Below are 60,948 nucleotides of genomic sequence, written 5' to 3'. Positions count from 1 at the left end.
GAACAATACAAGGATGCCCATTCTTGTCACTTCTATTCAACAAGGCACAAATAAATTCAAGAGACCTATTGTACATCATGATGATTATAATTAATAAGACTATATTGTACACTTGAAAATTGCTAAGAAAGTAAATTTTAACTGTTCTCAGCACAAAAAAAATGATAAGTAGATGAGGTAAAGCATATGTTAATTAGCTTGGTTTAGCAATTCCACAATGTACACTTCTATCAAAACAACATTAGGGATGGGGCGGAGCAAGATGGCGGACGAATAACACCGCCAGACAGAGGGTCTCTGCAGAAAAGACCGATTCTAGCAGAAACTAGAGGAAAGAAGCAAGAAGACGAGCATACAGCGGACAAGGGCCGGAAGGAGGGGTACCTGAGACCCCGGGAGACTCCACGGGAGGAGGCTGCGGAGGAGAACTGGAGGCTGAGACCACCGGAGCAGCCCAGAGACCAGTGGCAAGGGTAGGTGGATCTGCTGTTTCCCCTCCCCTGCATTCGGGACTGCTGGTGGGCTCCCCAGCGGGTGGAGAGACCTGCGGACATCAGCCCAGAGACTGCCGCCGCCTGCCAACGGTGAGCCTGTAGCAGACGTGGCACCAGGTTCCCAACTTCCTCCGGGCACCTCCGTGTGCACGGACCCGAGCCGCGCGGCAGGCGCCATATTGCCTCCTCCTCCCCTCCGCCGACCCTACCCGCGGCTGCCCAGAGAGACAATACAGCCACCAGCCGGAGGCACCTCCAGGGAACGGGACCTTCCCGTTTGGGACCCCGCCAACCCTCCCAGGTGCTGCTGGCACCGTGTTCCCAGGAAAACGGTGCCGACTCAGAGGCTGAGAGACATAGACCCAGCTTGGGCTCCCTGTGGGTGAATTAGGACTGGAAATCCTCTCCCTGGTGGGAATACAGTTTGAACTCTGGGACCCAGAGGTCGGACCTGCAGACCAGATCCCCTGCACTGAGGGCTAGCATTACCCGGGGCACAGAAGGGTTATACGTGAACAGCCTACTGAGGGCTGTGTGCCTCCAGGGGCGGATCGGCGCCCTAGAGGACAACTCTCCTCCCAGGAGGAGGCCGTGCGCCCAACCCAGGCGGCGTTCCTGTGCAGGGAACCTCCCCGCTGGCACCACAGTCCGGGGAGGCCGGGTGGCTTGTGGTCTGGCCTGCTGGCAGAGGCCCAGGAGTAGCTGTGGAGTTGGGGAGGGTGGAAAGAAGCGAGGCCTGCTGCAGACTGCGGGTCTCAGACAGCCCCACCCCCACACCCGGACTTTCTGGCTGAGCAGGACCATTCCAGCCCCGCCCTGACAGCTCTCCCTGGAAGCAGAGAACAGAAATTTGACCCCTGCTAACGGACTGAGGGCAGGCTTACCCAACCCAGCTCCGCCCAGAACGAGAGCTGATAACAGGACTCAAAAGCAACACCATAGCCTGTTCCTCCAAGCAAATGCCACCTACTGACAGGGACGGCATTTTGCACAGCCTTTCCCATGGCACCCACTGACTCAATATACAGGGAGTGGTCCAATTTCACCCACAGGCACCACCTAACGCCTCAGAAACTAAACAAGGTGTGTGAATACCCAAACAATAACCTAAGGAAAGAAACAACAACTGATCGACATGGGAAGAAATCAGCGAAAGAACTCAGGAAATATGAAGAACCAAACGGAAAACACACCCCCAAAGAGGAGCACCAGCCCCCTAGAAAAGGACACCGACCAAAATCAGGCAACCAAAATGACAGAAGAGGAATTTCGTATGTGGAACATAAGAACACTCACCCAGCTGCAACAACAACTCAATAACCAACACCAAGAAACCACAAAAAATCTCCAAGATATGAGAAAAGAAATAGACACATTGAAGAAAAGTGTAGCCGAACTCCTGGAAATGAAGAATCAATTCAAGGAACTACAAAATACAGTGGAAAGTCTCAAGAACAGGGTAGATGAAATAGAAGAAAGAATCTCAGAGCTTGAAGATAACACCCTCCAATTAAATAAATCAGTCACAGAAATAGAGCAGAGAAACAAGAGAAAAGAGCAAAGCCTACAAGAGCTGTGGGATTACGTGAAGAAACCTAATGTGAGGGTCATAGGCTTACAAGAAGGGGAAGAAGACAACACTCAAGGGTTGGACAAGCTGTTTGAAGATATAATAGAGGAAAATTTCCCAGGCCTTGCTCAAAATCTTGATATACAAGTTCAAGAAGCTCAGAGGACCCCTGGGAGATTCAACGCAAACAGGAAGACGTCACGACATGCAGTCATCAGACTGACCAAAGTATCAACTAAAGAGGCCCTTCTAAGAGCTGTAAGACAAAAGAAGCAAGTAACATACAAGGGAAAGCCAATTCGAATAACATCAGACTTCTCTAATGAGACTTTACAAGCAAGGAGGGACTGGGGCCCCATTCTCACTCTTTTGAAACAAAACAATGCCCAGCCTAGAATATTATTCCCTGCAAAACTAAGCTTTGTATATGAAGGAGAAATAAAAACATTCTCAGACAAGCAAAAGCTCAGAGAATTCACCAAGACAAGACCAGCCCTACAAGAAGTACTTAAAACAGCGTTATGCACGGAACATCATAATAATAACCCACGAATATAAAAACAACCAAAACCCAAAGATATTAAAGGCCAGATATTACAATGGCTCAAGAGAGAAATCATAGCAACAACATCCAAACCAACAGAATGAACAGTAATCTACCTTACCTATCAGTTTTCTCAATAAATGTGAATGGCTTAAACTCTCCACTCAAGAGACATAGGCTGGCTGAATGGATAAGAAAATATAGGCCAAGTATATGCTGTCTTCAGGAAACACATCTAACCTGCAAGGATGCATATAGACTAAAAATAAAAGGGTGGAGATCAATATTCCAAGCAAATAGAAGCCAAAAGAAGGCTGGTGTGGCAGTTCTAATTTCAGATGATTTAGTTTTTAAACCAACAAAAGTAGTAAAAGACAAAGAGGGTCATTATATAATGGTGAAGGGCACAGTCCAACAAGAAGAGATAACAATTTTAAATATATATGCACCCAACTTAGGTGCACCCAGATTCATAAAGCAAACCTTACTGGAGCTAAGCAAATGGATTAATAGCAACTCCATAATCGCCGGAGATTTCAACACCCCACTGACGGCACGAGACAGATCCTCCAAACAGAAAATTAATAAAGAAATAATGGACTTAAACAAAACTCTAGAACAATTGGGTCTGACAGACATCTACAGAACATTCTACCCAAAAGCCACTGAATATACGTTCTTCTCATCAGCTCATGGGACATTCTCTAAGATTGACCATATCCTAGGACACAAAGAAAATCTCAAGAAATTTAAAAAAATAGAAATCATACCATGTACCTTCTCAGACCACAGTGGAATAAAACTAGAAATCAACCCTAACAGAAACTCACATTTCTACACAAAAACGTGGAAATTAAACAACCTCCTACTAAATGATTACTTCGTAAATGAAGAAATCAAGACCGAAATAAAAAACTTCTATGAAGAAAACGACAATGGAGAGACAAGTTATCAACTCCTCTGGGACACAGCTAAAGCAGTTCTGAGAGGAAAGTTTATCTCCATAAATGCCTATAACCAAAAGGCAAGAAGATCACAAATAGACAATCTAATGAAACGACTCAAAGAGCTGGAAAAAGAAGAACAGACCAACCCCAAACCCAGCAGAAGAAGTGAAATCAACAAGATCAAATCAGAACTAAACGAAATTGAAAACAGGAAAGCTATTCAGGAGATTAATAAAACAAAAAGTTGGTTCTTTGAAAAAATAAACAAGATTGACACGCCATTGGCTAAGCTAACGAAAAGCAGAAAAGAGAAATCTCTAATAAGCTCCATCAGGAATAAAAAAGGAGATATCACAACTGATCCCAAAGAGATACAAGATACAATTTATGAATACTACAAAAATCTTTATGCACACAAACTGGAAAATGTGGAGGAAATGGACAAATTTCTAGAAACACACAGCCTCCCTAGGCTCAACCAGGAAGAAATAGATTCCCTGAACAGACCAATCTCAACAGCTGAAATAGAAACAGCAATTAAAAATCTCCCTAAAAAGAAAAGTCCCGGTCCAGATGGCTTCACACCTGAATTTTACCATACTTACAAAGAAGAACTAGTACCTATCTTGCAGAAACTATTCCACAACATCGAGAAGAACGGAAACCTCCCCGACACCTTTTATGAAGCGAATATTACTCTGATACCAAAACCAGGAAAGGATGCAACAAAAAAAGAAAACTACAGACCAATATCCCTAATGAATATAGATGCAAAAATTTTCAACAAAATCTTAGCTAACCGAATACAGACACTTATCAAAAAAATAATCCACCACGACCAAGTGGGCTTCATCCCAGGGATGCAGGGATGGTTCAACATACGTAAATCTATAAATGCAATTCACCACATAAACAGAAGCAAAAACAAAGACCACATGATTCTTTCAATAGATGCAGAAAAAGCTTTTGACAAAATTCAACACCCTTTCATGATACGAACACTTAAGAAAATAGGCATAGAAGGGACATACCTAAAAATGATACAAGCCATATATGACAGACCCATAGCCAACATCATACTGAATGGGGAAAGATTGAAATCATTCCCACTTAGAACTGGAACCAGACAAGGCTGCCCACTATCTCCACTTCTGTTCAACATAGTGCTGGAAGTCTTGGCTACAGCAATCAGACAGGAAAATGGAATCAAAGGTATCCAAATAGGGGCAGAAGAGATCAAACTTTCACTGTTTGCTGATGATATGATATTGTATCTAGAAAACCCCAAGGATTCAACCAAGAAACTCCTGGAACTGATCAATGAATTTAGTAATGTCTCAGGATACAAAATCAATACACAGAAATCAGAGGCATTCATATACGCCAACAACAATCTAATTGAAAACCAAATCAAAGACTCAATTCCCTTCACAATAGCAACAAAGAAATTAAAGTACCTAGGAATATATTTAACCAAAGAGGTAAAAGACCTCTACAGGGAGAACTATGAAACACTAAGGAAGGAAATAGCAGAGGATGTAAACAGATGGAAATCCATACCATGCTCGTGGATCGGCAGACTCAATATCATCAAAATGTCTATACTACCCAAACTGATCTACAGATTCAATGCAATACCTATTAAAATCCCATCAGCATTATTCACAGATATAGAAAAAATAATTTTACGCTTTGTATGGAACCAAAGAAGACCCCGAATATCAAGAGCAATTCTAGGCAACAAAAACAAAATGGGAGGCATTAATATGCCAGATATCAAACTATACTACAAAGCTGTAGTAATTAAAACAATATGGTATTGGCACAAAAACAGGAATATAGACCAGTGGAACAGATGTGAGAATCCTGATATAAAACCATCCTCATATAGCCATCTCATCTTTGACAAAGCAGACAAAAACATACGCTGGGGAAAAGAATCCCTCTTCAATAAATGGTGCTGGGAAAACTGGATAGCCACCTGTAGAAGGCTAAAACAGGACCCACACCTTTCACCTCTCACAAAAACCAACTCACGCTGGATAACAGACTTAAACCTAAGATATGAAACTATTAGAACTCTAGAGGAAAAAGTTGGAAACACTCTCCTAGACATCGGCCTGGGCAAAGAGTTTATGAAGAAGTCCCCAAAGGCAATCACAGCAGCAACAAAAATAAATAAATGGGACATGATCAAACTACAAAGCTTCTGCACAGCCAAAGAAATAGTCATGAAAGTAAACAGACAACCTACAGAATGGGAGAAAATTTTTGCATCCTATGCATCCGATAAGGGACTGATAACTAGAATATACTTAGAACTCACGAAAATTAGGAAGAAAAAATCAAATAACCCCATTAAAAAGTGGGCAAAGGACTTGAACAGAAATTTTTCTAAAGAAGACAGAAGAATGGCCAACAAACATATGAAGAAATGCTCAACATCTCTAATCATCAGGGAAATGCAAATCAAAACCACAATGAGATATCACTTAACCCCAGTGAGAATGGCCTTTATCAAAAAATCTGCAAACAATAAATGCTGGCGTGGTTGCGGAGAGAGAGGAACACTCCTACACTGCTGGTGGGACTGCAAACTAGTTCAACCTCTGTGGAAAGCAATATGGAGATACCTTAAAGCGATACAAGTGAATCTACCATTTGATCCAGCAATCCCATTGCTGGGCATCTACCCAAATGATCCAGTGACACTCTACAAAAAAGACACCTGCACTCGAATGTTTATAGCAGCACAATTCATAATTGCAAGGCTGTGGAAACAGCCCAAGTGCCCATCAATCAAAGAATGGATTAATAAAATGTGGTATATGTACACCATGGAGTACTATTCAGCTCTAAGAAACAATGGTGATATAGCACACCTTATATTTTCCTGGTTAGAGCTGGAACCCATACTACTAAGTGAAGTATCCCAAGATTGGAAAAACAAGCACCAGATATATTCTCCAGCAAACTGGTATTAACTGAGTAGCACCTAAATGGACACATAGGTGCTACAGTAATAGGGTATTGGGCAGGTGGGAGGGGGGAGGGGGGCGGGTATATACATACATGGTGAGTGGGATGTGCACCATCTGGGGGATGGTCATGATGGAGACTCAGACTTTTGGGGGGAGGGGGGGAAATGGGCATTTATTGAAACCTTAAAATCTGTACCCCCATAATATGCCAAAATAAAAAAAATAATTAAAAAAAATATATAATACAGGGTGTCCCAAAAGTTGCCATACATAAGGAAAATAGGAAATTATACCTAAATGTACTTTTATTCACAAAATGTTCACTATAAAATTTTACAAAAAGTTAAAAAAAAAAAAAAAAAAAAAACATTAGGTACCACATTAATAGCTACAATATTTTTTTAAAAAATAAATAAAACAAACATGTTTTATTTATAAAATAAAACAATAAAATAATGTTACATTTTTCAATTTTTTACTGTTAATCCATATAATTAACAAGCTACGTTAAGCACAATTTACTAGGCTGTGGTCTCAGTGCCTGGTATTTATTATCTTCTTTCCACCAAACACTACCATGAAATCAGACCTGTAATTATCACCACTTTTAACGTGAGCAAACTGAGGTACAAAGAGTTTAATGTAGCATTCAAAGATGCACAGATGATTAAAGGGGAGAGAGAGATTCAAACTCAGACACTCTGGCCCCCTTCCTCCACACTACTACTCTAAAACATGCCCTCATAACAAGGAAAAAAAATTCACCAAATTTTAAATGACAAAAACCAGGACCTTAATCATCATGTATATATAAATTCAGTAAAATACATGAATGTATAAGAAGGGAAAACCATATAGGTGATGGTTGCTTCTTTCTGAATTTCTGAACTTTCTCAGTTTTTATAATAAGCTTAGTTTAACTTTCTAGATTTGCTTTAGCTTTTATGTTGTAGCTTAGCTTTATAGATTAAGCAATTAAAGGTTATTTCTGTAAAGAATAAAAGGAATTTCTGTGTTTTCACAAGGCACCATTCTCAAAAATGACACCTACATAAGCCAACGTATTTTGGAGCTTTTTTTTTTTTTTTCTGAGACAGGCTCTGTTGCCCCAGGCTTGTATGCTGTGGCACCTGGGCTTAAGCAATCCTTCTGTTTCAGCCTCTTGAGTAGCTGGGACTACAGGCATGCGCCACCATGCCCGGCTAATTTTTTCTATATATATATAATTTGTACAGGTAATTTCATTCTATTTTTAGTAGAGACAGCGATCTCGCTCTTGCTTAGGCTGGCCTCGAACTCTAGATCTGGAGCGATCCTCCTGGCTCGGTCTCCCTGAGTGCTAGGATTACAGGCGTGAGCCACTGCACCTGGCCTAAGTTCCCAGCTTTTGTTATGAATCTTCCCACGCTGATAAATGAAATGATAAAGCGTATTTAGACTACCTAGAAAGTGAATCATGTATTTTATACTTCCTTTCCTGGGAACATAGACATATACATATACTAACTTCAAGAATATAAGCTCCTTGCAATTGTTTTGATGTCAAAACACATCTGTATATCTGTAAGCCCACATATTATAAAAATTAAAACAACTTGCACAAAATATCTCTTTTATTGTATCTCTATTGCTCACTTTAAGCCTGGGTATTTACAATTCTATTTTATTCATTTCTTTGTTTTAAATTTAGTTTTAGGCAATGTAAAAAATGCCCCTTTTCAAAATGACTCTGTCAAAGTTTCCAAGTAGAAATGCCAGGCTCCCTTTCTTCCTCCTCTTTCACTACCTTGATGTATGTATTTATCATTATTTATGTAATCAGTACGAACTTCTCTTCACATCTGGAATACAAATGCAGTCTCACACCTATTATTCACTTCTGCTATTGCTGAAACAACCATCTACCTAATAAACAGGAAGTCTAATATATCTTCTGGAATTTCTTCTCCCTTCTAATAGTTTAAGAATCTGGTTAGTTTGGTCAGTCCAAAACTACTGCTGTTTCTCACTGCTACATGATGTTAAAATGGAAAGCTGATTCCCTCCCATGTCTACTTGGGAGTGTGTGAGGACTATGCCCTACCAAAGAGTGTGTTCTAAGACTGTAGTCCCCAAGCCCTGGGCCGCAGGACCTGTACAGGTTCCTTGCCTGTTGGGAACCAGGCCACACAGCAGGTGAGTGGCAGCAAGCCAAGCTTCACCTGTATTTAGAGCTGCTCCTGATTGCCTGCATCATCACCTGAGCTCCACCTTTTGCGAGATGAGCGGTGGCATTAGTTGCAGGAAAACAAGTTCAGGGCTCCCACTGGTTCTGCATTGTGGTGAATTGTATAATTATTTCATTATATATTACAATATAACAATAACAGAAATAAAGTGCACAATAAATGTAATGTGCTTGCATCATCCTGAAACATTTCCCCCAGCACTGCCCCTGCCCACAGCGCTGTGATCTGTGGAAAAATTGTCTTCCATGAAACTGGTCCCTGGTGCCAAAAAGGGTGGGACCGCTGTTCTAAGGCATTGATTTAAGACTTTTCCCCCCTTCTACTCCGTTTTATTGCATGGGCTTCCAAGGCCAATGAGACACGTGCCAGGTGGGTTCAGCTGAAGATCATTATACACACTGCTGCACAGTAGAAAATAAAGGTAAATTTTAAAAAGTGTATGTGTCATCTGACAGCATAACGTTAAAGAATGGATGAACACAGAAGTTTGATTTGCAGCAGGAATGGTGAGAGGCAGCTCAGGGGCCCTGCCTAGGGGCTGGATCGTGTTGGTGATATGTGCTTTCTCAGGACCCTTCTCAAGGCCCCCATGACCTCCTTATTCCTCAGGCTGTAGATGAGGGGATTCAAGGCTGGAGTGACAATTGTGTAGAAAACAGAGATGATGTTGTCTTGTTTGGGGCTGTGGAAGGAACTGGGCAGGACATACATGAATGTGGCCGCTCCATAGAACATCCCAACCACAGTTAGGTGGGAAGAGCAGGTGATAAGGGCTTTCTTCCTCCCCTCATTTGAGGGCATGTGAAGCACAGTGACTAGTATTAGTGCATAGGAGGAAACAATGGCAGAAAGGGGGAGCAAGAGGAAAGTCACACCTGTCACATACACCATGTGCTCATATCTGGAGGTATCAGCACAGGCCAACTTGAGCAAGGATGGGATCTCGCACAGCAGGTGCCTGATTTCCCAGGACATGCAGAAAGGGAAGTGCATGGTGTACACGGTATGTCCTAGAGCACTCAGGAATGCCAGGATCCAGGATGTGGCCACCATGAACCAGCAGACACTTGGCCTCATGAGGACCATGTAGTTCAGAGGGTGACAAATGGCCACATACCTGTCATAGGCCATGAAGGCCAGTAGGAGGTCCTCTGCACCACCCAGTGTCAGTGCCAGGAACATCTGAAGGGCACAGCCTCCAAAGGTGATGATGTTTTCTCTGCGCAGAAAATCGATGAGAGCCTTGGGAGTGACAACAGATGTGAACAGGAGGTCCATGAGAGACAGCTGCCCAAGCAGGAGGTACATGGGCACGTGAAGCTGGGCATCCATTGTGATGACCAGGAGCAGCAGGCCATTGCTGGTCAGGGCCAACATGTACAGGACTGCAAGTGTAGCACAGAGCAGCTCAGGAGACCCACTGTCATTCAGAATCCCCACCAAGATGAAGCCCCTTCCCAAGGTAGAGTTCCAGAGCTCCATTCTGTGTGGTTTCTTTAGTTGCCTAGAACCAGATGGATTCTTAGTGCACGTTTGCTAAGATGAACCCTACTTTTGTAACATTGGCAGCCCTTTAGAATACTCAAGAACATGAATCCAATGAGGTGACACCTTTTCCACTGGCAACAGACTTTGCCTCTTGATCTCTGAGTTTATGACTCGTTCAATGGTATCTTGATAAAAGATGCATCTAAATAGAGAACAGACATTACAATAATAGCTACAGATTAAGGCATCTCTACATGAAACTATTATTCAAGACATTAAACCTGAACATATATCTTTCCAGAATGACTAAATTGCCTCTTTCTTAGGTTTAAAGAAATATTCTTCCAATATGCTCTTGATTATCCTTGTACCTATGCATTAGTATATTGTTGGAGTAATGACTTAAATATCCAGTTCGTTTTCTGCATATATACCTGTTTTGATATGAAATTCCAAATAGGTACACAGACTGGATTCCATAAATATCTACCAAGAACGGTACTCAGAATTTTTTGAACTTGTCTTTTTGTTGTCAATAGGCGAAGGAGGTAGATATTAGATTTGAAAGGCATTTATATTTTTAAGTGAAAAGATGAATGTACAGGGAATAAAGAGAAGAAAATAATTATCTGGACACACTCCTCCAGATTTCTGCACTTGGAGTGCAGGATGGGATTTCAAAGAGGAGAAAGATCAGGGCTTGGATAAGTTGGTGTAAATAGCACTCAGGAATTCTTCCTACTTGCCTGCTCTGTCTGATTCAAGCCTCTCCTCTAAAGAGAAAGGCAAGAGAATACACACTGGACCTGCAGAGAAAGTGCCTCTTTTTGGAAAACTGCTGGTGGTGTTTGGAGATTTTAAACCAATACAAGTCAGAGGAGGCCAAGATTAAAAGGGAGGCATTGTTGTAATTCGTGGATGGGCAGAGTCAGTTAACATGATGTAGCTAAATTTTGGAAGCTCCTTTTTTCTTTAAATGAGTTTTTACCCAGTGTCATTGCTCAGTTTATTTACTATTTTTTTCACTTCTATTGGCTTTTTCTGTGGCACTGGACTTAGTGTCAGGCAGGCATGTAGGGGAAAGGCACTTCAACTGATTTTAAATAGTTCCCTTTTGAGGTAGTATTCATTTGGGTGCCCACATCAGACTACTGTAGGCCAGGAAAATCTAGGTGTACTGAAGGTAAGTACTTTTACCAAAGGCCACATCAGGAATTCTAGGAACTCAGGTGTGGCCAGTGGTACAGAATGATTACACGTGTCCCCACATGTACAAGATGGCTAGAGTATAGTTAGGTGTTCATGAGTTAGAAAGCCCAAGGAACTAGAGAATCTGAGAAGCAGTGTAAGGTCTTGACCCTGTTTCTTAAGACTTCTGAACCCCCCCCCCCCCCCCCCGCACATGATCTTGACACAGAGACAGAGCCCATACCTAGATGTGGAGGGGCACAGGGGCCAAACCGCACCAACTGCCCTGGAATTCATCTGAGGGTGGGGATGTTCAAGAAGCTCAAGAAAGAGGAAGTAGGTGGCTCTTCTGGTAGGGTTGGATATAGGTAAGTGTATAGTGGTACCTGGGATCAGAGGTCAGAGCTCCTCTAGTCACTGGTTTTCAGGTCCTATCTGGGGATAGAGATGGATGCAGACAGCCAGCTGAGAACCTCAGGCAGAATCCTGGGGAAGCAAGGAGATGAATCTCCCCAAATTTCTCTCATCCTCTCTCCTTGTGAGAAAGGCTCCCAGCCTTGGAGTGGTTCTGGATGAGTTCTTGAGTCTAAGTCCTCATATTTTTTCATCTATTTCTCTCCTGCTGGGGTCCCTGATAAAAGATGAGCATAGCAGGAATCTGGGGAGAGAGGTAAGGGAGGAGTTTCTTAAAGGAGACCCACCAGTTCCCTGCCCCTGTCCCTGGTGAAACAGTGAGCCAGGGCCCTGTCCTGGGAGAGGCTTTACGGTCTCATCCTCCCTGCTGACATGACCTCCCCGGAAAGTGTAGCTCCAGGAAATGTGATTTTAATGAATCTCCTGGGTGTGTCTCCTGGATTGACCTTTCTGCAAACTTTATCCACCAAATGAGCTTGGAAGCCTGAGGAATTGTTCTGCCCCATAGGAACTTGCTGAGTCTGTTCGTGACCAAATAGTGTCAGTGACTGACCCAGAAGCAAGGGGCCCCTGTGCAGCCCTCTGTCGAAATTATAAAGTATATCTCATGGGTTCTGAAAGGCTGCCTGGGCTATTTCCAGCTAGAGGTAGTTACCTATACAGAGCTTCCATTAATATCAGGTCTTCTTTCATTGATCTTTAATTAGCATCCAGCCCTCATTTATTGGACCTTTCTGTGATTTATCAGTTCCTTGTTTCTCCTTTCTACTCCCTCTCATGCACGTGCATGTGCCTGTGTATTCTGTGACCAATAGGTTTAGCTGCTCAGAGCTCTGGGAAGCTGTTTTAATTCAGACCTTTCTCGTCTCTCATCCAATTCTTTGTCATATCTTCTCCAGCCACCAGTTTCTCTTTAATCACTCATTTCACCCTTAAATGCTGAAAATTGCTGCTGGCATTATATCTTTTCTTTTTGAACTTTAAGAAAATTAAAAACATTTTCTGATTATAAAAAGAATATACCTGAGAAAATTGTTGCAGAAGTCCAAAAGAAGAATAATGTAAGATATTTTTTATTTGCCTCATTATAAAAGGAATGTACTGAAAAGAAGGATTTGAAAAGAAGGTTTTACATATGTAAAATGTTCATGTCATTTGCCCACTATTTTTTTTTCTTTCTTTCTTTCTTTTTTTTTTTTATCTTGAGACAGAGTCTCACTCTGTTGCCTGGGCTAGAGTGCTGTGGTGTCAGCTTAGCTCACAGCAACCTCAAATTCCTGGGCTCGAACAATCCTTCTGCCTCAGCCTCCTCAGTAGCTGGGACTACAGGCATGTGCCACCATGCCCAGCTAATTTTTTATATATATTTTTAATTGGCCAATTAATTTATTTCCATTTTTAGTAGAGATGGCGTCTTGCTCTTGCTCAGGCTGGTTTCGAACTCCTGACCTTGACCCATCCACCCGCGTCAGCCTCCCAGAGTGCTAGGATTACAGGCGTGAGCCACCACGCCTGGCCTATTTGTATTTTTCTTACTGATTTGTTAGAGCTTCTTGTAGATTCTTGGTATTAGGACTTTGTCATATGTATAGCTTGCAAATACTTTCTCCCATTCTTTAAGTTGTCTATTTACTGTTTATTTCTTTCACTGTGCAGAAGCTTTTTTAGTTTAAGTTTCATGTATTTATTTTTATTTTTGTTTTATTTGCTTTTGGGGACTTAGTCATAAATTCTTTACTTAGGCCAATGTTGAGGTTAGTTTTTCCTATGTTTTCTTCTAGAATTTTTATTACATTTAAGTGTTTAACTATCTTGAGTTAATTTTTGTTTATGTTGAGAGAGATAGGGATCAAGTTTCATTCTTCTGCATGAGGCTATCCAAGTTTTCCAACACCATTTTGAATAGGGAGTCTTTTCCCAGTGTATGCTTTTCTCTGCTTTGTCAAAGATCAATTGATTGTAGGCAGGTGTCTTTATTTCTGGATTCTTTATTCTGTTCCATTGGCCTATGTCTCTAGTTTTATAACAATAACATGCTGTTTTGGTTACTATAACCTTGCAGTATTAATATATTTTGAAGTCAGTTAATTTTGATCATATGATCTTTGTTTTTAATTCTGTTTATGTGGTGAATCATGTTTAATTTTAAAATTAATTTGTAAATTATTTAGGTATATGATATGTGTCCTTAAGTTATTGTCTTTTCAATTAGGTGATTTTCCTATTAGCATTTTTAATAATCACTTAAAAATTTTATTTTTATTTTTACAATTTCTTGACCATAGATTGACCTTTTTTTTTTTTTTTTTTTGAGACAAAGTGTCACTCTGTTGGCCAGGCTAGAGTGCCGTGGCTTTAGCCTAGCTTACTGCAACCTCAAACTCATGGGCTCAAGCAATCCTACTGCCTCAGTCTTCTGAGTAACTGGGACTACAGGCACACACCACCATACCTGGCTAATTTTTTAAATATATTTTTAGTTGTCCAGCTAATTTCTTTCTATTTTTTTAGTAGAGACAGTGTCTTGCTCTTTCTCAGGCTGGTCTCCAACTCCTGAGCTCAAACAATCCACCCCCCTTGGTCTCCCAGAGTGTTACAGGCGTGAGCCACCACGCCCAGCCTAGACTGACTTTTTCTTTTTCTTTTTTTTTTTTTTTTGATTTTATCATATTATGGGGGTACAAATGTTAAGGTTACATATATTGCCCATGTTCCCCTCCCCCCTCGAGTAAGAGCTTCAAGAGTGTCCATCCTCCAAAGGTTGCACATCTTACTTGTTGTGGTTGTATATACCCATCCCCTCCTTCCCCCTTCCACCTCCCTGCACCTGATAAATGTTACTCCTATATGTCCACTTAGGTGTTGATCCATTAATACCAATTTGCTGGTGAGTACATGTGGTGCTTGTTTTTCCACTCTTGAGATACTTCACTTAGTAGAAAGGGTTCCAGCTCTATCCAGGAGTATACATGAGGTGCTATATCACCATTGTTTTTAAAGCTGAGTAGTACTCCATGGTATACATATACCAAATTTTATTAATCCACTCATGAATTGATGGGCACTTGGGTTGTTTCCACAGCTTTGCAATTGTGAATTGTGCTGGTATAAACATTCAAGTGCATATGTCTTTCATAAAGTGACTTTTGATCTTTTGGGTAGATACCCAGCAGTGGAATTGCTGGATCAACTGGTAGATCTACTTGTATTGCTTTGAGGTATCTCCATATTGCTTTCCACAAAGGTTGAACTAGTTTGCAGTCCCACCAGCAGTGTAGGAGTGTTCCTCTCTCTCAGCATCCACGCCAGCATTTGTTGTTTGGGGACTTTTTGATAAAGGCCATTCTCACTGGAGTTAAGTGATATCTCATTGTGGTTTTGATTTGCATTTCCCTGATAGACTGACTTTTAATATAGAGTTTTTCTGGGCTAGCTCTCTAGTTGCCTTGGTCTGTCAAGACTCCCATTTCTCATTTTTTCTCACTAACCTTTTCTTAAGTTTTGTCATCTATTTATTCTTTCTGATAGACTTTTAAGTCATCAACCAGTTGTCAAAAAATTCCATTGTTATATTCACTGTGGTTATATTTAACTCATAAATTGATTTGGAAATTTTGACTCTTGGCAGTATTCAGTCTTCTCTACCAGGAACATGGTCTCTTACTGCATGATCATAATACAATCACTGTCTTATCCTCTGAAAATACTACTTTAGACCTTTACTCTCATCTTATGGATGTGTATCATACATCACTGAGAAACTAGAAGGAATCATGTAGGACTTTCTCATCTTCCACTACCAATTTACCAAATATCTTCACAGAATTTTTGGTCTTTTGAAAGTGTTTATCAGAGGCCAAACCCTCCACTAATGCTCTTCATACATAGTTCTCTTAATACTTAAAGAAATTGATCTGACTCTCCTCTACATCTCTTCTCTCTCCCCCCCTTCTCTCTTTTTCTCCTAGAACATTACTATAGATCACATACATGCTCTACTATCCCCCATCTTAGGGAATACTTCCCTTGAAATCACATTGCCCTGTACATGAATGTTTATAATAGCTTTTTGAATAATCAACAAAATTGAAAGCAACACAAATGTCCTGCAACTGGTGAATGGATAAGGAAACTATGATAGATCCATACAATTGGATACTACTCAGCAATAAATGGAATGGTGTACTAATAGACAGAAGAAAACAGATGAATCTCAAACATATCAGGCTAAGCGAAAGAAGCTGGACTCAAAACGTATGATACTATTATGTGACATTCTGCAAAAGGCAAATTATAATAATAGTGACAGTAAACAGATGAGACGGTAGAAGGAGTTTTGGTGTGGGGAAGGAATGATTACAAATGGTACCAGAGAACTGTTGAGGGTTGCTGAAACATCTATATCTTGAGTTTGGTGGTAGTTACATGACTATATAAGTTTATCAAAACTTGCAGAACCATATACCAAGAAAGGTGTTTCTAACTGTATGTAAATTATACTTTAATAGAAAATAAAAACAAAAAAAGGAAATGATAATTTAAAATAAATGAGTATGAGGATGTTAATATTCTACTTCTACATGCTTTTTTAAGTAACCAGGAGGAACATCCCACTTCCATGTTGTTATTTTTGTGAAGGACTTTAGCTTTACTCTTAAAATATAAATGTCTTCATTATTTTTCAAGAATTGAACTTACCAATTCATTTATTGAGTCAATTTATGAGCTCACTATTGCCTCCTGTATTGTATCTATTCCCAAGGCATCACTTTCCTTTTTTGCTGAAATTTTTTTATTGGGAGGCTTTGAGGGTAAATTCTTTTTGGTTTTGTTTTTGATTTGTCCTCATATGTTAATGATGGTTCAGCTGTGCATAGACTTCCAGGTTTGCAGTCATATTCCCTCAGCACTTATGAAGCTATCTCTCCCTTGTCCCATTACCGCCATTGACAGTCTACTGTCATCTAATTGTCTTTACTTCTTGGGTACCCTGTCTGTTATTATCACTGGCAATGTTAATATTGACACTCCACAATTTCTGTAATGTATTGTGGTACTTCAGTATTGCTTTGTGTGTGGATTTGTTTTTATTTTCCTGCCCAATACTTAAAAAATTGTCCACCCTCTCTTCAAGCATCACTGGTGGCAGACAACAGTAACAACAAGACACACGAACACACGTAAGCTGCACTGGCTTGCAAAAAGTCAGTGAAGAAAAGATTTCACATTACAGACTCTCACATTTATAGACTTCCTACTGAATGGGAAATAATGCAGGCTGAAAGCACCATAAAGAAGGAAGCAGCATCCTACAGAAGCCAGGAAACCCACCTTATGCTCTGGGGCAGAGGACTGGCACACAGTAGCCCTAGCTTCCTGGTCTATTCAGTTAATTTAGAAATGGGCATCAGTGCTCCCCTTGCGGTGAATAAAAACATAAGTCCTCTCAGCTCATTTAGAGAGAGAAGAGTATGAGGATACCAGGCCAGGAAACACACCCAAGAGGATTCATTACCATCCTGATCCTGGCTCAGCATTTCTGGGGAAAGCCATTTCAGCTGAGAGGATAAGTCCCTCTGAAGATAGGGGTAGAATAGAGCAGAGGGAAGAGATCATGGGATGGGAAAACAGGGAAGTCTCTCCCAGGACAAGGCCCTGGCTCATTGTTGGCCCCAGGGACAAGGATAGGCAGGGAGTGGCTGGGTCTCCTATAGGCGGATCTTTAATATCTACCTTCCTCCGGAATTCTGCAGCTTTCATCTTTGCTCCCAGACCCCAGCAGGAACAGAGGAGAGTCTGACTATCTGGACCCAAGAACTCAGTCTGACAACTGAGTTATCCAGGCTAGGGGAGCTCCCTCCTTGGGAATCTGCAGGGAAGTCATCTTCTCTCTCCAAAGGAAGCCACTCAGATCCTGTGTTAGTTGTGTGTCTGTATCCACTGCCATTTCCAAAGAAGACTGGCACATAAGTGCAAGGAACAGAGGCGTCCTGTCAACTGATCTCATTTGGATTCCTCAGACATTTAACCCAATTTAGCAAAAATTAAACCAACTGAATACTGCTGAGCAAAGCCACACCCTCTGTCTCCACTTCTACTGGAAATCTCTGGACCTTGAAACAAGCCCCAAGGAAGTCTGCATATGGGGCAGTGAGGCTTCTCACCACCTGAGGTAAAGACTTTGTCTCTCTTTCAGAGAAATGGGTAGCCCCTCGGCATGTTGAGTAGGAAAAATAGAGTCCAAAGCTTATCCTGAGAATTTAAACTACTCTCCCTGACAGACTGCTTAGTGTTTTGGGCTCCATGGCCCATCTCAATCCCTTTATTCTTGACTTTCTGAACATGCAGAGAGAACCAATTAGGACTGATGAAGACTCCATGATACAGCCCAGGTCTGGGTATCTGCTACCTGGTAGAAATCTTGATACCTGTCTTAAGATCCTGTGGGCTATGCTGGCCTCTGGTAATGCATTTATTTATTTATTTATTTATTTATTTATTTATTTATTTATTTATTTATTTATTTTGAGATAGAATCTCACTCTGTTGTCCGGGCTAGAGTGCCGTGGCATCAGCCTAGCTCACAGCAACCTCAAACTCCTCGCTCAAACAATCCTTCTGCCTCAGCCTCCTGAGTAGCTGGGACTACAGGCATGCACCACCATGCCTGGCTAATTTTTTCTATATAATTTTAGTTATCCAGCAAATTTCTTTCTCTATTTTTAGTAGAGATGAGGTCTCGCTCTTGCTCAGGCTGGTCTCTTTAACTCCTCAGCTCAAACAATCCACCCACCTCGGCCTCCCAGAGTGCTAGGATCACAGGCATGAGTCACCACGCCTGGCCTGGTAATGTATTTTTGCATCCATCAGATGATGAACATCCTCAAAGGACTATATAATAACTGATGATATGCCTGTTGCATGCTCTCATACTTGTTAACCATTATGGTACTAATGGATCCATAAAAAGGCAATGAAATATTTCAATATATATGCCATGATATGGAGAAATGATTTACAAAAGGATATTTCATTTCCAAATCTTTAACTGCACATTCAGTTTTGGCTTTATCTGTTACATTTCATCATGTACACACCGACTCCCATCAATCTTAGGCCCCTGTCTCTGTCGGCTTCTCCATGGGATTGGGTACCACATGCTAACACCAGCTTTTCAGAAAGGGAGTTATTTCTCCCTGTCTCTTTGGCCCTTCCATCCAGTGTAGACATATAGATGCTCTGATGTTGCAGAAGAGAGAGTGGACATCTGGGTCAAAGGCAGGAGGGGGATAATGTTATTTAGCCCAATTACAATGTACAATAGATGCTCTTTTACCATCTTTCACTCCTTTTCCCCCAAATATGAACACCCTGTTATTCCTGGGATGAACCTCATCTATTCTATTTCTGAGTTCTCCCAGGCTCACATCATATCATAATCTGTTTTTTAAAAAACACACATGTTTTCATTGATCCTAAAGATTTAGTTTTAAATGCAACACCTTCTCAAACACAACATCCCCTAGTCTCTGACAGTCCGGAATCCCCTCTCTCTCAAACTCCTGGAGAACGTGGGACTGGCCAAGAGAGGTAACTAAGGTGCATAAACATTAGTCTTTTAATGAGGCTTGTGTCTAGAGCCATGACTGCTGCAAACAAGTATATAAGTTCTATGGAATAAGAATATATATAAGTTCTATGGAACTTATATATAAGTTCTATGGAAAAAGAAATGGAAATGATTTATTGAAATCCAGTCTGTGTACCTGTTTGGAATTTCTTATCAAAACAGGTTTTTGCCGAAAATGAACTGTCTATTTATGTGATTACTCAAACGTTATACTAACACATAGGTACAAGGATAATCAAGAGCATAGTGGAAGAATATTTCTTTAATCTTAAAGAAAGATGATTTAATTTCTCTGCAAGATACACATTCAGGTTTAATGTCTTGAATAATAGTTTCATGTAGTGATTTCTTAATATTTAGCTATTACTGCAATGCCTGTTCTCTATTTAGATGCATCTTTCATCAAGATACCATTGAAAGAGTCATAAACTCAGAGATCAAGAGGCAAAGTCTGTTGCCAGTGGAAAAGGTGTCACCTCATTGGATTCATGTTCTTGAGTATTCTAAAGGGCTGCCAATGTTACAAAAGTAGGGTTCATCTTAGCAAACGTGCACTAAGAATCCATCTGGTTCTAGGCAACTAAAGAAACCACACAGAATGGAGCTCTGGAACTCTACCTTGGGAAGGGGCTTCATCTTGGTGGGGATTCTGAATGACAGTGGGTCTCCTGAACTGCTCTGTGCTACACTTGCAGTCCTGTACATGTTGGCCCTGATCAGCAATGGCCTGCTGCTCCTGGTCATCACAATGGATGCCCAGCTTCACGTGCCCATGTACCTCCTGCTTGGGCAGCTGTCTCTCATGGACCTCCTGTTCACATCTGTTGTCACTCCCAAGGCTCTCATCGATTTTCTGCGCAGAGAAAACATCATCACCTTTGGAGGCTGTGCCCTTCAGATGTTCCTGGCACTGACACTGGGTGGTGCAGAGGATCTCCTACTGGCCTTCATGGCCTATGACAGGTATGTGGCCATTTGTCACCCTCTGAACTACATGGTCCTCATGAGGCCAAGTGTCTGCTGGTTCATGGTGGCCACATCCTGGATCCTGGCATTCCTGAGTGCTCTAGGACATACCATATATACTATGCACTATCCCTTCTGCAAAGCCCAGAAGATCAGACACCTGCTCTGTGAGATCCCACCTTTGTTGAGGTTGGCTTGTGCAGATACCTCTAGATATGAGCTCATGGTATATGTGATGGGTGTGACCTTCCTGATTCCCCCTCTTGCTGCTATCCTGGCCTCCTACATGCTAATCCTGTTCACTGTGTTTCACATGCCCTCAAATGAGGGGAGGAAGAAAGCCCTTATTACCTGCTCTTCCCACCTAACTGTGGTTGGGATGTTCTATGGAGCGGCCACGTCCATGTATGTCCTGCCCAGTTCCTTCCACAGCCCCAAACAAGACAACATCATCTCTGTTTTCTACACAATTGTTACTCCAGCCCTGAACCCCCTCATCTACAGCCTGAGGAATAAGGAGGTCATGGGGGCCTTGAGAAGGGTCCTGGGAAAGCACATATTGCCAACACGATCCACCCTCTAGGGAGGGCTCAAGGTTTCCAAAATTCATTCTCCTCGATGTCAGAAGATTTCTGCTATGAATCAAATACATAGGGTAAAACAAAGATGATGCAGAGTATATCTCTTAATAGAAAAGTGAAGGAGTATAACCGGCCTTGTCAAATGCTCCTTAAGTCTTCTTTTCAGGAAGTAATTTATAGGGTATGATTTACACTATTTAAAATTACTCTTCCCTCTACTTAAAATTTACTCTTTAATTTCCAAAGTAACTGCTTAATTAAATGGGTGTAGAGGTTATCAGTAACTTGAGACATGACCCCGACCTTGGGAGCTGATATTGGACCAACATAAGAGACAGAGAAATGAAAATTTCAAGTGGGTGGCCCAAGAAGACCCACATTTCAAAGGGGGAGATGTCTTGAGATTTCTACAAAATTGAGACCAATTGATTTTATTAAACCATCTTATAGGGAGTGCCTTGTCTAGTGCCCCAGTACTGAGTTGATTTGTGCATGTAAAACAGAGATTTTTTTTTTACCTATTAGCATATAATGATGTTTTCCTCCTGTATTACATAGTGGCAATATCGAGCACTGCAATGAGTCTGGGGTCAGTTATCAGAGAACAGGTTAGAATTCAATACACCTCACTTATTTATATAACTTTGAGCATGTTACTTAACCTGTTTGTACTCTGCAAAGTGTTAATGAACATTAACAATAAGTCCTACTTCATAGTATTGTGAAGATTGAATAAATTAGCAAGTACAAGACATGTAGAGCAGCATCTGGTATATAATGAAGATGTAATACATTTTAACTCTTACAGAATTAGTGGCCTTGAAAATACTAAGTGGGGGCATAATATACATCATATGAATGTTTTTTAATATTATTAGATATTTTATCATTGTTATGCATTTAACACTGTTGTGTTGATAGGTGTATGCATTTGTGTGTATTAAATCAGTAATGTCAATCTCTTGGGTGTGTGACTATTTTTTTTCTTAGAAAAATTCTTATGAATGAAATTACTGAAACCAAGGTTAAAATCTGTTTAATATTCTTGATATGAAAAGACAAATTGATTTTTTAAAAATTTCAAACATTTTGTATTCTTACCAGCAATATAAGTGTATTTAACTCACCACATCTTTTTCCAGGTTAAATTTGACATATAGTCTTTACTAATTGATAACATATAATATTTTTCTATTATTTTAATTTGCTTAAGTAATTTGTTCACATTTTTCTTATTGATTTGTTGAAGTTCTTTACAGATTAAGGACACAAATACTTCGTGTGTCATATTTGTAATAATAACTTCTTTTCAATTAGTTATTTGACTTCTGATATATCCATGGCAGGGATTTTTAGACAGAGAAATGTTAAAAATATTTGTGTAGTGAAAGATATCTTTTTTCTTCCATTTTCTTCATTTGTCTTTTCCTGCAGCTTCACTGATGTGCATTGACAATAATATATACTTCAGGTGTACAATGTAATGTTTTGATCTATGTGTACATTATGAAATTACCACACTCAAGCTAACGAACATACACTTAAGATCTATTCTCTTACTAAATTTCAAGTATACAATACATTACCATTAACTATATTCTCCACACTGTACATTAGAATTCCAGAATTTATGCATCCTGCATAACTACTTGTCTTTTTTCTTGATATTTTAACACATGGAAAAATGAAAAAATACAAGATACTTACATGTTAATTTTATTAAAATATTGACTCCAATATTTTTATGAAGAAATAAAACAGTACATACATACTGAAAGCCCTCCTGACCCAAAGATAACGTTGGTGTATATCCTTCCTGTGCATATTTTTATTATCTTATATATAATAATATATCTATAAATAAAATATATTGCTTCATATGTGAAAGTTTTTACAAGTGGCATCACAATTTACATATCCTTTACAACTTACTTTTTTCTTTTTTTTAAATTTTAGAATATTACAGGGGTCTTTTATGTTTTCTAATAAATTTCTAATTTATCTTGTGTGGAAAATAGGTTTTTAACCTTTTTCCAAAATTAACACTTTTCTAGTAACATTTTATTTTTTCCATAAAACTCTTATTTATTAAGAATAATAAAATGTATGCATTTCAATACACATTACTGTGGGACAGTCAACATTCTTTTTTAACATTTTTATTTCAGAATATTATGAGGGTACAAATGCTTTGGTTACATATGTTGCGTTTGCACCTGAGTAAGAGCTACAAGCATATGCAATCCCCTCTTTCACTTTCCCCCCTCCCAACACCCGATGAATATTACTTCCACATGTGCACATAAGTGTCAACCAATTAGTACCAATTTAATGGTGAATACACATGGTGCTTGTTTTTCCATTCTTGTGATATTTCACTTCAAAGAATGGGCTCCAGCTCCATACAGGATAATATAAGAGGTGCTAGATCACCATTGTTTTTTGTGGCTGAGTAGTACTCTGTGGTATACATATACTACATTTTATTAATCCAGTCATGTATATATGAGCACTTGGATTGTTTCCAAGTGTTTGTAATTATGAATGGTGCTGTGGTGAACATTTGAATGTAGATGTCTTTATTATAGAGAATGTCTTTTTTCCTTTGGGTATTTACCCAAAGGAAATTTGGGTATTTACCCAAATATCCAGTAGAGGGATTGCTGGATCAAAAGGTAGTTCTACTTTGAGTTCTTTGAGGCATCTCCATATTATTTTCCATTGAGTTTGTACTAGTTTGCAGTCCCACCAGCAGTGTATAAGTGTTCCTATCTCTCTGCATCTGCACCAATATTTATTGTTTTGGGACTTTTTGATAAAAGCCATTTTCACTGGAGTTAATCCTTCCCTTTTCCATTAATTTGTTCTACTTAATGTTCTGATCATACATAATGTTCTAATAAGATACATTTTGGCTATCTCTTCAGTTCTAGCTTCTTTCTCCTTTTTACTCTTTCTGAAGACATTCGATTCTATCATTCACATCTTAAAAAGCCCACTGATAATTCGACTGTGAATATATTCAACTTGTAAATTAATTTGTAATTTGGGCATTTTTCTGACGTTAGCCTTTTAGAACACAGTATATGACTACAATTCCCAAACCTAGTCTATGTCCTTGGGCTAAAATGACTATTTCACACCTTCAGTCTTGGCTGATGCCTTTCCACACACTACACTAGAACAGAAGCAGTCAGCCTCAAAACCCCTATCCTTTCCCTCCTTAACTCTCTTGAGCACCTACATCTGCACACACACTTCTGGTTTTCCCTCCTTACTACTGCCTATCAGAGGCTGACCTCCACTGGCCTTTGGGGGCCCAGTCTCACTGACCTCTCAAAATCTTGCTCCTGTAGAATCCCTTTCACCTGAAATCATTTTCTGCCCCTTTTCTGGATCACAACTATAAGAATACAAATACATTCTGGTAATACCCATTATAAAGAACCCTTTTCATGACTCCAGTACCCTTTGGTTATTGTCACATTTTTTCAGCTTCTTTTCATAGAAAAAAATTACAAAAGAGTGTCTATGTCCACTTTCTCTTTTGCTGGTCTTCTCACCTCTTAGCCTGATTTTGATCTAATTCGTCTCTTTTTCTGGACCTGTTCTTTGTCAAAGTCACCACTGATGTGCTAAATAAAAGGGACATTTCTGTATCTTCCTCTCTCAACCTTTAAGCAACATTGATACAATTGACCATACCCTTCCTCTTGAAAATTTTTCTTCTTCTGACTTCCAGACACCACATATAACTCCTGGTTTGCCTCTTTCTTCCCTATTTTCACCTCACTGAATCACGTTTTCTTTCTGAATTTGGAAGTTCCCATGATACTAAGCTGAACCTTTCTTTCTTCTTACTCAAGAATCTCTTCCTGAACAATTTCTAGTTAGATAGGTTTAAATATCATCTACGTGCTTTTGAGTCCAAAATACCTGCGTACTTGCATAATCCACAATTAGATATCTAATAGACTATTTCCCATGTCTAATAGGAATTTAGAACTTAATCTAAAATATAATTTTGATTCATCCCCCTGAAAACCTATTCTTCACTCATTTTGTTCCATCTGAATCAATACCATCGCCACCCACACAACAGACCAAACTAAAAACTTAAATATAAACGTTGTTTGCTCTGCATTATTACCTCCACAGGTAAACCCCACTGGCTTCATGTATACAATAGATCACACATATGTGTACTTCTCTTGGCGTCCCCTACAGAGTATCCCAAGTCTGAGTCACCATAACCTGCTTCCTGTTGCTCCACAATATCTTCCTAGTAGGTCTTTCTCTTCCCACTCTGGCCCTGCTGTCATCTGTTTTCTTGTTAGTACACAGACTGACCTTCATACATGTAAATCAGATCTTGTCACTTTTCCACACAGATACACATGATCTTGTGTCTGCTTGCCTTTCAGCTCACACCTGAAACTGTGCTCCTTTACACTCTCTCTGATCTCACCCCACTGACCTCTTTGCTGTCCATCACATAATCCAAAATTGTCCTTGCTTTATGGCTAATTAGTAGCTGTTCTCCTAGCCTATGATCTCTCCTAGCTAAGTCAAAGCTAGGCTTACTGTTAATACTTGGCTTACTGTTAATACTTCTTAGCATTTAGTTTTCCTTCTAAATGTTAAATTCTCAAAGAAGTTACCAATCTAAGTAACATGCACTTGAACCAAAAGCCTTTAGCACATGCTTTGTTTTACTCTCTTTATTGCACTTACTATTACATGAAACTTTCTTTTTTATACCTTAGTTGACTCTGACTCCACTCTCCAAAATGAAAGCTCCTTGAGAGCATTAACTATCCTATGTGTGTACCATCATTTCTTCTCTATAAAATCTAGGAGTACCTATAAGATAATCTCTTCAATATCAATGTGAAAATTATATGATAATGTGTGTGTTTTCACTGAAGGAATAGAGGAATATGCCATGTTCCTAGGTAAAAAGATTTCCTATTTTTGTTATTAATATTTTTGATAAATAACTCATAAATTCAATGTAATAACCATCAAAATTCTCATGACATTTTTAAAAAATAGGTTTTGAGGATGTGAAAATTAGAAAGGTATGAATGATCAATAATATTGTATAAAAAATTTCTTCTTTGTCTCTCACTCCTACACCACACTTTTACCTGGTTAACTCTTCCATCATCGGGTTTTCAACTTAAAAGTTGCCTTTTCAGAAATGCATTCTTTACACTTTCTAAAGTGTAAAACTTTATGATTCCATTATTCTGTTACAGTAGCTTTTTTCAAGGTCAATAATGACATAATTGACAAATTTGATGGCCTCTTTTCAGTATATAAAACCCTGAGACATTTAGAAATCTTTTCTAAAAGGCCTCTCCTCTTGTTGCTCTGGTGCACCTTTATTGAAGTTTTTCCTCTGAGTCCTGACTCTTGCTGCTCCAGCCTAGATTGGCTTCTTGTCATCCACCATGAAATGTTGGCAACTCCAGGGTTCTGTCCTGGATTATCTTTTACTCTCTTTCTGTAACATCAAGTCTCAACCAGGGTTTCATTACAGAATTACATTACATATATATAAATATATATATTGTATATATGTATACACACTCATATATATATATCGGGTATATATATATTATATATACACACAAACACACACACACAGACCATCTTCATCGCTCTTATGGTCTGCTATAGGGCCAGGCACCTGCATTTTAATGAAACCACTCATACACTTGGTTTTCTACTTAAAATTTGTCATATATCCTTAGGTGTGTCAAATTCCAGTTACATTTATTTGTGTTAACATCTAAATTTATTTCTGTAGCCCACATCTCTTTTCTAAACTCCAGCTTTATTCGTTACTTCAAAAGCTTGTTTATTGAGCAACAACAGTGGCTGGGCACTTTACTGCAGTGGTATTACAGAGATCAACAAAACAGTCTCATTCTTTACTGCCATAGAGTTTACAATCTAATGGAGGAGTCAAACTTAAGCAAATAATTACACATCTCATTTATGTCAAAAGCTATTCCATTACCTAAAAAGTACATAGCTTTTTTAAAGTGTGTTAAGAATCACCTAGAGTTTGTTATAAATGGAAATTTCTGAGGTCAACTGCCACACCCCACCCTGTACTGAGAAACATTACTTTCAACAAGCAACCCAGGAACCATTTCAGGTCATGTTATGTAAAATGGCCTACATCATGAAGTTCAAATGCCTTACTAAGGCCTAAAACAGTGTCTCAAACCTCTTTTTCTTACCTTTATCATCATTTTCCATCAATGACTGATAAATCCTTCAATCTTCGTCTTTTTTAGAATTACGTGGTGGGAAAATTCTTTAGTATTGCAATCATAGCATTTCTCAATCTCAGCCCTTTATCTTACGTTTCAACCTTGTACTTCACTATTCTCCTAACTTTACACATACACTTAGAAAAATTCTACCATTTAGTTATTCCATTAAGTGTGGTCTCTTTTCAATTTCAGAAGTTGTTAAGTTTAGAATTGAAGGCCATGTTAGAAATATGATATCATGAAGACTTTATTTTTTATATGTATATGTTGAGCTCCATAATTGTACCTAGGATATATAATATATATATTATATAATAACATCAAAAGATGTTTGGTAAATTCATGCAAGAATAAAGGAAATAACTCCATTTGCCAGAAATATGTTCTCTCATTTGTGATAGTTATTTTGTTATTTTGTTATTTATTGGTTCTTTGTTTTTTGGCAGATAGTTGTATGCCTACTTGTTTTAATTTCCTTATTAGCTTATATGCACTAGGAAATAATTGACTGCTTGCTCCCCTATATCCTTCCTTCCTTTTGTCCTTCCTTCTATCTTTCCTTGCTTCCTCTCCTCTTCTCTTTTCATTCCTTCCTTTCTGTTTCCTTTTCTTTCATTTAATTTACTTTCTTTCCTGTGTCTACCGGGGTGCCTTGCTTTGAATAGGAAATGTATTGACCTGATCTGAGAAGAGATATAAGAAAAGAGAAGAAAAAGTAGAGGAATGAGATGAAAATGGAGAAAGTTTTATAGGAAAATCTCTTCTCCCTATTTTCCTAAAATGGTCGTCATGTTCAGAGATCACCACTTCCAAAAGGACTATTTTGCAGTTACTCTCCTGAGAGCCCCTTTGACATCCTTGTTCCTCAGGCTATAAATAATGGGGTTCAGCATGGGTGTCACTGCTGAGTAGAACACAGAGATGGTTTTATCCTTTTCATTCATTATCTTGGAGTTTGGCCTCATGTAGGCAAATATTGCTGAGCCATAGAAGAGAACGACGACAATGAGGTGAGAACCACAGGTGGAGAAGACCTTGAGCCTCCCCTCCCCAGACTGCATCTGGATCACAGTGGAGATAATATTCCAGTAGGAGACAAGGATGAGGGAGACAGGAGCCAGGAGGATTACCACACCCATTGCAAAGATGGCCATTTCTGTGCTGTATGTGTCCGCTGAAGCCAGCTTCAAGAGGGCAGGAGGTTCACAAAAAAAATGGTTAATGACATTGTTTCCTCGGTAAGGCAGACGCAATGTGAATGTGGTGTCCACCAGAGACACAAATGCTCCACTGGCCCAGGACCCTACGGCCAGCCGGACACATGCCCAATGTGTCATGATGGTGGAGTAGTGCAGGGGCTTGCAGACAGCCACATACCGGTCATAGGACATCACCGCCAGAATCGCACACTCTGTACATCCAACCAGAAGTAAAACTACTATCTGTGTTGAACATCCAGCAAAGGAAATGGTTTTCCTCCTCACCAGGAAGTGGACTAGCACCTGGGGGACTGTGGTAGTAGAAAAACAGAGATCAGCAAAGGACAAGTTTCTAAGGAAAAAGTACATGGGTGTGTGGAGTCTGGAGTCAATGTGAATGAGTACAAGGATCAGCAGGTTTCCCAGCACCGTCAGCAGGTAGATGATCAGGAAAAGGAAGAAGAGCAGGACTTGTGTCTGTGGGTCCTGCGAAAGGCCCAGAAAGACAAATTCATTCACATGGGTTTGGTTCTCTTCTCCCATGAATGCTTACTCCTGTTTATAGGTCAGCAACAAGAAAAGAAGCACATGCTGATCAGTTATAAAACATTCTGCCAAGGTAGGAGATGGCTGGCTGGAGACATCACTCATTGGACTATCCCAGAGGGAAGAAAGGGTTTCAGGTAAAGGAGAGGGGAGGAAGGACACAGCTCAGGTGTAGGTCAGAGAAAGTAGTGGAGCCTGCTGGGGATCTCATGGAGGAAAATTGTGAAGGAGAGAAGGAAGAGAAAAAGGGGGAAAAAAGATATTGGTGAGGATTAAACTCAGAGAGGTTCAGAGCACAGTGAAGGGGTATGGGGTGGGTCCATTTCTCCCTTCCACACTTCTTTCTTGACCAGCAGGCTACTAAGTAATTTGAAAACTTTTCCACCCCAATGAGCCCAAACACTGCGGCAAACACAGAATAGTGGGAGAACCCGTGTGATCCCAGAGTTTAGACATTCTGTGCGGGGAACGTGTACATATGTGTATTTATGGTACCTTTATATTTCCACAGGCCTTTCTCCTGCAGAGATTCCACAGCACATAGACTCCTGTCAGCTATCAGGAGGCCGCATAGCTCCCTGATTAGCACTGGCGGCTTTGACTCTGCACTGCTGGTTTGAATGCTGGCTTCTCTAGTTGCTGTGTGTAAATTACTTTGCTTTCCTGTACTTTGCTTTACTCATCAATAAAATGGTGGTATAATAATACATACATAATACTGCTTATGGAAAGATTAAGTAAAATATAAACCATGTAAAGATCATTATCCTGAGTGAAATTTTTTAGGTAAGGAAAACCAATCACCACATTTTTTTACTGAGTGGGAGCTAAAGGATGGGCACACATAGGCACAAAGAGATACAAAGGACATTGGAAACCAAGAAGGGAGGAGAGTGGGAAGGGTTGAGGGATAAAAAACTTACTTATTGGGTACAATGAACACTATTCTGGTGACAGGCACACTAAAAGTCCTGACTGAAGCATTATATAAGGTATTCATGTAAGAAAAACATTTGTACTCCCTTAATATTTTGAAATAAACAAAAGCAAAAAAAGAATTTAAGAGAGTAGGTAAGTCTAGCTCATAATATTATTTACTGTCCCATTATAATAATTGGATTGTGATCCAGAAGTAACTAAAAGATTAGGAAAATAGTCATTAAGAACAAAGCATAGTAACAATGGGTGTTGTCTTTGATAGACGAAGATGAGCATTGTCAATAATTTTTACCTTTTGCATTCTTTTTTTCTTTGTTTGTCTCTTGAGATTTAAATTGTGTTGTTAGCAAAATTCTAAGTCAAGACCAAATGTGATAGGGCAGAATGAGAGGCTTCTAAGCACACAGAATGAAGGGCAAGAGCAAGCATTGGTGAGATTTAATCAGGTTGTTCTTTTTTGGGGAAGCTATTTCTATAATTGAAATTTCCAAACATATATTTTTTTTTTTTTTTTGAGACAGAGTCTCACTTTGTTGTCCAGGCTAGAGTGAGTGCCGTGGCGTCAGCCTAGCTCACAGCAACCTCAAACTCCTGGGCTCGAGCGATCCTACTGCCTCGGCCTCCCGAGTAGCTGGGACTACAGGCATGCGCCACCATGCCCGGCTAATTTTTTATATACATATCAGTTGGCCAATTAATTTCTTTCTATTTATAGTAGATACGGGGTCTCGCTCTTGCTCAGGCTGGTTTTGAACTCCTGACCTTGAACAATCCGCCCGCCTCGGCCTCCCAGAGAGCTAGGATTACAGGCGTGAGCCACCGCGCCCGGCCTCCAAACATATATTAATATAGAAAGAAAAATAAAATAAAATCTCAAGCTCCTAACCATAAGATTCAAATGTACTGATCAATTTTGATTATTTAGTTCAGGCGTCCTCAAACTACGTCCCACGGGCCACATGCGACCCGCCTAGGACATTTATCTGGCCTGCTGGGTGTTTTTGCTACCGCTGCCTATCCTGCTTCTCAGCCGACTTGTCCCAGGCCCACAGTGTGCACTCTCCAATGATCTGAGGGACAGTGAACTGGCCCCCTGTTTAAAAAGTTTGAGGACCCCTGATTTAGTTGATTAAGGTTTGATTTTAAAACTCTTTTATTATTGTTATTTATAATTTAGGAAGTTTATTTCCTGATCATATTTAAATATTTTAAACTTTTTAAGAAATATTTTAAACTTTTAATGTGGTATAATACATATAACATAAAATATACCATTTTAACTTTTTTCAAGTATACACTTCAGTAGTGTTAAGAATATTCATATTGTTAAGAGTAGTCAAATTCAGACAGATTCAGTAGAATGGAGGTTGCCAGATAGAGGGATGGGGACATGGTGAATTATTGTCTAATGTTATAGAGTTTCAGTTTTGTCAAATGAAAAAGTTCTGGAGATCTGTTCCACAAAAAATCCTATATTACAAAAAGTCTACAAATTAATATTGCCATATAAAGTCTGGCATTGGAACTTAAAGTTTCTTAAAAGTTAAATATTAATAAAAACCCATATGTGAGGCTTCTTAGGAAATTCATTATTGTGCCATACCAGAAGAGTTTGTATACATGGTTTGTAGATCCATAGAAAATAAACTGTTAATAATGATTACCTCTGGGAGATGAGATTCTAGTGGGGACAAGGAAAATAGCTATAGGGAGATTTATCTGTACTGTTTGATATATTTGGCATTCTTCAGTGCATTTTCTAAGGGAAAAAAAGAAAAATGATTTAAAATAAATACATTTAAAAATAAAAATATAAAGAAATTATAATGATATAATACAGATAATACAAACTGTAATAATGAAAATAATGTTAGAGTGTTGAAAAAACAGAAAGTCAAATCATTGGATCAGAATAGAAATCAGAATCAATGAAGGCTGCCTAAGAATTAGATAAATTGCTAAAAAGCATTTCTGGCCAGGTGAGATGTCTCATGCCTGTATTCCCATCACTTTGGGAGGCCCAGGCAGGAGGGTCACTTGAGGCCATGAGTTTGAGACCAGATGGAGCAACATACAGAGACCCCCATCTCTACAACAAATAAAAATAATTATCCAGGCGTGGTGGTGAGTGTTGCCAGTCCCAGCTTCTCGAGATGCTGAAGCAGGAGGATTGCAGCCTGGGTGATAGAGCAAGACACAGTCTCTTAAAAAAAAAAAAAAAAATATATATATATATATATATATATATATATATATATATATATATATATATATTTCCATTAGAAAATTGCACTTAATTTATTAATCGTGCAAGGACAATTGACTAGGTTGTCAAATAAATGAAACTTGTCCACATGATTTGTCATGGAGAAAACATTCCAGAGGGATTCAGGATGTGTGTCTGTGCATTGCACACAGACACATATACATAAAAAACTTTAAAGATTTAAAAGTAAAGTGAGTATTTGTTAATCTTATGTAGTAGAAGACTTTTCTGAGCCTGAAAACAAAGTATAAACTGCCAAAGAAAATAATGATACATTTGACTCAAAGAAAATTCAGAACTTGGACCAAAAATTCACCAAGGAAATTGAGATCTTAAAGAAAAATCAATCTGATCTCCTGAAAATGAAGAATTTATTCAGGGAAATACAAGACACAGAGGAAAGCCTCAAAAATAGCGTGGAACAAATAGAAGAAAGAATCTCAGAGATTGAAGATAACACTTTCCAATTAAATAAATCAGTCACAGAGATAGAGCTGAGAAACAAGAGAAAAGAGCAAAGCCTACAAGAGATGTGGAATTATGTGAAGAAACCTAAAGTGAGGATCATAGGGTTTTACCAGAAGGGGAAGAAAAAAACACTCAAGGGTTGGACAAGCTATTTGAAGATATAATAGAGGAAACTTTCTGAGGCTTTGCTAAAAATCTCCAGATACAAGTTCAAGAAGCTCAAAGGACCCCTGGGAGATTCAATGCAAACAGGAAGATGTCACGACATGCAGTCATCAGACTGACCAAAATATCAACTAAAGAGGCCCTTCTATGAGCCATAAGATGAAAGAAGCAAGTTATATACAAAGGAAAACCAATTAGAATAACTCCAGATTTCTCAACCAAAACATTACAAGCAAGGAGTGACTGGGGCCCCATTCTCACTCTTTTGAAACAAAACAATGCCCAGCCTAAAATCTTGTGCCCTGCAAAACTAAGCTTTATATATGAAGGAGAAATTAAGACATTCTCAGATAAGCAAAGTGTGAAGGAATTCACCAAGACAAGACCAGCCCTATAAGAAGTACTGAAAACAGTGTTAAGCATGGAACAGCATAATAAATACTCATGAAGATCAAAAGACCGAAAACCTAAAGATTAAAGGCCAGATATCACAATGGCTCAAGAAAGAAACCAAAGCAACAATGTCCATCCCAACAGAATGAACTGTAATCTGCCTCACCTATCAGTTCTCTCAATAAATGTGAATGGCTTAAACTCCCCACTCAAGAGACATAGGCTGGCTGAATGGATACAAAAACACAAGCCAAGTATCTGCTGCCTTCAGGAAACACATCTAATCTGCACGGATGCATACAGACTAAAAGTAAAGGGGTGGAGGTCAATATTTCAAGAAAGTGGAAGCCAACAGAAGGCTGGTGTGGCAGTTCTGATATCAGATGATTTAGTTTGTAAACCAACGAAAGTAGTGAAAGACAAAGATCATCATTATATAATGGTGAAAGGTACAGTTCCACAAGAATATATAACAATTTTTAATATATATGCACCCAACTTAGGTGCATCCAGATTCATAAAGCAAACCTTTATGAATTAATTAACAAAGCAAATTGATTAACAGCAACTCCATAAAAACTGGAGATTTCAACACTCCACTGACTTTACATGACAGATCCTCCACACAGAAAATTAATAAAGAAATAATAGACTTAAACAAAACTCTAGAATAAATGGGTCTGACTGACATTTACCCAAAATCCACTGAATATACATTCTTCTCATCAGCTCATGGGACATTCTCTAAGTTTGACCATATCTTAGGACACAAACTAAGTATCAAAAAATTAAAAAAAAAAAGAAATAATAGCATATATCTTCTCAGATCACAGTGGAATAAAAGTAGAAATTGACCCCCCAAAAAACCCACATCTCTACACAAAAATGTGGAAATTAAACAACCTTCTTCTAAATGATTACTTCATAAATGAAGGAATCAAGATGGAAATAAAAAAATTCTTGTAACAAAATGTCAATGGAGAGACACGTTAACAAATCTTCTGGGACACAGCTAAAGCAGTACTGAGAGGAAAGTTTATTTCCATAAATGCCTATAATCAAAAGTCAAAAAGATCACAAATAGACAATTTAATGAAATGACTCAAAGAGCTGGAAAAAGAAGAACAGACCAACCCCCAAACCAGCAGAAGGAGTGAAATTAACAAGATCAAATCAGAACTTAATGAAATTGACAACAGGGAAGCTATACAGAAGATTAATAAAACAAAAAGCTGGTTCTTTGAAAAAAATAAACAAAATTGACACACCATTAGCTAGGCTAATGAAAAGCAGAAAAGAGAAATCTCTAATAAGCTCCATCAGGAACAAAAAGGGAGATATCATAACTGATCCCAAGGAGATACAAGATATAATTTATGAATACTACAAAAACCTTTATGCACACAAACTGGAAAATGAGGAGGAAATGGACAAATTTCTAGAAACACACAGCCTCCCTAGGCTCAACCAGGAAGAAATAGAATTCCTGAACAGACAGATATCAAGAGCCAAAATAGAAACAGCAATTAAAAATCTTCCTAAAAAGAAAAGTTCTGGGCCAGATGGTTTCACACCAGAATTTACCACAGTTACAAAGAAGAACTGGTGTCTATCTTGCAGAAATTATTCCACAACAGAAGAATGGAAACCTCCCCAACATCTTTTATGAAGCAAACATAACTCTGATACCAAAACCAGGAAAGGATGCAACAAGAAAAGAAAACTACAGACCGATATCCCTTATGAATATAGAGGCAAAATTTTCAACAAAATCTTAGCTAACCGAATCCAGACGCTTATCAAAAAAATAATCCACCACGACCAAGTGGGCTTCATCCCAGGGATGCAGGGATGGTTCAACATATGTAAATCTATAAATGCAATTCACCACATAAACAGAAGCAAAAACAAAGACCACATGATTCTTTCAATAGATGCAGAAAAATCTTTTGACAAATTTCAACACCCTTTCACGATATGAACACTTAAGAAAATAGGCATAGAAGGGACATACCTAAAAATGATACAAGCTGTATATGACAGACCCATAGCCAACATCATACTGAATGGGGAAAAATTGAAAGCATTCCCACTTAGAACTGGAACCAGACAAGGCTGCCCACTGTCTCCACTTTTATTCAACATAGTGAAGTCCTGACTATAGCAATCAGACATGAAAGAGGTATTAAAGGTATCTGAATTGGGGCAGAAGAGATCAAACTTTCACTGTTTGCTGATGATATGATATAATATTTAGAAAACTCCAAGGATTCAACCAAGAAACTCCTGGAATTGATAAATGAATTTAGTAAAGTCTCAGGATACAAAATCAATTCACAGAAATCAGAGGCATTCATATACACCAACAACAATCAAATTGAAAACCAAATCAAAGACTCAATACCCTTCACAATAGCAGCAAAGAAAATAAAATACCTAGGAATATACTTGACCAAGGAGGTAAAAGACCTCTACAGGGAGAACTATGAAACACTGAGGAAGGAAATAGCAAAGGATGTAAACAGATAAAATCCATACTATGCTCATGGGTCCACAGACTTAACATTGTTAAAATGTCTATACTACCCAACTGATCTACAGATTCAATCCAATACCTATTAAAATCCCATCAGCATTCTTGACAGATATGGAAAAAATAATTTTACACTTTGTTTGGAACTGGAGAATACCCCGTATATCAAAAGTAATTCTAGGCAATAAAAACAAAAAGGGGGGTATCAATATGCCAGATATCAAACTATACTACAAAGATGTAGCAATTAAATCAATCTGGTATTGGCACAAAAATAGGAATATTGACCAGTAGAACAGATCTGAGAACCCTGATATAAAACCATCCTCATATAGCCATCTAATCTTTGACAAAGCAGACAGAAACATACGCTAGGGAAAAGAATCCCTTTTCAATAAATGGTGCTGGGAAAACTGGATAGCCACTTGTAGAAGGCTGAAGCAGGATCCACACCTTTCACCTCTCCCAAAAATCAATTCATACTGGCTAGCAGACTTAAACCTAAGGTATGAAACTATTAGAATTCTAGAGGAAAATGTTAGAAATACTCTCCTGGACAACAGCCTAGGCAAAGAATTTATGAAGAAGTCCCCAAAGGCAATCACAGCAGCAACAAAAATAAATAAATGGGACATGATCAAACTAAAAAGCTTTTGCACAGCCAGAGAAATAGTCATGAAAGTAAACAGATAATCTACAGAATGGGAGAAAATTTTCGCATCTTATACATATGATAAGGGGCTGATAACTAGAATCTACTTAGAACTCACGAAAATCAGCAAGAAAAATATCAAACAACCCTATCAAAAAGTGGGCAAAGGACATGAACAGAAACTTCTAAAGAAGACAGAAGAATGGCTAACAAACATATGAAAAAATGTTCTAATCATCAGGGAAATGCAAATCAAAACTTCAGTGAGGGGGGAGGGGGGAAATGGGCATTTATTGAAACCTTAAAATCTGTACCCCCATAATATGCTGAAATTAAAAAAAAACTTCAGTGAGATATCACTTAACTCTAGTAAGAATGGCCTTTATCAAAATGTCCCAAAACAATAGATGTTGACATGGATGCAGAGAGATAGGAATACTCCTACATTGCCGGTGGGACTGCAAACTAGTTTAACCTCTATGGAACGCAATATGGAGATACCTTAAAGCGATACAAGTGGATCTACCATTTGATCCCACAATCCCATTATTGCTCATCTACCCAAAAGATCCAATGACACTACAAAAAAGACACCTGGACTCAAATGTTTATAGCAGCACAATTCATAATTGCAAAGCTGTGGAAACAACCCAAGTGCCCATCAACTTTATTAATCCAATGAGTGGATTAATAAAATGTGGTATATGTATACCATGGAGTACTATTCAGCTCTAAGAAACAACAGAGATATAGCACATATTGTATTTTCCTGGATACAACTGGAACCCATTCTACGAAGTGAAGTATCTCAAGAATGGAGAAACCAGCACCACATGTACTCACTAGCAAACTGGTATTAACTGAGCAGCACCTAAGTGTACACATAGGAACTACATTACTTGGGTTTTGGGCGGGGGTGGTGGTGGGTATATACACACATAATGAGTGAGACCTGCACTGTCTGAGGGATGGCCACACTTGAAGTTCAGACTTATGGGGGGAGGGCAGGAAAGGGCATTATTTGAAACCTTAAAATTTGTAACCCTACAATAATGCTGAAATAAAAAAAAAGAAGTGCTTAATAGATATGCACAAATAGATGAACAAATAACTGCATAAATAGATGGTTGAGGTGATGGACACCTCAATTACCCTGATTTGATTAACACACATTATATGCTTGTATCAAAATATCACATGCACATGTATTTCGCAAACATGTACAACTATAATGTAGCTATAATAATTAAGATAAAGAAATAATGGTAAGGTAAAGAAGAGCAAGGGTGAAATCAACCCAAGTCTCATGTTACTGTACGTTAACACCAATACTAGTTGCCTTTTTAAAACATTCTTTTTCGTTGTCTTTGTTTTTCTTGATTTTCCTTTTGTTTTTTAAATTCCATTATTAAACATTATCAATAACTTTTACTTAAAGAGAAGAAAACAGCTCAAGTCAGAAGAGCCAATAGGTGGAAGCAACTCAAATGTTCATCAATGACTGAATAGATAAGCCAAATTTGAATGTACACACAATGGAATATTATTTGCCTTATAAAAAGAAGGAAATCCAGTAGTATACTACAACAAGGATGAATCTTGAGGAGAATATGCTCAGTGAAATAAACTAGTCATGGAATATAAAATACTGTATGATTCCACTTATATGAGGTATTTAGTCAAACTCAGCAACAGAAAGTAAAATGTAAGTTTGCAGCAGCTAGTGGGAGGGGAAATTGCAGAGTTGTTCAATGGATAGAGAGTTTCAGTTTTGCAAGATGAAAAAGTTCTAAAGGTCTGTTACACAATAATGAGCATATAAGTGTATAACATTATATTATTAGAATGAGTAAAAGGTGATACATTTTTTCTTTTTACCCCAATTTTTTAAAAAGGTTGTATCCTTGGGAAAAAGAGAAAAGCAGCACAACCTCCCTTTATCCTATTATTCCTCATTTCTATTATCTAAATTTTGTTTAGGTTTTTATACTAAATTTATCAAATACATGTTCAGCACTTGCTGCTTCTACTTTGTATCATAATCTTGACCCCTCAAATCCTTTCAATTTCATTTTTATTTCCATGATTGTACTGTGACCATAATTTTATCAAAGCAATGGTATTTTCTCAGTCCATATCTTCATCAGTGTTTACAGTAATTGGTATAATTTAACCATAAACAGTCTTCAAAACCTTGTCTTTCTGTGATTGTAGGACAGTGTATCTTATTGCTTTTCTTCTAGTACTGTACTACAACTTAATCATTTTCTCTAAAGCCCATCCCAAGTTGAAATTTCTGTTATTTCCTATGATTGTCTACATCTCATGTGGAAAAACTAATAACAAAAAAATTGCAAATGACACTGTTAGAAAATTGTGACTCCTTATCTCAGCTTCTTTTTATTTTAAACAGCTTTATTGAGGTTAATTGACATATAAATGCTGTATGTGCTTAAAGTGTATAACCTGATGTTTTGATATGTATTCATTACAAATGATCACCACAATCAAGCCAATTAATATACTCATCACCTTCACATAGTAACCATTTCCTTTTCATCCTCTGTGGTAAAAATACTTAATTTATGATCTACCCTCTTAGCAGATTTCAAGTATATAATACATTATTATTAACTATTGTCACCAGGATGTACATGAGATCTCAAGAACTTACTCATATTGCATAACTGAAATTTTGTACCCTTTTTGATCAATATCTCCTCTCCATGTCCCTCTTCCCCCAACTTTATAACATTCTTTTAATTCTCTTACAATTCTTTGAGTGGTCCACATTCTGCCAATATACACAGCATAAATTTTTATCTTTTCCTCACCTTTTATCCAGATCTTTCACCAAAAATACTCGATAGTTCCCCCAAACCTCAAACTTTTTCCATGGGAACATTCTGGTTTCTTTGACTTTAACTACCTTTTGATTTTCTAGAGTCAGCTATAATGTAACTACTTTCTAAAGTTCTCTACTCAGTTTACAAAGAAGCGCTGAACTTTATTTTAACAATGTCCAGAAAAATAGTTGTACATACTTCCTTTGATGCAGTTGCTACATTGTCTTTTAATTGTTTGTTTACATGTTTGTCTCCCTGGGCAGAGTTGCTGTTTCAAGGTGGTGTAACATACATCATTTATTTCTATTATCTGTATTTCGATATGACTTGACACAGAGCAGGGTTTAATAAAATTTAGTTGAATGAGTGAATAAATAGACTCATGCCTACGTTCCCACACCAACACATTCACTCCCTTAAGGTAAGCACACGTGAGCAGAGGGGCTATGTTGGCTGCTGAGGCCTTGAGCTACAACCTGGGGGGAAAGATCTTGACTTAAAAACTCTGAGCATTGATCAGCAGGTTATGAACACACTATCAGCCACATTGACTTGAAGAAGGGTGGGTTAGTGTCACAGGAACTAAGGACAGGGAAGAGGGCTCTATGGCTACACGTGTAGATTAGCATATTTACACAACCTTGTGTGGCCATTCAGGGGTGTCTGACTACAAGAAGCCACTGTCTGTGTCTCTATGGCAGGTGGCTCAGGTTCTATCCTGGTCCTGCCTGCTCCCAATGCCCACACCTGGTTGGCAAGAGAATGAGGACAGAAGCCCTGAAGGGGGTGTACTGAGACAGTAAGAGGCAGAGGAGAATGTGGTAGATTTGCTTTTAGCACAATAGGAGCAGTAGTGGGTATCCACAGCCTTTGCAGTCACTGTGGAATCCTTGGTCAAAAGCTTAACCCTCCACAGATGAGTTACAGAAGAGGACTCATGGGGGTATTACTCAGGGGCAGCTACAAAGAAAGCTACACATTCTTTCTACAAGCCTGATAGAAAAGAGAGAGGGCCAAGAGAGTGAAAGGCAAAGCCCTTACCCCCTGCCATGAACAGAATCAAGATTTCACACCCCTTGAAAGGATTAATTCCTCCTCAGCATCCTACCCACTCTCACCTGGGACACTGGCATGAGATAAGCACAGGACACAGTGCAGTGATGAAGAAAGAAGTAATGAATGAAGAAATGTGTGGCTTTTGCAGGCTGTTAATCCATATCCTTATAGGAAACCTCCTCTGAAGTTTTCCAAAGATGTTGAGGTTGGGACATCATCTGGGCCATGTGTCTTATTCTATCTCAACCTAAGGAGCACCATTTTATTAAATGACACAATGCCAAATTCACTGAGGAATAAGCCTGGAGGGTTTTCCTAAAGGAAGTCTTCAAACCTCAGGTCCTAAGAGCTGTTATAAGCAGAGTATTCCCTGGAGCAATAAATGCTGTTAACTTTTTAAACCTTTATACAATAAGAGATACTCAGGGGCATTTTGTATTGTAATCTTAAACTGAAATACCTGAATCTCATCTGGTGTCAGGTATTACACTAATGTTTCTCAAACCACCCTATGGACTTCTGGGGTCTCAAAGTTCTTCATCATAATTGAAAAATAGAGATCTGTATAATGATGAAAATGTAAAAGGCAGCTGACACAGGTGTATTCTGCATCATCAGCACGATGCCCACCCAACTAAGAACTACCATGGAGTATCAGAACTCTTGTACTCAAAATGCTCTAATTGTCTTCTAATAATAGCTGAGAAACACACTAGGGGGACATGGTGTAGTCCAAGATGTCATGACTATTTAAATGAAAGCTTTATTGTAGTTATTGAAATTCAGAAGAATGGTGTTAGAACTAAGTTAGTATATAACAGAGGGCTATATACATAAGTCCAAAGAAGAATTCCTGATTTCCCCATCAAACTTCCTGCTTTTGAGTGTTGTCCAGCATTCACAGCAATGCTCAGGCCAAAGACTCAGCAAGGATATTTCTTTCCCCTCTTTTCTCAACTTGCACATCCTATCTCTTCACATCTTACCATCTCCTCAGACTCTCCATTGCTACAATCCTAGTCCAGCCCATCACCTCTTGTGTGGGTTCCTGCCATAGAGATCTTATGATCTCTATGATCTTACTGATTGCTTTTCTTGCTTCCATGCTTGTCCTCTACAATCCATTACAACACTCAAAGCAACCTTTCAAAACATAATATCATCTTGGCTTTCTATTGAATATGAAATAAAATCAATCACTTTTTCAAGACTTTCAAGTCTGCAATGGTTTAAATCATATCACCTATAAAAATATGTCCACCTTGAAACTCTGAATGTGACCATCTTTGTAGGTTTCATTAAGTAATATCTTGAGATAAGAACATTATGGATTTGGGAGGGCCCTACAACCAATGTCTGGTGTTTTTATAAGAATAGAGGAAAGAAAGGTGATGAAGCAAGATGGCCAAATAGAAACCTACAGAAATTGTCCCTTGGCAAGAACATCAAATTCAATAAACTACATGCAAGTAAGCACCTTTAGAAAAACCTAAAATCAGGTGAGTGATCAGAGTTCCTGGTTTTAAAATTACATCAAAGAAAGGGGCATTGATGAAGGCAGAAAAGATAGTGTTCCTTTGCCTATGCTACTCTTCCCCCATCCCCTGGCAGTGCCATTTCAGCATGCTGAGTGGTGAGAGAATCTGTTTGCCTGGTGGAGGGAGAGTGAAGTAACTGCTGAAGTTTGCATTTAAACCTCAGTGTTATCTAGTTATATGGAAACACAGCATAGGGCAGAATTCCTGCCCCCATGGAGGGAATATTTAGACCAGCATAGCCAGAAGGAAATTGCCTGCCCACACACCTGAGTTCTGGCTGGCCCCACCACTGGCTGATAAAAAGGGGACTAAGGCCAGGAATAAATTTGTAAGGCAGTCAGGCCACAAAGACTGCAGTCCTTAGGCAATTCCTGTGGCTATGATGGCTCAGAGCCAGTGGACTTGGGGTGCATGTGATTTGGTGAGATCCCAGCAGTGGCAGCCAAGCCAGTGCCTGTGTTACCCCTCGCCCAACTGTAGGCAGTGCAGCTCAAGAAGAGTCTTCTTGCATTTTGGGAAAGGGAATGGAAGAGTTCAGAAGAGTTTGCTTTTCAACTTGGGTACCAGCTCAGCTACAGTAAAATAAAGTACCATACAGACTCTTGAAGCCCCCTAGTCCAGGCCTTAGTTCCAAGATGGTATTCCTAGACCTGCTATGCACCAGAAGAAAACATGCTGCCTTGAATGGAAGGACCCCATCCTGCAGGATTCACCACCTACTGACTAAAGAGCCTGTGGGCTTTGAGTAAACATTTGAGGTAGCCAGGCTACAGTCACTACCGTCTTTGGATGATACTGGGATGGCTTTAGGTATGACCTGGTGTAGTTGTAGTCCCAGCTGTGGTGGCCATGAGGGAGTACCAACATCTATCTTCGCAAAATCCAGCAGCCCACCACAGAGAGTGAGAGAAGAGAGTTAGAGACATTGCTTGGTAATCCAGGGAATTCTCCTGTATTAGACGCAAGTCCTCTAAGTCAGTACCACCAGGAGTCTTCAAGAGTCACAGCATTACAGGTCTTAGGGTGCCTCCAGTGCTGACATGGCTACAGTGACCAAAGACTTAGATGAAAACACTCAATTCCCTTTGAAGATCTGGAGAATCTTCTCAAGAAGGATGGATTCAAAGAAGCCCAGACTGTGAAGGTTTATTGCCTAACTCTTCAATGCCTGAACATTAATGAACATCCACAAGCATCAAGAACATCCAGGAAAATATGACCTCACCAAATAAAATAAATGAGGTACCAGTGGCCAATCCTGGAGTGATGGCAATATGTCATTTTCAGACAAATAATTCAAAATAGCTGCCCTGAAGAAGTTCAATAAACTTCAGGGTAACACAGAGAAATTCAGAAGCCTATTAGAGAAATTTAACAAAAAGATTGAAATATTAAGGAAATAAAAAAAGCAGGAGCTGAAAAATTCAATTAATAAACTGAAAAATGCATTAGAGTCTCTCAACAGCAGAAGTGATCAAGCAGAAGAAAGAATTAGTGAACGTGAAGAAGACTCTTTGAAAATACCATTAACTTTGTCAAAGATCCGATGGCTATATGAGGAAGGTTTTATATCTGGGTTCTCAGCCCTATTTCATTGGTCTATTTCTCTGTTCTTGTGCCAGTTCTATGCTGTTTTGGTTACTATAGCCTTGAAATATATCTTGAAGCCTGGTAAATTGATGCCTCCCAATTTGTTCTTTTTGCTTAAGGTTGCTTTAGCTATATAGGGTCTTCTCTGGTTCCCTGTGAAGGGTAGAATTATTTTTTCTATATCTGGAAAAAATGATGTTGATATTTTAATATGGATTGCACTGAATCTGTAGATCACTTTGGGTAGTATAGACATTTTAACAATGTTGATTCTGCCAATCCATGTGCACGGTGTGGTTTTCCACCTGTTTACGTCCTCTGCTATTTCCTTTGTCTGTGTTTCTTAGTTCTCCCTGTAGAGGGGTCTTTCACCTCCTTAGCTAAATATATTACTAGGTATTTTGTTTTATTTTTTTGTTGCTATTGTGAAAGATATTGAGTCTTTGATTTGGCTCTCAGTTTGACACACTGGGGAAAAGAGTCCCTCCTCAACAAATGGTGCTGGGAAAATTGGAAAGTCACATATAGAAGACTAAATAGGATTTGCACCTCTCACCACTTACAAAAATTAATTCATGATGGATAACAGATTTAAACCTAAGGCATAAAACCATAAGAATTCTAAAATAAAATGTTCAAAAAACTCTTATAGACATCAGCTTAGGCAAAGAATTTATGAAGAATACCCCCAAGCTGTCACAGCAGCAACAAAAATAAAGAAATGAGACCTGACCAAATTAAAAAGATTCTGCACAACCAAATAAACTATCACTACAGTGAATAGATAACCTACAGCATGAAAGAAAATTATGGAAGTCAGGAAAATAAGCAAGAAAAAAAATCAAACAACCCCATTAAAATGTGGACAAAGAACATGATCATAAACTTTTCAAAAGAAGATAGACTAATGGCCAATAAATAGATGAAAACAATGTTCAACATCTCTAATCTTAAGGGAAATGCAAATCAAAACCACAATGAGGTATCACCTAACTCCAGTGAGAATGGCTTTTATCAAAAAGTCCAAAACAACAGATGTTGGCGTGGATGTGAAGAGAAAGTAACACTTGTACACTGTTGGTGGGATTTCAACCTGGTACTGCAACGTCTATGGAAAGTAGTATGGAGATACCTCAAAGAACTAAAAGTAGCCCTACTGTTTGATCCAGCAATGCCACTAATAGGTATTTACCCAAAGGAAAGAAAGACATTTTATAATAAAGACACTTGCACTCGAATGTTTATAGCAGCACAATTCATAATCCCAAGGATGCGGAAATAACACAAGTGCCCATCAATAGATGAGAGGATTAGTAAAATGTGGTGTATGTATACCATGGAGTACTACTTAGCTATAAAAATAGTGACCTAGTATCTTTTGTAACAACCTGGATGGAACTGGAGACCATTCTTCTAAGTGAAGTATCACAAGCATGGAACAACAAACACTACATGTACTCATACCAAATTGGAACTAATGAATCAACACTTATGTGCACATATGGAAGTAAAACTCAATGGAAATCAAGTAGGTGGGAGCAGGGAGGAAGGGATGAGTAAATTCACACCTAAGGGGTACAATGCACACTATCTGGGTGGAGGGCAATCTTATAACTGACTCAAACTGCACAAAAGCAAATTATGTAACCAAAATGTGTGTACCCCCACAATATTATAACATTTTTAAAAAAGTTACTATTAAAAAGAAAATAAAACAAAAATATCCAAAGTAATGGAATATGTTTCATGGAACTACTGTCCGAAGTGGAGAACCATGGGGGAAATGGGCAGTACTGGTGTGGTCTCCAGCTATGTTTCATGGTTCAAGGCCCTGCAATAGGTGGTGGTAATTGGTAGTATTCCTACATACCAATGAAATGTTGGATCCATTCCACCTGATACCTAGAGTTGGACTTTTAGTGAAGAGTGGGGAGCAGGACAATAGTGGGTTTTCTTCTAATGGAGGGGCAGTGTGCATGCTGAACACCAGTAAAAACCTACGGATATGTCACTGATTGTGCTTCTGCCTTCACAGAAGTTTATGACGGTAGATGGAAAAGACTAAAGGGGCCAACTCAGCCCACAGAGAAAACTCCAGGACTGCTTCTCAAGTGTCAGTCATTCTATTCCACTTCCCATAGAGAACTTAATGGATACTGGCAAAATCAGACCTGCAGAGGAAAGGAGAGCATGTGTGAGGGGAGCAGCTGTGGAGTATTGGTGTCACAGAGGTTTCTGACATGATAGATCTTTGTATTTTATTTTATTTTTTCTTAAAGAATTGGTGTCTTGTTCTGTTGCCCAGGCAGGAGTGCAGTGGTGTGATAATAGCTCACAGCTGCCTCAAACTTCTGGGGTCAAGCAATCTTTCCACCTTGGGCTCCTTAGTAGCTATGGCTACTGGTGTCCCCCACCACATCTGGCTAATGACATGACAGTTCTGATATAAGAAGGTTGCTTCTCAAGTCCAGGTTCCTCATGCCAGTAATTATCCTTGGAAGGAGGCAGCCTGCGAGATACCAAAGATGTTTGCTGGAGCGTGAGATCCCACATCTTGCTTAGGCCAATGGCTCCCCCATGTGTGATAAAATTGACTATAGCAATAGTTTGGAACTCTAAGGAATGTTTGCAGTATCAGAGCTTCATGGGAAATTTTTTTTTTTTTTTTTTGAGGCAGAGTCTTACTTTGTTGCGCAGGCTAGAGTGAATGCCATGGTATCAGCCTAGCTCACAGCAACCTCAAACTCCTGGGCTAAAGCGATCCTCCTGCCTCAGCCTCCTGAGTAGCTGGGACTACAGGCATGCGCCACCATGCCTGGCTAATTTTTTTTCTATATATATTAGTTGGCCAATTAATTTCTTTCTATTTATAGTAGAGATGGGGTCTCGCTCTTGCTCAGGCTGGTTTTGAACTCCTGACCTCGAGCAATCCATCTACCTCGGCCTCCCAGAGTGCTAGGATTACAGGCGTGAGCCGCCACGCCCAGCCAGGAAAAAAATTATTGACATCTTCTCACTGGAAACTGGGGAATCTGCTGTATTAACATCTGCTAGGATTGCAAGATTTGTAGATAGCTATGGATGATGTTTGCATGAGATAAGTCGAGCAAGCTGCTGTGGAGTTTAGAACCAAAAGGAAATATCATGTCCCTGGTTGAAAATGGATTGGTGCACTAATGGCGGTATAAATACAGATCTTGCTTATTAATAAAATTATTCTTTAGTATACTATTATTAAGCTGTTATAAGTCAAACAGGCTGCAATCACAAAGAATAAGCTTGAGCAAGACTGTGTTAGACAAACCTGAAAACATTCCTGGAGGTGCAAGAGTACATGTATGATCTTGCTGATGTCTCAGACTAGAGATGGTTTGTTGAAAAACGCTGTTAAAGATTTAAACCACTTTGGAATATCCCCATCTCCCTGATTTATACCAATATAAATATCCCTGCTTCTGGGAGGCTCTATCTTCCAAATACTTTCCTAAATGCCTCCTTCACATCCTTGTTCCTTAGGCTATAAATGAAAGGGTTCATCATGGATGTTATGACTGAGTAGAACACTGAGATCACCTTGTCCCCCTCATTCATTTTCTTTGAATTAGGCTGCATGTAGGTAAATATTGTTGACCCATAGAAGAAGAAAACAACAATGAAATGGGAACCACACGTAGAGATGACCTTGAGCCTCTTCTTCCCCGACTGTATTTGAATCACAGTGGAGATAATATTCCAGTAAGAGAAAAGGATAAGAGAGACAGGACCGAGGAGGATTACCACACCCATTGCAAAGATGGCCATTTCTGTGCTGTAGGTATCTGCGGTAGCCAGCTTCAGGAGGGCAGGAGGCTCACAAAAATAATGATTAATTATATTCTGTCCCTGGTAAGGAAGAAATAAAGTGAATGTGGTGTCTACTAAAGACACAAATGCTCCACTGGCCCAGGACCCTATGACTAGCTGAAGACAAATGCTCTGGGTCATGAGGGTGGAATAGTGTAGGGGCTTGCAGACAGCCACATAGCGGTCATAGGCCATCGCTGCTAGAAGTGAACTCTCTGTACACCCCATTATTAGGAACAAAACCATCTGAATCAAGCACCTAGTAAAAGAAATGGTCTTTCTCATGACCAGCAAATGGAATAGCAATTGGGGAACAATAGTAGTAGAGAAGCAGAGATCAACAAATGACAAATTTTTAAGTAAGAAGTACATTGGTGTGTGAAGTCGAGCATCAACATGAATTAGGAGGATAATGAGAAGATTCCCAAGCACGGTCAGCAGATAGATGAAGAGAAATATCACAAACAGCAAGATCTGGGTCTGATGATCTGAAGAAAGGCCTAGCAAGATAAATTCAGTCACATATGTTTGGTTTTCTTTGCCCATTGATGTTTACTCCTGCCTACAGATTGGCATAAATAGAGCAATCAAATGTTGACTGTGATTGAGCAACAAATAAGAAAGTGAAGGTATCATTGGAAGAGCAAATGTATTTGATTTAAAATTTTGTAAATATCTAAGACACTTTACTCTATAATTTTTTCATCCCTATATTCCCACTGAAGCATTTTGGTTGGTAGGTGCAGAAAAATCAGGAATACGATTTCGTGGTGATTCTTGCTGTCAGAGTGCTCTCAATCATAGAGCCATTGTTCAACAGTTGTATGGATAATGTCAAAAAGGCTTCATAGAACATTACATGTTACTTGTTTGAACTAAAGAAAAAGGATATAAATATATTATATGGTTTTGAAAAAATATAAAGAATTCTCCCTTTAGTGGAAAGCACAGATTGTGCTTTCTTTTCTAGTTTACTTACCACATAGCCAATTTTCACTTTAATTTCATCAAATAGTAGAGGCCAATAGTCAACTTTTCTATTTTGTTTCCAGTGGATTTTCTTTCATTCTTCCTAAGCCATAAATGGAATTTTAAGAGGTATTTTCAATGATGTTAGAATCTGTGGTCCTGGTACTTCCCTATATTCTTTATAGGGTAGAGAAACAAATCTTGATGGTGATGGCAGTGCTCAAGAGTAAGGCATAAAGGGACCTCATTGTCATGGATCCAAGACAGTGAAGGAGTGGCCAGACAGGCAGCACCCACAGTATGGTAGGTAGGGCTCTTCATGGAGACCAAATGCGGCCACAACAGCTGTCTGCATAGTTGCAATGTTTAATCTGGCATAACGGCATTTGACCTCATTCGTGTGGCAATTTGATTTAGAATATCCAATCAGTTAAATGAATGCATCAGTAGGAAATGGGGCACTGGTCCCACACTCTGAAGCCAGCCAGGAAACACTACTTAAATGAATGGATTAATAAAATGTAATATATGTATACCACAGAGTATTAGCCATAAAAAATGGTGAACTACTTATTGTATTATCCTGGATGTAGCTGGAGCTCATTCTTCTAAGTGACATATCACAAGAATGGAAAAACAAACACCACATGTACTCACCATTAAATTGGTACTAATTGATCAACTCTAATGTGCACATATGGGAAGTAACGTTCATAGGGTGTTGGGCAGGCGGGAGGGGGGAAGAGGGGTTGGGTAAATTCACACCTAACAGATGTGGTGTTCACTATCTGGGGGTGGGTATGCTTGTAGTTCTGACTCGGCAGGCAAAAGCAATTTGTGTAATCAAAGCATTGGTATTCCTGTAATACTTTGAAAAAAAAAAAACTCTATACTTTGCTATACATCAGCAACAAATAAGGAATAACATGGCTGGACCCAATATAATGGGTAAATAGTTCAGAAAGAGTCAGGGAAGGTAGCATGGGAAGGTCGTGGGCAAACAGCTGGGACTCGCAGCTGGAATCTGATAGCCCTGGGAAGCACTGAAGTATTGGGCATAGAACTACCCTTTAGAATGAAGAAGGTATCAGAGAAGAAAGTCAGTCCTTATGGCAGGATCATTTCTCCTTTTCTTTTCTTTTTAACTAATCAAAAGCAATCTGGAGAAGGTAGAGCCATCTTTGGATAGGGAAAAGTCAAAGACTGCAAACATGTAAGAGTTTGTTTTCACATTTAAGTCCCCATGTCTAGGTGGCATTATAGGAGAAATGTGAACAGAACCATTGTGGCTGACCACTGACTCATGAGCTACCAAGTATGACTTGATTTCAAGACCAATGGGTGACAGCGAAGTTTCTATTTGCGAATATCTATCCAGATTGGATCTGAATTGGGTCCAGCTAGAATCTACGGGAGGCTCCACTGGCTTTGAGGGACCAGGAAGGCATAGTCAGGAAGCACATTGAGGGACTGGCAAAATCAAATGTGAAAAATCTTTCTTTGAGCTTTAGTGTAAAGAGATGACTCAAGAGTATCAGGGGTAAAGTCTGTGACATCAACAGCCAAAATAATCTCTTGCTTAAGTTAGTGCTTTGGAAATTGATTTATAACACATTTATAACTCAAGACATTTTCAGTGACTGAGTTAAATAAATAAACAGCTGAAAGCATTCAGGAATGAATGGACTCCTCATACACAGGTACTGTCACATACTTGCGCTACTCATTCTATCTAAAGCACAGTATACAATTTGAGATAGGAAAACTCTTACATTGCTAGTGGGACTGCAAATTAGTGCAACCTCTGTGGAATAGAATTTGGAGATACCTCAAGGAGCTAAAAATAGAAATACCATTTGATCCAGCAATAGCACTATTAGGCATCTACCCAAAGGAAGAAAAGTTATTATATAACAAAGACATCTGCACTTGAATGCTTATGGCAGCACAATTCACTATTGCAAGGATGTGGAAACAACCCAAGTGCTCATCAATCCATGAGTGGATTAATAAAATATGGCATAAGTATACAATGGAATACTACTCCATTATAAAAAATGACGGTGATCTAGCACCTCTTATATTTTCCTGGATAGAGCTTGAACTCATCCTCCATAGTGAGGTATCACAAGAATGGAATAACAGGCACCACTTGTATTCACCATCAAATTGGCACTAACTGATCAAGACCAATGTGCTCACACAGTAGCAATATTCTTTGGGGGTTTTGGAGTTGGGGGTGGGTAAAATCATAACTAATGAATGTGATGAGCATTGTAGGGGGGAAAGGGCATGCCTCAAAATCATGGGTTTTGTATGGCAAAGTCATAACATGTAACCAAAATGTTTGTACCCTCATAATATCCTGAAATTAAAAAAAATACACAAACTTTTTTTTATGTACAAAATTATTAAAAGTATTGCATGAAATTAAAAAAATTTGGAAGGCACAGCTGATACTGGCCAAGCTAGGTGATCTTTTTAGAATGGAGATATCCTGTGACATGGAGAAACACAAGGTATGATTACCTGGGTTACTCATGTAGAAGAGAGGACATCATTAGTAGTTGTTCTTCTTTTAGTGGAAATAGGAACTGAACCTCAATTTGCAATCCTTCTTTCTCATTCTTACCCATGGAGAGAGTGTATCAATATCTCTGAAGACTATAATACTGGTGCTTATAGCACACACACTCAACATTAATACTCACCAAGTTTTGGCTCCTTCCTACTCCCCAGATAATGGGTTGTCAATTGCAGGAAGCTCTGTCTTGCATCTTAGGCAGCGCCCTGTGAGTCCAGTGGATATTACCAGCAAGAGATCATAAGAAAAGTAAAAGAGGAAGACAACACAAATAGTGATAAGAGCCAATGATCAGAAAACAAGGAGATTCTGTAGCTGAAAAGGGATATATCTAGTGTGAGTGACAATGATACTTTCAGGTTCTTGGGACTCTCAGCACCTAAACTGACCCCCTCACAAAGAGTCCAACAGCAAGATTTCTAAGGGCTGAGAATTTCACAGGTGGGGAAAAGAAAAAATATTCTCTCCTAAATAGACTATGGGCTATAAAAATAAAGATTTTGGTTTCTCCTAGGATAGACTCAAGATTTCTGGTTTTGGAAGGTTTGTTCCCTTCAGGATTTTCCTCCTTGGTCACTTCAGCATCTTCCTTTTTACCTGGAGGTCTAGGATGAATTTGTTCTCCAGATGTGGAACTACAGGTGAGGTGACTTATACTAAGTACAGTAGAGATCCAGAGATCTAAGCTGTAGATTTGGAGTTAGATATTCAGTCCCGGTGACTTTCAACCATCTCCCCTGTCAGCTGAGCACAAATTGAGCTTTGCAGTAGATTTTGTTCCAAACTTTTGCTGTATTCTTGGCTGAAGTAAACAATTATTTGTCAAGCACCAACACTGAACTGAATCTTGTTCTATGAGGAATTCTTAAAAGATTGAGGTCCTGAGAGGTGATGCAAATAAGCTATTCCCTAGGGTTCTCCTTGGGAAAATCTTGCTTCATTACCTCTTCACACAATGAATTACCTTGGGATTTTTTAGTAATCATAGGTTCAATTCTGTGAATCTCTTCTGATATCAATTCTTTAAACAAAAAAAAAAATTGTATCCTCTGAGCCTCAAAAGTAGCCAAGAAGTTGCCCATACCTGTCCCTTCTCTGTGGTAGCCAAGTCAAGATTGTAAAGTGTATGCAGTCATCTTTGCATTATTTACTTTAAATTTTTATATTTTTATTGACATAATATATTAATAGTTATACATGTATTTGGGTTACATGTGATATTTTGATATATATATACAATGTGTAATAATCAAGCCAAGGTAATTGGGATATCCATCACCTCAAGCATTTATCTTTTCTTTGTGTTGGTAAATTATATTTCTTCTTTCCTGGCTGTTTTGAAATGTGTAATAAATTATTGTTAACTGTAATTTCCCTACTATACTATTGAATAATAGAACTTATTCATTCAATCTAACTGCATTTTTATATTCATTAATCAAATTATCTTAATTTCTCCTGTTCCCTTCCCTTTCCAGGCTCTGGTAACCACAATTCTAATCTCTAGCTCCATGAGTGCCACATTTTTAGTGCTCACATATGAGTGAGAACATGCAATATTTGTCTTTCTGTGCCAGGTTTATTTCATTTAGCATAACCAACTCCAGTTCCATCCATATTTATGCAAATGATATTTATGCTTTCTATGGTTGAAAAATATTTCATTATGTATATATACACCATTTTTTTAATCCATTCATCCATTGTTGGACATTCAGGTTGATTCCATACTGTGAATAGTGCTGTAAGAAATATGGGAGTGCAGATTATCTCTTCAACATTTTGATTTCCTTTCTTTTGGATATATACTCAGCAGCAAGATTTCTGGATCATATGGAAGTTCTATTTTTAGTTTTTTGAGAAATCTTCATACTGTTACAAATGGTTGTGTTTCTTTATATTTTTACCATCAGTTACAGCATTTCTTTGTCAATGCATCCTTTCCAGAATTTGTTATTATTTCTTTTTGATAATAGCCATTCTAACTGGGATGAGATGATGTTTCCTTATGGTTTTGACTTGCATTTACCAGATGATTATGTTATGAACATAATGATCACATTATGGTCATAATGATTAATTATGTTATGGTATATGAAAAATGTTGACTATTTTTCATATACCTCTTGACCATTTATATGTCTTCTTTGAGAAATGTCTAGTTAGGTCTTTTACCCATTTTTAAATCTAAAAAGAGATTTTTTTTATATTCAGTTGTTTGAGTTTCTTATGTATTTTGGATATTAATCCCTTGTTGGATGCATAGTTTGCAAATATTTTCTTCCATTATTCAGGTTGTTTCTTAACAATGGAATGGAAGAAAGCTAGCTCTCTGGCGTCTTGTGACTCTCCTTGGAGGAGAGCCCCACACAGAGTGACCAAGCTCTGGGATCATGCAAGTTCTCCCCACTATTCCATGTTTGCTGCTGTGCCTGGGCTCTTGGGGATGGAAAACCTTCCAAGAAACTTGGTAGCCTTCTGGTCACCAAAGGCTCATGGAAGGGAGAGAGGGACGCCTGACCTTTCACTGGGCTCTGAGCCTCTCTGGATTTCATCCTTGTCAATCGCTTTTTTCCTTTATCTTCTGTCTCTGCTTCACAATTTTCCTCCGAAGTCCCTGGTAGGTTCCGGCACCTCTCTCTATGATCTGCACCTGATCTGCATCTCCTCTCCCCTCTCCTTTATCTGAAATCCTATCTTCCTTCTGGGGTGGTGTCCAGCAATATCCCTCTTTGGCCATCTTGCCCCCTCCCTCCTTCAAGGTTTTATTTTTTATGGGGTGAATAGAGTGTGTGGTCATGTATCAAGATGGTATAATTCTGCTTGATCAGTCGCATTTGAGCAGTAGCTTTGAATTCTAACAATACTCTGTCAGATTAGGTAACTTTACAACATACTCCCATTTCCCCATAGTGAAATTATCTTTCTAATCAGATCCACTGAATATGGGGAATGTAATGGAGATCTTGGAATCAACCACTTTATTGCAACTTTATTGCATCTGGACTCCTTCAACCTGCTATTCAATGTCAATAGACCTCCTTCTTATAGTCTGAAATTTTATTTTCCTATGTGGCAGTTACCACTTTAATTGATATGTCCTTTGATGACTCACTGGTTGCCAGTAGGCTAAATGCCACTCCACCATCACTCATAAAGACACTTCCACAGGCTTTCCCAACTGCTCCCAACCAACTTTAATCTGGATTCAGCAGACTTTGAATTACAACCACAGGTGTATTTCATCCATTCCTAAAATAAGATCCATCTGTTTAGAAATCAGTTATTTAAATAGTAATCCTTGGGATTTTTTTCATGTTCTTTCCAAACATCTATTTTAACCCTATAGAGATATAGCTATAGGTCTTTCCATAAGGTTAGTTTGGTTCTTCTGTAACGCCTCTGAGAAAAAAAATAAGAAAGATACAAATAAATTATTTACAAAGGTTCAAAGATAGTCAAATTTACATTTATTTTTTGAGTTCCTAAATCTTAGTACAGATATGAATCCAGAGATGTAATATAACTTGGTTGAACCCTGTGGTTAAGAAATCAAGTAATTTCCTCAAATAATTAGTGTAGTTCAGCTACATTATACTTCTATATGTATTCATCCCACTTTGTAGAAAAATATAAATTTCTCTCCAGCCATAGAAACTAAAAAAAAACAAAACATACGAACACACACACACACACACACACACACACACACACACACACAACAAAGTAGGATCTAACAGAATTAGACCTATCAAATTCTAGCTCCCAAATGTTCATAAATACATAAGACAGAAAAAATATTCAGCAAGCTATAACAACAATATAGTCATGAAATTATAAAATAAGGACCACTTGAACTAATATTGTCAGAGTAAATAAAGAGAAAATAATGGGTTGCATAATTATTTTAAAAATAGACATGTTAAAACTTGGTATCAGTTTTGCTAGAATTTAAGGAAAAGAATGTAATGCTATCATGATTATTACATTCCTGGTATATATGAATTATGAACAGTCAACTAGGGTTGTCCAAATCCCACCACTATTCAGAATAGAAGATCGTGAATAGTAGTTCCTTCTTCAATGTCCGAGTTCTGTACTAGTAATAGATGAGGAGATGTGGTTGAAGTGCTCTTTCCCTTAGATTCTCTAGTCTGTCACATACTTTATGTTTCCCCAGGGGATTTGACAGACAAACGCGTGGTCAAATAGAAGTAGGTTTCTCCTTTGATGGGGGTAAGAACAGTGTACCAGGCAAATTTGGATCCTGCTTTGATAGGCCACACACATATTAGCAATTGTTGATTTTTATATGGTTCTGGAGCCAGTCAAATGGGCAGTGTTGGGGAGGATAGAATATTTCCTCTCTGTCATTGTATCTCTTCCTTGGCCTGAATGAAAAAAAAAAAAACTTTTCTACTCCCAGTTTCTGCCCACATGAACCCAGAGGCTGCTGCTGCCAGTACGCTGGGAACTTCTTGTGGACAGGACACCAGGCTCCCAGCCCCCCTGGGGCACTTCCCACCCCAATTTCCCTGATTTGATCATTACCCATTATATACCTGTGTTGAAACATCACATGTATGCCATAAATATATACAACTATTATGTGCCCATAAAAATTAAAAATAAAATTTTAAAAATGTTATATGTACAAATGGGATTACACCAAACTAAAAAGCTTCTGCATAGCAAAGGAAACAATTAACAAAGTTATTCACCCCATAAAAAATAAAACCTTGAAGGAGGGAGGGGGCAAGATGGCCAAAGAGGGATATTGCTGGACACCACCCCAGAAGGAAGATAGGATTTCAGATAAAGGAGAGGGGAGAGGAGACGCAGATCAGGTGCAGATCATAGAGAGAGGTGCCGGAACCTACCAGGGACTTCGGAGGAAAATTGTGAAGCAGAGACAGAAGATAAAGGAAAAAAGCGATCGACAAGGATGAAATCCAGAGAGGCTCAGAGCCCAGTGAAAGGTCAGGCGTCCCTCTCTCCCTTCCATGAGCCTTTGGTGACCAGAAGGCTACCAAGTTTCTTGGAAGGTTTTCCCTCCCCAAGAGCCCAGGCACAGCAGCAAACATGGAATAGTGGGGAGAACTTGCATGGTCCCAGAGCTTGGTCACTCTGTGTGGGGCTCTCCTCCAAGGAGAGTGTCACAAGACGCCAGAGAGCCAGCTTTCCTCCATTCAGATGCTCCCCCCCATCCATCCATGCCAGCATTTGTTGTTTTGAGACTGCTTGAGAAAAGCCATTTTTGTTTTTAGCATGCATTATCAAGTAATGCATATCTCTGTAGTGTTTCTGTTAGAGCCTGGGGGAAGTTTATCTCTCATTTTCCTAAATTTTAAAAATAGTTAAAGGGAAATATCATCAAGATCAATTAATTACAAAAGGAGCCAATCCCCTAACCCTCTTGGAAGCCATAAATAGGTCATACCTATGAGATTGCCTACAGAAAAACCTCTCTTTGTGCACCTCTTCTAATATAGAATTTTTAAAAGAAAACAAGTTTTTCTCCATAGGAGCCTAAAAAGCAGGTAGACAATAATTGCTTAATTATTTCTTAAAATCTTCTTCATAAAAAATAAAATTATTAACTATTTTACTAATATATGCCCCTTAAGAGTTTTCACTATTTCATCTACTGCCTTATAAAAGGAAGCATTTAATTAAGGCCTGACAGAAAAGGAGATTTTCTTTCATCTCCGGCTCTACATCCCGAAATCATTGTACTAAATCAGTATTTTATAATTACCGACTTTCCTGTAAAGAAGGTGTTTTTGAGGTTTAGTCAAATGAAAGGAGAAGGAATGTCTGAGTGTCTTCAGCAAAAAGAATCTCTCAAGAACAGATCTCGGCCAGTTGCTATGGTTTTTCTGATGGCATCCTTGACCTCCTTGTTCCTCAGGCAGTAGATAATAGGGTTGAGCATGGGAGTAAAGACTGCATATATGGCTGAGATCAATTTATTAGAATTAAATGAAGAAATGGCTCGAGGTCGGACGTACATGAAGATCACAGCTGTGTAGAAGATGACCACCACTGTAAGGTGAGATGCACAGGTGGAGAAGGCCTTCCGCTGCCCAGTGGCTGAGGGAATGTGCAGGATGGTAGAGACAATGAAAGCATAGGAAAGAACAGTGGCTGAGAGAGGAAACACAAGGATGACAATGGCTAGCACAAAGTCTACCATCTCAGCCATAGATAAGTCCATGCAGGCCAGTTTAAGGATAGGTGACACATCACAGAAAAAATGGTTTAAGATATTATTGCCACAGAAGGCAACTTGGGAGATGAAGTATACCTTTGCCATGGAGATGGTGAAGCCACTCACCCAGGAACTGATGGTCAGTTGGACACAAAGCCCTGTCGTCATCATGACAGGATAGCGAAGAGGCCAACATATGGCCACGTAACGGTCGTAGGCCATGGCAGCCAAAAGCACACATTCAGTACAGGCAAGGGAGATGAAGAAATAGAGCTGAGTCATGCATCCCAGAAAGGAGATAGTATTGGGACGAAATAGGAATCCAGCCAGCATCTTGGGGACTGTGACAGATATATACCAGGCCTCCAGAAAGGACATGGTACCCAGAAAATAGTACATGGGCTTGTGCAGGGACCCAGTGACCCATACAGTAAGGATGATAACCAGATTTTCCAGTAGCACAAACAAGTAGGTGATGAGGAAGAGGAAGAAGAGCAGAACCTGCAGCCAGGGAGCAGTAGGGAAGCCCACCAGGATGAACTCACTAATATTGGTGATGTTTTCCTTCCACATGCTTAGGACACCAAAAGGCAAAGCATTTAGTAACAATAACATCAAATGGAAGAGTGAGATCCACATTAGCAGCACGGGGCCCTCGGGCTACAGGTACTTTATTGTTACACTTAACCCAGTTTCCATCCTCTAGACCTTGGGTATGATTTGGGAATTATGAGATGCCACAGATCCTCTCCAGAGATACAGGAGTCAGTGCAGGACCAGAAAACAAATCCACCACAGACACAAAGCTGAGAATGTCAAAGCAGAATCACGAAGTCATATTCAGGGGCCAGGCCTTTGGATGTGGATCAGAAAGAGGTCTTCAGGTGGCACTTGGAGTACACACTTTCCTTATCAGCATGCTCCCAGATTTCAGAGGCATTTGTAAGGCAGCAAACCATGGTGGTTGGAACAAGTGCCCAGGATAGTGCAGAAAGTCGGGCAGATAAGCAGGGAAGTTTAAACCTGGAGAAAATAGAAGCAGTATGTGAATTGGAAAAAACACTCGTGGTCAGTAGAGTCACTAACTGTGGCCTATTGCTCAGGTATATTGGATGTGTTTCAATTATTATATGAATAATAATATTCATATATACAAATATAGTAGTTATATACATGTATGTATATATAGTTACATATGTATGGTAGTTCACATTTGATCTCAAAATAATTTATGTGATTCATCTATGTCCTCTTCAAAGACTGGCCCCAAACTTTTATACTGCAAGAAGTGTCACTTGATTGATTATATTTCCTCCTTGACTGAAACTCTTTCTTATCATAGACATGGTCTGAAGACAATTTTTGTATAAGGAGCCACCTTGGGAGCCGGGAGTTAGGAGGGGCAACAATTCAGAAGGGTCCTGGGCTTCCAAGGGTACAGTATGATCCGAGGAAAGAACTGAAATTTAAAAACACATTCTTCATGAGTGAGGATAAAAGAAAGAGAAAAGTAGAGATACAAATTGCCTTGAGATTATAAATAAAATGAAACTGGCCAGGCCTATAATCCCAGTGCTTTGGGAGGCCAAGGAAAGAGTTTGAGAGCAGCCTGGGCAACATAGCAAGACCCCATCTCTACAAAAGATAGAAAAAATTAGCCAAGCTGCTGGTGCTTATCTGTAGCCCTAGCTACTCAGGAGGCTGACGTGGGAGAATTGCTTGAGCCCAAGCCCTCAAGGTTACATTGAGCAATAATCACATCACTGCACTTCAGCCTGAGTGACAGCATGAGACACTGTCTCAAAAATAAATAAATAAATAAATTAACTAAACAGAGAAATATACTCTTCCAGGAGAATAATAATAGTGAAAGGTAAAGGCAGAATTCATGGAACTAGAAAGAAGAAGATGTGGAATTTTTAGTAATTATTTCTGATTTCTATGTACTTTGTGGCCTAACCCCCCTAGAACACCAAGAATTGGCTATATATTTTGGAAAAATTGCCAGAGTGAAATAGGACTTAAAGATGAATTTTTTTTTACACTAAGAATGATTATCCTTTAGTTAATTTTAATAACTCTCTCAGGGAGGTAATTTTTGCCCAGGAGGTGTAAGGCAGTATGGAAGCATGTAGCCTAAATCCAAACAATTACAGAACAGGTTGTGAAGGAATTTTTATGTGAATGCACTCTCAGTCATGTCTGATATTCCAGGAATAATAGAAAAATGTGTAACGTGACAAAATATTCAACATGGACAGAAAGAGCGCCAGTATTAAAGGTGTGCTAAAACATTAAAGAAAGTACATACTAGTCAGATAAATAATTGGAAGGCCTGAATTCTAGTTCATGATGTATCACTTATTCACTTTATAATCTAAAGTAAACTTCAACTTGTCTAAACTTCAATTCACTTGTGGGTGAAGACAGGCTATATTATAATACTAAAAAATCTAACAAATCATAAATGCAGAAATGTATAGCATTGTTGGTGCTTATGACCCTTTATCTCTGGTAGATCCCATTTCTCAGGAAGCTTATGTTTCATATATCCTATCTATACCTCTACACTAAATTTATTCTGTTCACAAATAGTCATCAAGTACCCATTATTTATTTTTATTTTTATTTTTTTTGAGACAGAGTCTCATTCTGTTGCCCGGGCTAGAGTGCCACGTGGCCTCAGCCTTGCTCACAGCAACCTCAGACTCCTGGGCTCTAGCAATCCTTCTGCCTCAGCCTCCCAAGTAGCTAGGACTACAGGCATGCACCGCTATGCCCAGCTAATTTTTTTTCTATATATTTTTAGTTGTCCAACTAATTTCTTTCTATTTTTAGTAGAGACGGTGTCTTGCTCTTGCTCAGGCTGGTTTTGAACTCCTGACCTTGAGCAATCCCCCTGCTTCGGCCTCCCAGAGTGCTAGGATTACAGGCGTGAGCCACCACGCCCAGCCAAGTACCCACTATTTAATGAGCACTATTCTAGACATTTAGAATAGCACAGTTAACAAAACAGACAAAAAGGCAAAAAGCCCTGATCTTAGATAATTACACCTTAGTGGAGGGAGACAGGCAATAAACAAGAAATATAATAAAGATATAGATATAGGAATTGATAAATTCTATGGGAAGAATAAATAGAGCAAAGGCAGGAAAATCAGGAGTGCAGGGAGTGATGGCAGGTTGAAATTTTAAATGGAATGAAAGGAAGAGGCCTCATTCAGCTGAGTCATGAAGAAGGTGAAGGCATTAGCCACCTGGCTCTCTGGTGGAAGAGCTTTCCAGACAAAATGAACAGGTAGTCTAAGGTTACTAAAGGCACAGGTGAGTATGACTGGAGCAGAGCAAGTAGAGGGGCAGAAATGAAGCTATACAAGCAAGGGATAGGGGAAGTGATGATGAGCAGAGAACCGTGAGCCTTATAGCAGTTGTGAACATGTTGGCTTTTAGTGAGTGGATTGGGCAACTTTGGAAGGTTTTGAGCAGTTGAGAAATCTTATTGATGTTTTAATAATTCTTAAAAATCTTATTGATGTTTTAAGATTCTTTTGGTAGTTCCTTCTGATCTGAATCATTTCCTACAACTTTTAAAAATTGTCACTCACTTTCTAAACATAATCTTCTTGTTCTTTACTGGTCATATTTTTGTATCTTAAGAACATCATACCATCAATTAGCCCCTCTTTTTCCTTTCTTTCCACTGCTTGCTTCCTCCTGCCGCTACTTCTCTAGCAGTATCCAGGTCTTCCCCATCTTAAAATGCTAGTTCCCCATCCCCTTACCCCCTAGTCTCATTGCATTTCCTATGCTTTTAACACTGCCATGGGCC

The 60,948-nt window shown here is 39.0% G+C and overlaps 5 protein-coding genes across 5 annotated transcripts; 1 reads left to right on the top strand and 4 right to left on the bottom strand.

The window, feature by feature from the left end:
- Nucleotides 1-9,295: 9,295 nt before the first annotated feature.
- OR2AG2 (olfactory receptor family 2 subfamily AG member 2) lies at nt 9,296-10,246 on the bottom strand. Its single transcript, XM_012786453.3, has one exon. It carries the CDS (start codon nt 10,244-10,246, stop codon nt 9,296-9,298), a length of 951 nt encoding a protein of 316 aa, XP_012641907.1.
- A 9,836-nt stretch (nt 10,247-20,082) lies between these two features.
- LOC105883387 (olfactory receptor 2AG1) lies at nt 20,083-21,033 on the top strand. Its single transcript, XM_012786452.2, has one exon. It carries the CDS (start codon nt 20,083-20,085, stop codon nt 21,031-21,033), a length of 951 nt encoding a protein of 316 aa, XP_012641906.2.
- A 7,106-nt stretch (nt 21,034-28,139) lies between these two features.
- On the bottom strand, nt 28,140-29,063 carry LOC105859917 (olfactory receptor 2D3-like). The gene has a single exon (XM_012744168.1). It carries the CDS (start codon nt 29,061-29,063, stop codon nt 28,140-28,142), a length of 924 nt encoding a protein of 307 aa, XP_012599622.1.
- A 17,914-nt stretch (nt 29,064-46,977) lies between these two features.
- On the bottom strand, nt 46,978-47,901 carry LOC105859916 (olfactory receptor 2D3-like). Its single transcript, XM_012744167.2, has one exon. The coding sequence runs from the start codon at nt 47,899-47,901 to the stop codon at nt 46,978-46,980; it is 924 nt and encodes a 307-aa protein (XP_012599621.2).
- Nucleotides 47,902-56,735: 8,834 nt separating this feature from the next.
- On the bottom strand, nt 56,736-57,692 carry LOC105859890 (olfactory receptor 6B9). Its single transcript, XM_012744145.2, has one exon. The coding sequence runs from the start codon at nt 57,690-57,692 to the stop codon at nt 56,736-56,738; it is 957 nt and encodes a 318-aa protein (XP_012599599.2).
- Nucleotides 57,693-60,948: the final 3,256 nt, after the last annotated feature.

Source organism: Microcebus murinus, chromosome 4 (genome assembly GCF_040939455.1).
Source record: "Microcebus murinus isolate Inina chromosome 4, M.murinus_Inina_mat1.0, whole genome shotgun sequence".
NCBI classification, from domain to species: Eukaryota; Metazoa; Chordata; class Mammalia; order Primates; family Cheirogaleidae; genus Microcebus; species Microcebus murinus.
The sequence above is the reverse complement of the archived record's forward strand: the minus strand, read 5'-3'. Positions and strand labels throughout refer to the sequence as shown.

Coding starts and splice junctions, on each gene's coding strand:
- OR2AG2 (XM_012786453.3), bottom strand. CDS start 10,246: ATGGAGCTCTGGAACTCTACCTTGGGAAGGGGCTTCATCTTGGTGGGG.
- LOC105883387 (XM_012786452.2), top strand. CDS start 20,083: ATGGAGCTCTGGAACTCTACCTTGGGAAGGGGCTTCATCTTGGTGGGG.
- LOC105859917 (XM_012744168.1), bottom strand. CDS start 29,063: ATGGGAGAAGAGAACCAAACCCATGTGAATGAATTTGTCTTTCTGGGC.
- LOC105859916 (XM_012744167.2), bottom strand. CDS start 47,901: ATGGGCAAAGAAAACCAAACATATGTGACTGAATTTATCTTGCTAGGC.
- LOC105859890 (XM_012744145.2), bottom strand. CDS start 57,692: ATGTGGAAGGAAAACATCACCAATATTAGTGAGTTCATCCTGGTGGGC.